Source organism: Borostomias antarcticus (assembly GCF_949987555.1).
Source record: "Borostomias antarcticus genome assembly, chromosome: 20".
NCBI lineage: Eukaryota > Metazoa > Chordata > Actinopteri > Stomiiformes > Stomiidae > Borostomias > Borostomias antarcticus.
The window spans coordinates 11,250,577-11,322,665 of NC_140253.1; the positions used below are offsets into that span (position 1 = coordinate 11,250,577).

A 72,089-nucleotide genomic window follows, 5' to 3' on the forward strand; every position below is an offset into this window, starting at 1 on the left:
GAGGCGTGGACGTGGGCGGTGGAGGCGTGGACCGGGCGGTGTGGAGGTGGAGGCATGGACCAGGCGGTGGAGCCAGAGGTGGAGGCGTGGGCGGTGAAGGACGCCATGCTGGAGGCGCTGGAGGCACTGGTGGTGGAGATGGCACTGGAGGTGGAGGCCGGCGCGCTGGAGGTGGAGGCACTGGAGGTCGTGGCGCTGGAGGTGGAGGCTGCAACCGGCGGGGGCACGACCGTCAGGTCCAGGACCACTGCAGACTCCCCCTCCTCTGAGTCCCACCCCACGTCAGTCTGGGAAAACAAGATTTCATTTAGTTGGGGTTTTTCTGTGAACCTTATTTTCCAAGACACCTTCTATGGTGAAGCCATATGAATTTGGTATGTTTGTCTGTTGGCAGCTAAATAAATGGTTAAGTGTGATTTACCGGGTTCGTCTGCAGTGACTGTCCTGTCCGACTCCTCCCCCTCCCCCTCGTCCGGCGGGACGACACCATCCGTGCATTCACGGCCTATGATCAACGCGATGGTGTCGTCCAACGGCGTGGGAGGGGGTGGTGCCGGGCCCCCACCGGTGCGCACTACTGCCTGCCTGTGGGCAGTAATGCGCTTCTTGGCCTCCCTCTGTAACAATGCTCGTGTTAACATTGCACTACAGACGTTGTGGTAGGAGGGTACACATGGGTATGAGATTAGATGTAGGCTATTACAGGAATGACACCCACCTTCAGGTCAGTCCACTTTTTCCTGACCTCCGTGGCACTCCTCCCTGTGGCGCCGGCCTCATTGACAGCCCTCACCACCTCCAACCACTCAGTGCCTTTGCGCTTGTTGGTGAGGCCGGGGCTATGGCTGATTAGATGGGAGAGTATTAATCTCCCATGGGGGACAATGTCTAATGTGGTCCAACATTATGAAGTGATCATCTGGGGTTATTGTTCGATGTTTGTGGTCCTAAATCAATCATAGCCGGCCACAGGATGTTGGGAATGTTTGCTTCCCTCACAGCCACATGTTACAGTATGTCCGTGTATGCCAAATCCTAGATGCACAAAACGTAGCTAAACTAGGCTACTAAGCTGTAGGAGCAAACAGACAAAGGTAGGCTATTAATACCTTCCGAAGAGGATTGCCTTCCTCGCGTGGACCTCACAAACTAGCACATGCACCTCCGTCTCCGAAAAGTTTCTCTTTTTCGCTCTTCGTTCCATGTTTCATTGTCCCGCCTGGGTGCTCCACGCTAGCTTTTTAAGCCGGTTCCTTCCGGGAAACCACGTTTGGCCACTCATGGTTTTGACCATATATGGTTGGATTAGGGCGTGGCGAGGGCGGAACACGGGGCGCGTGCGCGTACGCTCTCTTCTCCGCCACCGTCGGATTTTCTTTGGTGAATTTAGCGCAGCAGCGTGTACGCCATTTTTGATAGATCCGAAAAGCGTGTAAATATTCTCGTCGTACGCTACTTTTCGCATTTCTCGTTTTCGTCGTACGCCCTCTTTTACACCTGAATTTACACGCTCTTTGATAAATGAGGCCCCTGGCGTGCTACGCCCTTCCTCGAATCCAATGACCACAACATCAGCCACTTCCCCTCATCCGAGCCAAACAATGCATCCAGGTTTTGAAGTCTGTTAACCAGGACACCCTATGACATAAGGTCGCATTCCAGTGTTCTCCTGTGTATGTGGTGTTGATGCGAGATTGTTTTAAGTTGAGATATTTTAGGCTGTGATAATCTGTGTCACTTTTTTTCATTTGCTGTTATATTTCCACGTTTTCCCATTCATTATTGACTTGTGATTTTATGTTACCTTGATAATTGTTTAGTATAACATCAATACACTTTAACTTTGATCATGTCATTGTAGTCATCTCATGGTTTTAGGTCACTAGTATGAGTCAAAGACTTCCTCCTTCAGAGATAGATGAATTAGACTATTGATAAAGGTTATCAGTTGTCCCTGTATAGATCAGGGAGGTGCTGTAACCATCTAGGCTGAACCCCCACAGAACCAGACAGCAGACCGGGTGCAAAAAGTAAATGGAATTTATTTTAGGAAAACTCAGTGTCCAGTTGGCAAAAAAAAGGTGCACAACTAGGGCTCTGTCTTCAGGGCTGGGAAAAGCTCAAGCTCCAGGTGAACCGGCAGGCCTGTGGGTAGACAGAGTGGGAGTTAGACAAGAGAGTCACAAAAAGGTAGGCTTCCAAACAGCAGACCTAGGAGAACACGGACTAGCGTGAACAAACGTTGTTCTGGCCCAGGGGAGCAGAGGAGATATAGCCCGGTAGTTGGTAACGGGAGGCAGGTGTGGGTCAGGTGGCAGGTGAGTGTGATAAGCTTGATTGTCTAGTAACCCTGCACAGGAATGCTTGGAATGCGGGCTGGGAGCGGGGGTGGAAGTGGAAGACGTAGCCTGAACTGTAACAGGTGCCTCATTACGAGTTGATGTAATGTTATTAAATCACTATTCCTTCATTATGTGTGATAACCGTGGTATAATAATAAGGTATACCTATTGTCATAGTCATATTTCCATACTAGTCCATCGAGGTCTAGCCCATAGTGCTACACACTGGTGCCAGGAGAACCAGACCAAGGAGCTGATCGTGGACTTCAGGAAGAGAGTTCCTAGTGTCCATATGGAATGTACACACCGACCATGTGTTGAAAAAGGCACAGCACAGAGTCTTCCACCTCAGAAGACTGAAAAAGTTTGGCATGGGGCCCCAGATCATACGGGCCTTCTACAGAGGCACGACCGAGAGCATGCTGACTGGGAACATCACAGCGTGGTGAGGGAACCGCTCTGCCCTCAACTGCGATGCGCTGCAGAGGGTGGTGCAGACTGCCCAATGCATCAATGTATGTGAGCCACCCTCGATCTAGGAGCTATAGAACGGTTGGAGCACCAGCAAAGCCCGCAGGGTCATCAAAGACCCCAGCCACCCCAATATGGCCGTCCGGCAAACGGTATCGCAGCCTCAAGGGCCGGACCTGCAGGCTTTTTCCACCTAGCAACCAGGCCCCCATTTATGCTTATGGGGGCATGTACGTAGGATCCTGTCCCATTACCTCCTGCGGTTTGTATTCGGCATTGTATTCTAATTAAGATGGTTCACAACCTTTTCACAAGATCAGTACAGGTCCGATGCCGTTGCAGTGTGTTTTACAACAAGAAACACAACTTGGCCACTAGCCCAGGAATGACTGGCGGCCGATGTATTATCAGGGCTCAAATGTGTCGACAGAAATGTTGACAGGTTCCTCATTGTCACTCACTGTCGATATGGGTCTTTCCATTCTCCAGTCAGAGGAGCATGTGGGCCTAGAGACTTGGACTTGTATGCAAATAATGAATGTACAAGGAAATGTGACTTCATAACAACCTCCCTCCTTGGCAAAGCAGGTATATATAGGGCATACGCCGTGCTGACCATCAAGGCTACAACCCACATAGACTCCCCCAGACTTGAGTGACCCGCGCACCATCAGGACCAGCATCAACGCCGCCGATACGTCCGTCAACTCTGTCTCATCCTGACCTCCGCTTCAGCCTGGAAGATGGGACGAACGGCGCTGTTCCTGGCTCTCCTGGGCTTCCTGTCATCCAGGTCGGTGCTGGGTGATTGTATCCTAGAGAAGATGGAGGCGACACTGAAAGCCTTGAAAGTGGAGCTGAGCACACTTCAGAGAGCAGGTAACAATGCAATACATCTCCTTGCCGGATTACCACTCTAACATCAGCCATATCAGTCGTTGCTTATTAATTGTCTCTCTGTTCCCAGTTGGCCCAAAGGTGGCCTTCTCAGCCTCCTTGACGAACGGTGCTGAAGTTGTATTCAAGGGCCCCGGTGGGTCCACCACCCTGATCTACAGGCATGTGTTCACCAACACCGGCAATGCGTACAACAGAATCACAGGTACTGTATGAGTACTGTAAACAAAGTAGCTGTTTGAGCTTTTAGCATCAGGCTACGACTGTATGTGTTCCGTATCTATTCAATTTACTATTAGTCTTTATTGTCCCCGGAGGGCAATTCTGATGCAGCTTAAAAACATAAACACAATCAACACACAAACGAAAAAACATGTACAGTATTATACACAAACAAGTAAGCAATCAACACGTTAACGAAGTCCCAATGCTCTCCCTCTCTGCCCAGGTAAATTCACAGCTCCGGTGAGGGGGGTCTACTACTTCAACATCAACACGTTCAGCTTCAACAGGTACCACACGGGGGTCATCTTGGTGAAGAACGGGCGTATCCAGGTCAGCACCTGGGAGTTCAAAGGGAAAGAATCCAGCCACAGCTTGAGTAACAGTGTAGTTCTGACTCTGAACCCCCGTGATACGGTGCATGTTATCCGTTGGAAAGGTACCCAAGTCTTTGACAGCCGAAATAAGTACACTACATTCAGTGGCTTTCTGCTCTTCCCTCAGTGATAAGCTGATAGGGCTGATTAGGCTAGGAGAGAGAGAGAGAGAGAGAGAGGGAGAGAGGTAGAAACCCTCAATATTCTAAGCATATTCCATGTTTTGTCTGGGTTTGTCTTGTTTTTCTCTTCCTGGTGATTCTGTTCTTAGGTGTTACATTGTCTCTTTAGAAAAGAGTAGTCTGGGCTCGCAATAGGGTGTACTGTAATTTCTAAATGAAGACAAATGACCCGCACATTCTCAAGCTACAGTCTGTAACTTTTGGGCTATGAACCTGCTACATGCTAGCAATGAATCTCCATCTGCCAGGGTAAATTCAGTCTGTTTCGCGTTCACGGTTTGTGGGTTTGGGTAACTTGACGCGCCAGATGGTTTGCTCCACAGAACCATCTGGGATCTCTTCATTGGAAACTGTTTGAAAAAGGGCAGGCACTCAAAAAAAAAAAATGCAGGAAGGTGATTGGATGAGCCATCTGTCTATCAAGGGTAGATCAAATTCTTAACGAAGCCAGACGGGAGAAGAGCAAAAACATCTTTCCCACTGAGAAAAGCCTTCAGTGACATTCTCTGTTTTTCTTTCAATTAAGAAATACTCTCCAGTTCAGATATAACTGATGCTTTAGCAGCATCTACTGTACACTAACCTCTCTAGATATCCCTCCCTGGGTGAGCCTTTAACGTGGTTTACACCTCTAAGGAAAGAGGCACCCTCAGCTCCAAGCTTTTTTTTATGTTCAGGTGTCGACCCAAAGTCAAATTATTTCATAATTATTATAATTGCTTTAGCAGAGTCAAACAGCAGTCTACAAAGACAGAGATTTCACAGAAGTGACTTAACCCTATCGATTTATTATAGCAATATAGCAATTATTTTTTTTGGACTAAAAACCATACATACTGTACCACAACTTGACTGTGTGTGTTTATAGGTGCCCTTCTCTCTTCAATTCTTCCTCCATGTTTGACCCTTTGTTTTCATCTACATACAGTTTTCACATTGTATTGAGAATCATGCGTTCATGAGTTATTGATACTGTTGACATTAAAAATCTGTAATCATTCGTCTTGCTTCTTTGTACATGGGCAAGATGACAATCTGATTCATGCAGTGTATCAATAAAAATGATTCAGCAACATTTATTGATTGTTTATTTTCATTGTCTTCCCAACTGCCACTGAAGCAAAGGAGGATGGGCAATATATAGTATACTGTCACTGCAGATTATCTTATTAATAAGACATCTTGACATCAGTCAGTGTAATTAAGCCTGAAGGAAAATCCCTCAAAATGTAAAAGGGAAAACACACCAGTGGTATGCTCCTGTTTAATGTGAGCACACAACTCATGTTTCGGGCCTAACTTGATAGATAACTTTAAGCATCCAAAAATGACTTCTACCAGTTTTAAATATTCACAACTTGTCTATGTCAGCCTATACTGAGAAGCCTACACTTTAATCCACTCTTCAAAGTCATACACTGAATCTGTATAGATTGCAGAACTGTAGATTGCATGGCTCACATATAATCAGCACATAATCACACACATTGCAGAATTATTTACATGCAAGGCAATGCCCAACAAGACCTGCATGATCACAACCACAACCACTGTGAAACACTGGTAGGGCTGGCTAAATTAGAGAGACAGAGAGGGATAGAGATAGAGAGGGAGAAAGATAGAGAGAGAGTGTGTGTGTGTGTGTGTGTGTGTGTGTGTGTGTGTGTGAGAGAGAGAGAGTGAGTGTGTGTGTGTGAGTGAGTGAGTGAGAGAGAGAGAGATCCCAAGCATATTCCATGTCCTGTCTGTTTTCTTCTTTCTTAGAACATCTGTTCTTAGATGTTAGTGTCTCTTTAGAAGCAGGTAGTGTGGACTAGCAATAAGGCATCAGCATTTCTAAATGAAGACAAGTGACCTGCACACTTTAAGAAAGTGGCAAGGGGTGCGCCCATCACTGTCTGCATAAAATTCAACTAATCTTTCTTCCTCCACGTTTGGACATTTGTGTGCAGTTTGAAAGTTTCCACTGACAATCACGAGTCACTGTAATTATTATAAAACGAATCAGTGTTGTTTCAGATCTTTGTACATGATCAAGATGACAGTCTGATTAATGTAGTGTATATCAATGAAAATGATTCAGCAACATTTTTTGTTTATCACTGTCAAACATACAGCACAGTCATTATCAAAGCAACAACTAAACAGCAAGATGAGCCGATATATATTTGAGGGATATCTTGGTATTAAGACACCTTGATGACAAAGGTAATTTGTTGATATTATCCTCCTCAGCAGAAAAAAAAAAGAAGTAGAAAGAAAGAAAAAAAGCATGGACAAAATTGGATGAGCTGTACAGTTCTGTGGAGATCTTGGAGGAAGGCTGATCATTGGTATATTCGGTTGTCAAATTAAGAGTTTTGGTGCTCATTTCAATTCCCTGTCTTTTGAGCTTTTCAGTTTTTAATATTTCACTTTGAATGCTTTTTTTCATTAGATTATGTCAGTGAGGACAGCAATCTGACAACATTTTGGAACCAAACACTCAACCTATAACATGCCAAGTCCAAGCCTGATTTTCCTTTCCACATACCTTGACACACACACACATACACACACACACACATAAACACACACATACACTCACACGCACGCACACACACACACACACACACACACACACACAATAGCCTAGGCACAGATTTACTGACATAAATACATGGCTATGATAGGCTATAGATTTCTCCATTTAAATTGTATCTCAGCGGGGAGACTTCCGGTGATGCGGACCGAGTAGTCACGTTCAGTGTGAGCTCCTGCAATTACGTTGTTTGATATCCTGACTTGAATAGATAAAGCAGGCCAACTGCTATAAAACACGATTGAAAGTGTATGTTGTGTCCCTGTAACAATTTTGGGGCAAAGGTAACGTTAAAATGTCCTCTAAACCCAAGAAAAACGACAAGAAGAGCATGGTAGCTAGCAGCGCTGGCAAGGGGGTGCAAGATGGCGACGAAGAACATGTGTCAGAGAATCAACCGCTAACAAGCCAAATGATGGACCAGGCCATGACCACTCTCACGACAAAAGGTCCTCTTTGATGGAAACAGGATATTTTTTTTCCACGATTTTTCCAACGGCACCCAGAGAAAGCGTCAGGCTTTTGACGAGGCTAGGAAGAAGCTCCAGATCATCGGGATGCAGAACTACGGCCTAAATTACCCTGCAACTCTGAGTATCACCGTGAATAGCAACACCAAGTCCTTCGACAAGCCAGGAGACGCGATGGCTTTCATAAACACTGTGGGGTCAGCGCGATGTTATGCTGTCAGGCCTTCCTAGCCTGTGTTGGCGTTGCTGGCTAGTAACGTTAAGATGGTGAATTTGCAACTGAGTGGCGTTGGGGCATGTTTACCTAATTTTGGACGATGATAAAAGTCAGCTGGATAGTCGTGTGGTGGTGAATTAGCGAATAAGAATCATTTTGGTATGTTGACCAATGTTTACATTTTCTTTTTTCTTTTTTGGGTTGCGAATCAGCGAGTGAATAATGTCCATGTATGTTTACTTAGTTGAAGACTGATAGCCAAATGCAGCCAGCTAATGCTACCTATGTAGCCCCGCGAACTGAGCAATGCTCTTGGCTGTCTAACTTCAGTGTTCTGTTAATGTCTGGGTAGTTCAGCTCATGTAGGCTACCTGCCGAGGACCTAATGGCCAGCCGGGTTGTTTGCTGACTTTTCACTTTGTCACTATTTGGCCGTGTTCCCGGCGTTCTACCTTTATTAATGTTCGCATGGAAGATATTTTGCCACTAGGACTTATTGGCTCTTGCTGCCTTTCGTACCTGGACATTCTAAAGACTATGCCTATGCATGTGCCTGTGCAGACCTGCTTGAGTGTTTGATCGCACTTGGAATTGCAGAAGGGACTCAGGAAGATTACAACCGCATCCAGAGTAAGGTTAGGTGAATCTGCGTTTACAGGATTTACTTCTGAAGTGGGGGTTCTCTATTTTTGTTTACTTTTTTTCATGTCCCTTGTTGTTTGGGGAATTATGTGTGTTTATAATTATGTTAAGGCTTGATTATGGGTTTATTGAAAACAGTACAGCATATTTGGTTAATAGTCACAGAACCTGGCGCATGGGTATTAGATTTTGGGTAATAGACAGGACACAGATTTCAGGCAACAGTTACTCCTGGCTAAATTCAGCTCCTTGCCAGTATTAAGACTGACATTAATTCAGCTCTTAAAATATGTATGTGGAATATAAGGGGCATCCACCACCCAACGAAAAGAAAAAAGATATTTTCATCCCTTAAGAAAGAAGAGGTTGACGTAGCATTACTGCAGGAAACGCATCTGAAAGATGCAGAACACGAAAAGCTTAAGCGCGAATGGGTGGAGCAAGTATTTTTTTCCTCTTTTTCATCTAACAGCAGAGGGGTCTGTATCCTTATTCACAAAAGGCTTCCGTTTATACTGGATTGCTGCATCAAGGACAACGCGGGGAGGTATGTCCTTATTAAAGGGTCTCTGTTTGGTGAGAATATTGCAATTCTGAATGTTTATGCCCCGCCAGGCCACCCCCCTGACCTCGCCACAAAGACTTTATCTGAGCTTGCAGAGTTGAACTGCGCTCAGTCAATCGCTGGTGGAGATCTGAACTGCGTATTGAACCCTAGCCTTGATAGGCTCCCTGGAGATAAAAGCAACCCTTCCAAATGGGCGCGAGTGGTAACCGCACTATGCGAAGAGCTTGGTTATCTTGACCTCTGGTGAATGTTAAATCCGAACGACGAGGAATTCACTTTTTTTCAAGTGCCATAAAAGTAGTTCTAGGTTAGACTATCTGTTTGCTCTGAAAGCAATGTTGTATTCGGTTTCGTCTTGTAATATTGGGAGCATCACAATATCTGACAATGCTCCGGTTTTTAAAAGTTTTTCTCACGGGAAAGCCCAGGAACTGTCAGAGCGATGGAGGGTTAATTCACATCTATTGAATGACCCAAATTTCATTGACTATTTCCAAACTGAGTTTCGCCTATTCTATTCTTTTAATGACACCTGTTATATAATTTACATCTGGCCTATTCCAAACACCTTAAACCTTTGTTCTCTCTCTCCTTTTGTAATTTACCACCTCCCTCAACCGTTCACATAGACAGGGTGGCCTCCAGGAGGTCCACACACCTAGAAAAGTCTACTCCAGAATAACCATCCCTTGTCCTTTTGTCTCCAAGAAATTGCCGCCTTTTCTCATGTCACATGTCTGTATTCTCGGCCACGCCTGCCATTTCATATGACGTATTAGCCAATCACATCCTGGAAGCGCCGTACCTGTGTTTTGCTTGAATAAAAGTCAGCCCAAGATCAGGAGGCTTCACTTCTCTGGATAAAACCACTCTTGTTGCGTTGTCCAGAAAGTCCTTGCGCTCGTATGTTTTCTCAATAAACCAGACTTAACCTTTTGAGCGAATCTTGGTAAATCCTTTTTGACTAGATCAGTTAAAATCCATTACACACCCCAGATATATCCCCTTCCTTTTTGTGGGAGACGTGCAAGGCGTACTCGCATGGGCTAATAATATCCTATGAGAAAAGTGCAAAACGTAAGAGTCGGGAACAACAGCGGAGCTTGAGCTACAGCTATCTGATTGCGAAAGGGCTTATGTCCAAGATCCAACTGAAGCTAATCTAGAAACAACTCTGACTACGAGAGCAACACTTAAGTCCTTGCTCACCCAGAAGGCTGAGAAAAGTATAAGATTTGCAAAGCAAAGGCTATATGAATTTGGTAACAAGCCCAGCAGGTATCTGGCTCATCTGGTGAAGAAAAAGGCAGAGTCTCAGAATATTTCCTCGATTAAAGACACCTCTGGCCAGACTGAACGGGATAGCACAGGCATAAATGAGGCTTTTGCTGGATTTTATGTGTGAACAACCAGATGGGGACTCTAGACTAATGGAGAGTTTAATTGAGAGTCTTACACTTCTCAAGCCTACTGCTGTTCAAAAACGTTGAACTTTTAGAGTTAGATGGCCCTATAACACTGGAGGAGATAATAGAAGCCATTTGTGTATTGCAGTCAGGGAAGGCTCCGGGGCCAGATGGCCTTAGCTCAGAATTTTACAAAAGGTTTGTGTCATTAATGTCAAGGCCTTTATTAAATATGCTTAACCACTCTTGTGAGATAGGCTCTCTTCCCAGAACGCTGTCAGAAGCTCACATTAGCCTGATTCTTAAAAATGGTAAACCAGGGGACGAATGCTCGTCTTATAGGCCTATTAGCTTACTGAATGTGGACATCAAGCTTTTGTCCAAAGTACTGGCCCTGAGGTTGGAGGGGGTTCTTCCGCGGATTATCAACAATGACCAGACAGGTTTCATTGTTGGAAGGAACTCTTGCAACAATGTTAGGAGGTTACTCAACATCATTCAATTGTGTCAGCAGAACAATCTCAGGGGTATGGTGGTTTCATTGGACGCTGAAAAAGGGTTCGATCGCATAGAATGTGACTTTCTGTTTTTTGCACTCAAGGAGTTTGATCTAGGTGAAAATGTCATTGGATGGGTCAAGCTGTTGTATCATAAGCCATTGGGGGCAGTGGTCACAAACAGTAAATGCTCTCCTTTTTTCACATTGGGTAGGGGCACACGTCAAGGGTGCCCTCTCTCACCTCTACTAAGCCATTAGATCCCACCCTGACATTCATGGAGTTTCAGTTAATCAGCAACGGCATAAAATATCGTTATATGCTGACGATGTTTTATTGTTCGTAACGCGACCGGAGGCGTCCCTTACCGCGGTCCTCAATGTCATTAGTCAGTTCAGTAGATTCTCTGGCTATAAGATAAATCTTAGTAAATCAGAGGCAATGCCACTAGGCCAAGTACACCAGACTATACCTCCTGGCTTGTCACCCTTCCGTTGGGCTAAACAATGGTTTGTTTACTTAGGTATATTTATTACTCCTGTGCTTGACAAAATGTATGCATCTAACTTTGTCCCGCTGCTTAAACGTATCCATGATGACTTAGACAGATGGGCCTCATTATCACTTTCAATGCTGGGTAGGGTGTCACTGATTAAGATGAACATATTGCCCAGACTGATCTATCACTTTGAAATGGTCCCAATTTTATTGAATAGCAATACGGTTAAGACAGTAAACAGTTGGTTTAGGACATTTATTTGGAACTGCAAGAGGCCACGACTCAAATTACCATTAGATCAGGGAGGGATGGCTGTCCCCAACATTAAATTATATCAATAGGCTTCTAACTTAAGGTATTTGGTTGACTGGGTACGAAAGGATCCAGACTCTGTTTGGTTAGATATTGAGGCATTTAATTTGGGTAATCCACTGCCGCTGGCTAGTCTCCCATTTATCCTTAACCGGAAAAGTTTGGAAGTTGCAGATGGTAACATCATTGTTAAGAACACACTCAGAGTTTGGGACGTGATTAGGAAGTGGGAGAAAAGAACGGGTCAATGCTTACCCCGATACAAAGGAACACAGACTTCCTCCCTAGTTTGACGGACAAAGGGTTTGCTTTGTGGGAGAATTCTGGTATTGTCACGGTGAAAGATTTATTTGAGGGGGATAGATTGATGTCATATGACCAACTTAGAGAGAAATATGGGCTACCTCGAACAAATTTCTTGAGGTTCCTACAAGTCAGGAGTTTCATTCAGAGTCAATCTGGGCGTAAACTGGATTGGAAACTGTCCCCGACTGAGAGGCTACTTTGTAAAACTGGTAGCAACACGTTTATGTTGGGTCGCTGTCACCAGGCCCTCGTTAGGTCCAGTAATGTAAACAACACAACCCTGCGTATGTGGGGTCAAGATCTGGGTGTGGAGTTGGATGTGGATACAGAGTCTAATGTATGAAGGCACGCTAATAACATATCCATAGTGTATGCAACAGAGCGAGGGAATTACAATTTAGATTTCTAAAGAGTGAGGGAACCATGGAGAGGGAGTTTGGCCGGAGAATTGGAGCAGCTGGTGCGGTTCTGCAGTCGCTTTACCGCACTGTTGTGACGAAAAGAGAGCTGAGCCAAAAGGCAAAGCTCTCGATCTACCGGTCTATCTTCGTCCCCACCCTCACCTATGGTCATGAAGGATGGGTCATGACCGAAAGAACGAGATCACGGATACAAGCGGCCGAAATGAGTTTTCTCCGGAGGGTGGCTGGGGTCTCCCTGAGAGATCGGGTGAGAAGTTCAGTCATCCGGGAGAGACTCGGAGTAGAGCCGCTGCTCCTTTGCGTCGAAAGGAGCCAGTTGAGGTGGTTCGGGCATCTAGTGAGGATGCCTCCTGGGCGCCTCCCTAGGGAGGTGTTCCAGGCGTGTCCGGCTGGGAGGAGGCCGCGGGGTAGACTACATCTCCGCACTGGCCTGTGAGCGGCTAAAGATTCCCCAGGCAGAGCTGGTTGATGCTGCTAGGGAAAGGGATGTCTGGGGCCCCCTGCTGGAGCTGCTGCCTCCGCGACCCGACCCTGGATAAGCGGATGAAGATGATGATGATGATGATTTCTAAAGAGGTAGAACTGATGTATTTCATCGTATTTGGACTCTGTTCTTAGAATATGTAGGACCTAGACTATCAGGGATATTCTGGCAAGCACTACCCAAGCCTAGGCCACATAAGTGATGGTTGGGGAGGAATCATGCTGTTGTCTGTGTCTTTTGTTTTATATTTGATTGGCCTACTTATTGTCCTGCTAACTTACCCATCTGTGATTTTTGTATACTCCTGATGGCACATTATGTATGTAAACTGAACTGTGCTGTGGTTGTATAACTTCAGAGGGACTGTGTTGGGGGAGGGAATCATAGTGTTTAGGGAGGGGGTTATAAAAGGTAAAATTTGTAATGATATATGCCTGTACTATTGTCTGCACTTGTTAATAAACATATGTTTATAAATAAATAAAAATGTATCCCAGACTGTTTGGTTTTTGTCAATTCACAGCTGGAGAATTGTAACCCATGGGGAAATTGATGGATTTAGCCGGAAGATCATGTCCTGAGGACCAGCAACAACAACAGGACCTCCACGGTTCTGGAGAGCTTCCCTGGATGTCCATGGGTTGCCTGCACGTGTCCGCACCGACAAAGGGGGAGAGAATGTTGATGCTGCCAGGTTCATGCTGGAGCATCCACAGTGGGACCTGGTGAACATGCCTTTCTTTTTATTTCACAACTCTGTTTTTGACATTCATCAACATCATCATCCTCATCATCATCATCATCACAAAATGATCCTGTTTGCAAACTAAAGATTTCTGTAAAAATCTGTATAAAGTACATTTGCTTTGTACCCCACTGATGAACACAACTGCGTCAATAGTTTGCCGTAATACACTAATCCACCCCTCCTTCCCTCTCCTCCCAATTCAGACCGAAGGTGTGTCTTCACAGGCAAGTCTGTCCACAATCAGAGCATGGAACGCTTGTGGCGAGACTTGTGGTGCATGCTGGTTGGTAACTACTATGCCTTCCGCCATCTGGAGGAGATTGGAGCCTTGGATCGCAACCAGGACGCCCATGTCTTCTGCCTGCACTTTGTGATGCTTCCAAGGCTGATCTGGCATCTTCACCTGTTCATCCAAACGTGGGACAGAACTCCGCTCTCATCCAAGGGCAAAGAATCCCCTCAGCAGCTGTGGGTGGCTGGACAGCTTCTGAATATGGAGCAGATACCCAATGAGGTAAAGTGGCCGTGCAAAAACTTAGTGATCTGCTATCCCCATTTCAAGACGCATTATTTAGATATTTTTCGAAAGGATAGGATGTCTCCAAGTAGCGATCTAATTAGAATTTCTCCGTAATTGTTTTGGATTAGATGGATTTCCTTACTTGAGGAATCGACTGGAATGGGCCAGCTCCATCCTCTGATACACAGGAACGTGTTGAGGTTCCAGCACTTCCTCCAGCTCTATCGGTGACCTACGAGAACCTGCTGCAGTCACACATCCATCCCTTCCGAACGAGTGATGTCTATGGAGTAGACATCCCTACCCCTACCCCTGCCTCTATCTGGGCCCAGGCACTTTCACGCACACACAGACATACACCAGTGTTTGCCATGTCTCTCCTATGATGGTTTTAGCCTCTCTTACTCTGAAAATGTAATTTAATGTAATTTATTGCTTTATAAATGTTCTTAGCCGGTAGACAAACATACCCATCGTCTTGTTGAGAGGAGTCCGGGAAGAATTTTTTACAGCTCACTTATCTGGCCCCCGGGTGATTACTGTTTTTTTGCTTTCCTCTGGAATATGTAGGGGTGGGTCGTATGCCCACCTCCCTTGTTCTCTGTAAAGCGCATTGTGTTGCCTCTGGGTATGAATTGCGCTATACAAATAAAGCTTTGATTGATAGATTGACATTTACCTGGAGGCGTTGAGCATGGTCCAGGCATATAGGACTGAACACTCGGGTGAGATTTAAGGCTATTCAACCACTCCCAGCTTGCCTCTTCAGACATGAATCATTATCTGACGAGCTGGCATTCTGTTTCTCTCCACAGACCAGTTCGGACAATCGGAGTAGAGATCCCTCAGGACTGGACCATAACTTCTGTATAAATAATTGTAAATAAAAATGGCATTGCTGATTGGATGTCTACAGTTTCTTCATTTGCAAATCTTACACAGAGACAACTTGTTTACTGAGAATTTGTTTGCTTTTTATTTCCGTGTAACTGTGAGGATCCAAGCAGGGGCCTCATTTATCATTGAGGTACGCGTTCTTTTACACGGTCTTTTTCGCGAGTTCAGGCGTACGCCATTTGCCCCCCCCACATTGCGATTTATCAAGCCGTAAGGGCGAAAATTTAGTCGCCTTTCTCCGCGCTTTTGTAGGACACCTCTCCAGTTGGCGTACCGATTTACACGGTGTTCTACGCCCTTCTTGAACACAGGGGGAACTGGCGACGCCGGTGGTGCGTCGGTGAATTACTATGTTTGACGGAGAGAATAAGAGCGACAGTTCATGAACGCACAATCATGTAGGCTACTAGGCCAATTCAGCACAAACATATATCGCAATGCAAGATTAGACGTGTCCTCTAACCGGCTCATTCATGGTTCGATATGGATTTGTTCCCCAAACTGTACCTATGCGCTGTCCCAAACCCTTCCGCGCTATATGTCACACACGTAATGCAGGCACTCCATCAAACGCAAATCATTGACCAATTAGATTGTCATCAAGATGTGATCATGTGCAGCTGTCTTGCTGCCCGCTAGGCATATAAATGAAAGTCCCCCTGTGCGTAAAGCTAGACAAGATGAATCCAGCATTACTCGCCGTATTAGTTGAGATTGCACGCGCCGATGGTGGGAGGAGGAGGATTAGGAGGGAGCGGGTGTTCCGCGACCAACACGATCTGCTGGCCCATGATGATGACTGGCTAATAAGCCGATATAGACTACCAAGAGCCGTGCTCTTGGAGCTATGTGCTGAACTGGGACCAGCATTGGAACGGAGCACCCGGCGCACCCACGCAACATCCGTGCCAACACAGGTAGGCCTACGGACCACATACCATATAGAATAATGATGCCAAGGCAGCACTCCCAATAATAAAGAAGAATGTGCTGTGAACATTTGGACATAATGAAGTGATGTAAATCCACTTGTCCTGGCACAGGTACTGACCACGCTGGGTTTCCTGGCAACCGGGACATACCAGCGGGAACTAGCCGACAGGTGTGTAATGTGTCTGATAACTCAACATTAGTTTGCTCATCCTTGGCCCCTGCTGGGTATGATCTAAACCTGCTAAATATTTCCCCCATAGGTCTGGAATATCTCAGCCGTCACTGAGCGCCATCATGCCTGCAGTCTGGGATGGCATCCTCAGGATGCACGCTAGGTACATCCGGTTCCCTTACTCTGTGGAGGAGCAGGCCGACACCAAAAGGCGATTTGCAGCAATGGCCGGTCTCCCCAATGTGATTGGGGCCATTGACTGCACCCACATATTGATAAGGGCACCATCCGTAAATGAATACGTCTATGTGAATAGGAAAAATGTGCACACCATAAATGCCCAAATCATATGTGACGCCGACATGCTCATCACAGGTGTAGTGGCACGGTGGCCTGGCTCCACACATGATTCGTTCATCCTGGCACACAGCAGGGTAGGGGCTAGACTGGAGGCAGGCGCTGCGCGTGACGGCTGGCTTGTCGGTGAGTGCATATGCCAATATACATAATCAAACCTGATAAGAATGAGAACCAGTTCTGACTGATGATTCTGTCACCCACAGGCGACAGTGGCTACTACCTGAGGGAGTGGCTGCTGGTTCCCTTCCCGGCCCCTCAGACTGAGCAGGAGACCCAGTTCAATGAGGTACATGCCCGGACCCGCAATGTAGTGGAGCGCACCATCGGCCTCCTCAAGGGCCGATGGCGCTGCCTGGACGCGTCGGGTGGTACACTCCTCTACCACCCGACGAAGGTCTGTACCATCATCCGGGCATGTACCGTCCTCCACAACATGGCAGTACGGCGCGGAGTGCACCTCCCTCCGGCCCTCCTCCCACCCGAGAATGTGGACCCAGCCCCTCTGCCTCCTAGACAACATGAGGGGTACCAGCGGGGCCAAAGGGCCCGCGCTGAGGCAATGCAACAACTATGAACACCTGACAAGTAAGATTCACATTAACCATTTTATTGGGGGTTGGTGAGTGACTGTGTGAGGTGTGTGAGTGCCTTTGTGAGTGACTGTGTGAGGTCTGTGAGTGTGGACGTGAGTGACTGTGTGAGGTCCGTGAGTGTGGAAGTGACTGACTGTGTGTGGGCCGTGACAGCATGTGTGAGTGTATGAAGTGCAGTGAGAATGTCCTGTTGGCCCTGGTGGAGAACTGTTGTGCCCTCCACCAACTGCTGCACAACTGCCCCAATCCCTTCTACCATGTCCCTCTGGGCCCCTAGGGCGTCCGTCTGGGCCTCCAGCACCGCGTCAGAGAGGGAGCCCAGACGGTCTTCCCCAGGGACAGGGACGCTGGCAGCAGGGACCGGGGCGCTGGAGCCAGTGGTGGAGGTGTGGACCGGAAAGTGGAGGCGTGGACGTGGGCGGTGGAGGCGTGGACCGGGTGGTGGAGGCGTGGACCGGGCGGTGGAGACGTGGACCGGGCGGGGGAGGCGTGGACCGGGCGGTGGAGGCATGGACCAGGCGGTGGAGCCAGAGGTGGAGGCGTGGGCGGTGAAGGACGCCATGCTGGAGACGGAGGCGCTGGAGGCACTGGTGGTGGAGGTGGAGGCCGGCGCGCTGGAGGTGGAGGCACTGGAGGTCGTGGCGCTGGAGGTGGAGGCTGCAACCGGCGGGGGCACGACCGTCAGGTCCAGGACCACTGCACACTCCCCCTCCTCTGAGTCCCACCCCACGTCAGAGTCTGGGAAAACAAGAGTTAATTTAGTTGGGGTTTTTCAGTTAACCTTATTTCCCAAGACACCTTCTATGGTGAAGCCATATGTATTAGTTATGTTTGTCTGTTGCCAGCTTAATAAATGGATAAGTGTGATTTACCGGGGTCGTCTGCAGTGACTGTCCTGTCCGACTCCTCCCCCTCCCCCTCGTCCGCCGGGACAACACCATCCGTGCATTCACGGCCTATGATGTCCCCGATGGTGTCGTCCAACGGCGTGGGAGGGGGTGGTGCCGGGCCCCCACCGGTGCGCACTACTGCCTGTCTGTGGGCAGTAATGCGCTTCTTGGCCTCCCTCTGTAACAATGCTAGTGTTAATATTGCACTACACACATTGTGGTAGGAGGGTACACATGGGTATGAGATTAGATGTAGGCTATTACAGGAATGACACCCACCTTCAGGTCCGTCCACTTCTTCCTGACCTCCGTGGCACTCCTCCCTGTGGCGCCGGCCACGTTGACCGCCCTCGCCACCTCCAACCACTCAGTGCCTTTGCGCTTGTTGGTGAGGCCCGGGCCATAGCTGATTAGATGGGAGAGTATTAATCTCCCATGGGGGACAATGTCTAATGTGGTCCAACATTATTAAGTGATCATCTGGGGTTAATGTTACATGTTTGTGGTCCTAAATCAATCCTAGCCGGCCACATGATGTTGGGAATGTTTGCTTCACTCGCAGCCACATGTTACAGTATGTCCGTATAGCCCAACCCTAGATGCACAACACGTAGCTAAAGTAGGCTACTAAGCTGTAGGAGCAAACAGACAAACGTAGGCGATTTATACCTTCCGAAGAGGATTGCCTTCCTCACGTGGACCTCACCAACTAGCACATGCACCTCCGTCTCCGAAAAGTTCCTCTTCTTCGCTCTTCGTTCCATGTTTCAATGTACCGCCTGGGTGCTCCACGCTACCTTTTTAAGCCGGTTCCTTCCGGGGTATCCCCGTTGTGCCGTCACGGTTGTGACCATATATGGTTGGATTTGGGCGTGGAGAGGGCGGAACACGAGGCGCGTGCGCGTACACTCTATTCTCCGCCCGTCTCGGATTTCCCGTGCAGAAAAGGGCATACGACATTTTTGATAGATCCGAAAAGCGTGTAAATATTCTCGTCGTACGCTACATTGTGCATTTTCCGCGTTTTCGTCGTACGCCCTCTTTTACACCAGAATTTACACGCTCTTTGATAAATGAGGCCCCAGATTTGTGAGCAAGAGAGAGTTTTCCACTGTAAACAAACACTTTAGATTTCAGCACCAGTGATGACTAGTGACCCCTGACCAAAATAAACATTCAGCAACGTCCAACAAGTCGTGCCAGTGTCTTCTTTATACCACATCACAATGAGAACCCGCTACACTAGCTCTGCATACATGGCCTAGATTATCCAAGCTGTGGTGTTTGTTGGGTTGTTGTGATGGACTTGGATACATAATACCGCCATGACCATGACGTTGTTGGAGTCAAATCTGAAGTCTGCTACACAGTCCATCTATAACATCAATAACAGGCGGTAGTTAGACCCAATAAGCACAGTGATAATAGCACCCCAAAGAGCTGCGATCGTTGACTCCAATGTGTGTGTGTGTGTGTGTGTATGTATATATATTGTAAGTTAGCTTTGAACAAGCAATCTATATTCACACACACACACACGCACAACCAAGGTGTCAACACAAGCACTCATTCGGTCACGTGACACCCCCCCCCCGCCCCCAAACTACCGCGCATGCGTATGCAGTTTTGCAAAGAGCTGCAATGGTTGACTCCAACAGGTGTGTGTGTGTGTGTGTGTGTGTGTGTGTGTGTGTGTGTGTGTGTGTGTGTGTGTGTGTGTGTGTGTGTGTGTGTGTTTGTGTGTGTGTGCCTGACAGCAGGAGAACCAGAGGGATCACATTACCCTCCATTCTAATCAGCCATTACCCCAATAATCAGAGAGAAACCGAGTGAGGGAGGGATGAGGAGGAAGAGGAAAGAGAGACAGAGATGTGATGGTGAGGATGGGAGCCTGACAGGCCACATGGACAATGGATGAGACATACACACACACACACACTCACGCACACACGCATGAGTATATTATTGGATGTACAGTAGTCTGCGTCTGTGTGTGTGTGTGTGTGTGTGTGCATGCGTGCATGTGTGTGCGTGCGTGTGTGCTTGTCCGCATGTGTGTGCGTGTATGTGTGTGTGCGTGCGCGCGTGTGTGTATGACCTGTTCCATTGGTAACTCCCACAGTCAAGCTCTCCTGCTCCGTCGTCGTACTCATGGGAGAGACCAGAGTGGTTTTGAGTGCTGCGGTCTCTCACAAACACTCCTGTGAGAGGTCTTGACATGAGGAGATTGAGTGTGTGTGTGTGTGTGTGTGTGTGTGTGTGTGTGTGTGTGTGTGTGTGTGTGTGTGTGTGTGTGTGTGTGTGTGTGTGTGTGTGCGCGCGAGTGAGTGAGTGAGTGAGTGAGTGTGTGTGTGTATATGTTAGTGTGGAGTAAATCTCTGCGGTGTTGACCTCTTTTTCGTTTATGAGAGACAGAAAGAAAGAGCGAGAAAGACATTTCAAGAACAAATTGTCAGCCGACATCTGCTCCCCTAGACGAAAACAGTCAAGGTGTTTCTAAATCAACAACTCACATCGGCGCATTAATGCCTACAATCTCCAAGCAAAGCGGAGAGAGAAAATAAAGCAGTCAAAGTTCCCATTTTCTTCATGAGCTCTTCACACAGTAAGGAGGATGTACTGTGAACGTCATAAATATGAAACATTAATCTTTCGACGCCCGGCATGAATCTTCAAACGGCGACCGACGTGTCTACAAGGAGGTTAATGTTGAAACAATTGAGGAGGACAGCGTGGTCCCTAGCGGAACACACCGTTTGCTACGTGTTGTGCTAGCGCCTTTTATCGTCCGAGGCGAGATCAAGAAAGTTTGATAGCAGCTATTATTATCGCTACTCTGGGACAAAGGATCGTTTGTTGATACTCAGTGGAAGCCATTTTGAGCCATCTTAAGGAATCACAGGAAGGAATGTGTTTGTGAAGCCCTTTATTTCTGTCTCTCCCTCTCTCTCTCTCCCTCTCTCTCTCTCTCTCTCTCTCTCTCTTTTTCTCTGTCTCTCTGACAAAGATGGGTGTAGGGATTGGGTTTGGACCTGGTTCTCTATGCACAGACTTTAGTGGCAAGTAAAAAAAAAAAGGAGATACTGTAAGGCACGATGCGAGACATATGCTGACACACACACACACACACACACGCGCGCGCCCACACAGGAAAAAAGGCTTTGTATAAATATTGGACTTGACACAGAGATATGCTATAGTATCTGCTAGCGAGGCTGACAGGCCACTCACACACACACACACACTCACACACAGTCCAGACAGTAGAGATCAAAGTGGTCCTGCATGTGGCAACCGGCACACAGGCTCCTACTGGGGCTGGAGAGATGAGCAGACAGGGAGACAGCTGAGAGAGAGAGAGAGAGAGAGAGAGAGAGAGAAAAGAGGAATACAAACTGACACACAAAACAGCTCTCTGAGGAAATACATGTCTCTCTCTCTCTCTCTCTCTCTCTCTCTCTCTCTCTCTCTCTCTGTTTCTGTCCAGTCTATTATAACTTCTCCCTCTGTGTGTCGATCTGTCTCTCTCACTCTCTCTCTATTTGTCTCGCTTGTCCATCTCCTGTCCTCTGATTTTCTCAACCCCTCTCTCTCTCCACCTCTCTCTCTCACCTCTCTCTTTCTCCATCTCTACCCAACCCCACACTCCCACCCCAACTCTCTCTCTCTCTCTCTCTCTCTCTCTCTCTCACCTCTCTCTTTCTCCATCTCTACCCAACCCCACCCCAACTCTCTCTCTCACCTCTCTCTTTCTCCATCTCTACCCAACACCCCACTCCCACCCCTCTCTCTCTCTCTCTCTCTCTCTCAACTCTCTCTTTCTCCATCTCTACCCAACCCCACACTCCTACCCCAACTCTCTCTCTCTCTCTCTCTCTCTCTCTCACCTCTCTCTTTCTCCATCTCTACCCAACCCCACACTCCCACCCCAACTCTCTCTCTCTCTCTCTCTCTCTCACCTCTCTCTTTCTCCATCTCTACCCAACCCCACCCCAACTCTTTCTCTCACCTCTCTCTTTCTCCATCTCTACCCAACACCCCACTCCCATCCCTCTCTCTCTCTCTCTCTCTCACCTCTCTCTTTCTCCATCTCTACCCAACCCCACACTCCTACCCCAACTCTCTCTCTCTCTCTCTCTCTCTCTCTCTCTCTCACCTCTCTCTTTCTCCATCTCTACCCAACCCCACACTCCCACCCCAACTCTCTCTCTCTCTCTCTCTCTCTCTCTCACCTCTCTCTTTCTCCATCTCTACCCAACCCCACACTCCTACCCCAACTCTCTCTCTCTCTCTCGCTCTCTCTCTCTCACCTCTCTTTCTCCATCTCTACCCAACCCCACACTCCCACCCCAACTCTCTCTCTCTCTCTCTCTCTCTCTCTCTCTTCTTTGTATTGAGAACAGTCATTTAAACCCAGATAAACAGCCTCAGATGCTGGGGAGGCAGCGGGCAGTCAGAGACAACAGGGACAGCGGGGGACCAGAAGCAACCGTCTGAGCAACCTGTGGGACTGAAGGCCTCCCCCCGCCACACACACACACACTCACACCCCACACACACACACACACACACACACACTCTCACACCCCCCCCCCCCCCCCACACACACACACACACACTCTCTCACACCCCACACACACACACACACTCTCACACCCCACACACACACACACACACACACACATACACACACACACACACTCTCTCTCACACCCCACACACACACACACTCTCACACCCCACACACACACACACACACACACACACACTCTCTCACACCCCACACACACACACACTCTCACACCCCACACACACACACACACACACTCAGCACTTTTCAATATAGGCAAAGGCTAGAGACAGACATCTGTCTGTGTTAGCAACACGGCGGCCAAGCTTCACACAAGCTACATCACACAACATCAAACGGCGCTTCTGGGGTGAAGATCAGAGAAGAAAGGATGAAGACACAGAGAGAGAGAGAGAGAGAGAGAGAGTGGGGGGGCGAGAAAAAATGAGAGGGGAGGGATCTTTTCTTGGATCGGTTTAATGACCAATTAGACTGCTGCACTGGCAGCGATTACCACACACTGGGCCAATTAAGAGAGAGGCAACAGTTACTGAGGAGATAAAGATGGAGCATAAAGCAGGGAGGAAGAATGTGAGGAATTGAAGGAATGTTCAGTTTAGTCAGACAGCAGTGCTCAACGCACGCATACACAGGAGGTATAAGCTTACACACACGCACACACACACACACACACAAACACTCTCTCACAAACACACACACACACATCTCTCTCACACACACACACACACACACTCTGACACTATAGTTCTGCAGATTGATGGAGCGGTCGGGGTGCTCTGGTCCTAATCTGCTGCCACAGCAACAGATGCTGAGGGAAAGATAGGCAGGAGAAACCGCCAGGGCGGGGCTAGACACACACACACACACTCACACACACACACAAAAGAATACTGTTATTAGCTTCAAACATCGAAAAGAAAGAGAAACCACTTCAAAATGAGACTACAGTAACACACACACACACACACACTCAGTCAAACACACATGCCCACACACGGAGGCTGCAAAGCACGGACAAACGACATGTACACACACACACATACACACACACACACACACACATACACACACACAAACATAGATAACTTCATTGTGTTATTGACTTTAAACATCAAAAAGAAAGAGATACCATCTCTGAAATATACCACAAATCCACACACGTGCGCACACACACACACACACACACACACACACAGTGGAGGGCCTGCTTACTCACCTCACCTTGAAGAATAAGATTAAAATGTAATCAGTTGTAACACCTGCCTACTGTGACTCGGAGCTAGAGATAGCTACACAGGCTTTAAGACGCAGATGTCAACCACACACATACACACATAAACGCTGCATGCGCATGCACACACACACACTCACACAAACACACACTCTCTCATACACACACACACACACAATCGACCACAGACACACTCACCCGCCAGCGTGAACTACAATTCAGGCAACATCCAACCTTTGGTAACCCCTCTCTCTCTCTCTCTCTCTCTCTCTCTCTCTCCCTGTATATATATATATATATATATATATCCCTGTATATCTCTCTCCCTGTATCTCTCTCTCTCTCTCTCCCTGTATATCTCTTTCCCTGTATCTCTCTCTCCCTGTATCTCTCTCTATCTCTCTCCCTGTATATCTCTCTCTCCCTGTATCTCTCTCTCTCTCTCGCCTCCCCATTTCTTCTCTTCCAGTAGTCGACCTGCCAGTGAGTAAACGTCCTCTCTGTCCACCCCTCCATCTTTCTCTGCGTCTCTCTCCGTCTCGCCGGCGCGTCCCTCTTTCACACATGTCAATCACCGGCGGAGAGCGTCTCACCAGGCCGGCCGTCCTGCCGATGTCCGCCGGGACCTGACGGGGCGTACAGCAGTGAGTCTGCCTCGCTGGAGGCTAGGGGGAGGGATCCCATCCTATCCTCTTCCCAGCCAAGTAGCCTGGGCCTCGCCAGACCAATCCACAAACGTGATCCGCGGAGAGGAAACAGAACGGAAGCTCACGTGATCAGGAGGCCGACGCCAAACTAACTTCCAAGTGCAATGACAGAAATGGTATTGAATAGGCCTACACAAATGTTTTTAAAGAGATGCACTTTAATGCACCGTGCACTTGGGAAGCATCCAACAGATAATTATTAGATAGGCTATTAACATGTTTATTATTTTATATGTCGCCTTTAGCCTCTTTATATTTAGAACCCTTAATGCATTTCAGTCTGTTGCTGTTTTAAAGGTTGCATAACGTGCTGTTTCATCTGTATGCGTTTATTGCCAAATGAATTCCCTCTCGAGGACATAAAAGTAAAGTTTTCTGAATCTGAATCTCTCTCTCTCTCTCTCTCTCTCTCTCTCTCCATCTCTCACTACCTCACTCGATCTCGGAGTGGTGATGAATGTAAAGCAGTGACAGAGCACCACCAAGTGGCTGAACACGGTACTTGCCTCACCTTGACCAGTTTCATACGAGGATCTAATATGCATATAAACCTTTTAAAATTGCATTTTTATCTAATTTTGAGAGTGAGAATATTCACACAGTCATATTAAACTTGAAAAGCAAACATTTTCAACTGATTAACCATCAGATTAACCATCCATCATATTCCATTTACCCAATAGATTACATTGAAGAATGGGGACATAAGTGTCATTGAACCTTAGTTCTGATGAAAAGTGCTTCTGAACCTTAGAATGATTGTATTTTAATACATTCATCTACTTCATTCATTCATTCTTCAAAATCAATAGAGAGGGGGCAGTGCACTCAATGATACAGCCTCTCCAGCCCCCTCCATCCCTCCCTCCCTCCCTCCATCCCTCCCTCTCTCCCTCCATCCCATCTCTCCCCCGGCTTCCACGACCCTTTGTGTCTGTGCGGTGTGTGTTCAAGTGGCCAACTAGCGGAGGTAGAGAATAAAGAACAACAACATAAAAGTCCCGAGGGAAGACAAATCACGGACGACAAGGAGAGAGGGATGGGAAAAAAACAAGTTCCATCGGAAGAGAGGAGAGGAGGAGGAGAGGAGGCCAGATGAGAGTCTGCTGAGTTCTAATGGTGAAAGAGTGTTGTTAAGGTGCAGAGGTGGGTGAGGGGGGGGGAGGAAGGGGAGCGGAGAGCAGGGGTAGTCCTTTAGCGAGGGCAGAGAGAAAAGAGAGATGGTTTCAACTACAGATGAGGAGCACAAGGGAGCAGATGGAATTGAAAGACTAGAGGAGGCTGCCTGATGGGTAAAACAAAAGACAATTCCCCTCTCTGTCATCACACACACACACACACACACACATGCACACAGACAGGCATGCTCACAAACACACGCACACACACACAAACACACACGCCCGCACGCGCGCACGCACCGATTTCACAAGGAGGGAGTGTTTAGCAGAAGAACTAGTTTACAAGAGCTACAGTCTGTGTTTGACAGCCGATCCCAATGCTCTGATTATACAGGCCTACGTTTAGCCGTGTCACAAAAATGTGTGTGATATAGGCACCCCCACACATACAGTACGGTACTCACACACAAACACACACAAACAACAAGGATATACACTGACAGTTACTGTAGGAACATCCCAGATAGTAAGTGGATCTGGGCCATATACAGGCCAGATCTGGCCCTTGTGGCTTAGTTCCGGCCCATATGTGGCCCAGAATCATTACACATCCGCTTGCTATCTGGGATACCAGGGGATTTTATAATAGGCACACATATACGCCCTCGATGTTACTGTATGTGAGTGGGTTGATGTGTTGAAGTGAATTATATAGCCTAGTCTATAGGCAAAACAAAACGTCTCAGGCGTCCCTTTGTGCCATCAGCTATCAGACTCTATAACAGTGCCTCAGTGTTCTTGTGTGTTCCTGAGTGTTGTGGATGTGTGGGAATGTATATTTGAGCATTATTATATTTATACAGACTGTATGTATGTATGTATGTATGTATGTATGTATGTATGTATGTATGTATGTATGTATGTATGTAATATGCAATATATTCTATATGTATGCATACTGTGTGTATATTTCTTATAATTTAATTTATTATGTATATTCTCTATGTACAGTATATATTCTTTATTCTGCTGCACTTTCTTTCCCACTGCTGCTGTACTTTTCCACTGCTGAAACACCCAATTTCCCCCAAAGATATTATTAAAGTATCCTTATATCTAAGTGTGGGCGTGCAAAATGTTCTGGACTCTCCCCACTCAGTATAATTGAGGCATAATCTAGCCTCAGGCAAACTGTCTCTCTCTTACACACACACACACACACACACACACACACACACACACACACACACACACACACAAACGCACACACGAATGTATGTGCGCACACACACACACACACACACACACACACACACACACCAGTTAATGCATTGGGAGTTACAGAATGTTTAGATCAGAACAGAAGCGTCCCTGCATTCTTGGAGAAGAAAAGCTGGGTTTGCCTGGAAAGATGAGACTGTTGTAGTCTCAACGCCAGACCCATGAGAGTTATTTCGCTGATGCACTACGTAAGCTACACTAACTACGTTACTGCATGCTGCAGATCTCTCTATTATGTACCATGCGGAGTGCAGTGATTCAACGTAATATTTAGACATAAAAAAAAAGCCTCAAATTGAAATATTAGTTGATCTGCATAATTGCTCCAGCTGCAGATCTACCCACCTTGGGAACAGGCTCAAGTAGGGGTAGTGGCATGAAACTATCTTGGGAGGAGTTATTACGAAACAACATTATTGAGACGTTTTGTGTAGGCGATAAACATCTGTACAGATACCGTAAACCGGTTTAGCGCTTGTCCCATGCAACAAATGCATGCGTACAGAGAGCTAAACTATTTACTGTCCTGGTTACAGCGACAATAGCGAGCTGGAAAAAAGTTACCAATATCTCGGCACTTTGGCGGCCCCTCTGGTCGTGATAAAATCAGCACTGCGTTTTAAGAACCACACTTTGCACAATTACCCACTCACTCGCTGTAATGATGGTATTGATGGTAAATATGATAACAAACGTGTGTGGAGCAGACTGGATTGGAAGATTGTAGCTACTTCAATGGACTTTCTGGAAGGATGGCTTCAATGCAGGTAAATACCGGTCTTCTTTCTTTTATGTGCATGTAGCTCATGGATGTATTAATAGAACATTAATATGATATTATTGTTATGATATTATTATATATCATTATATAATCATATTATATGTTATGATATTATTATAATATGGTATTAATAGATGTAGCTAAATCCGTGGGGCGAAGTGTTGTCTTCCTGATATTGTGACACGCAAAACGTATCACTTCTGCTTCCACCACAAGATTTCCCGCCAGTGTACTACCAGTACACAAAAATTCTAAAATAATAAATTCACAGGGTCTCATGCAGTCTCATGTCACAAAAATGATTTTTGGGGTCTTGCTAAGGCCAATTCATAAACTAATAACAAGAAAAGGTGAGTTTTAAAGTCTTGTCCCGCACAAGGTTATTACAGTTAACGAAAACTAACCCAAAAAAACGAAAACTAGGTGCGAAAAAAACATATTAGTTAACTAAAATAAAAATAACAATGGACTTGACAAAGAACGATAACTAACTAAAACTGTATTATGTGTTTACGAAACTAATGAAAATTAACTGAAATTATAGAGAAAATGTGTTTAGTTGTAGTCTTCTTCATTTCATACATAAGTATTTTGGGCGGGTATGAAATCTATCCTTTTTTTTGATGTTCCCCTGCGCAGAGGTAACCTGATGTGCTCCAGATGGTTTGTTTCACACGCAGTGCAACGTGAGCTCGCGAGATCAGGATAGTCTCATGAGGCTAACCCTAACCCTAAAACTAAACTAAAATTAAGCATTTTCAAACAAAAAGTTAAAACAATATAAAAATAAAAACTAATGAAAAAAGCAAAATTATTATAACCTTGGTCCTGCATCACGGCAGCTAAGCCTACCACACAGTCTGCATTGGCAATTTGAACAACCTGAACAAATCGAAGTGAACCCAAATCGAACCCAAATGAGAGCGTCGTAAGAGGGCAGGTGCGTTTCAAGCGTCTAGTGGCTTACAATAACATTTCAACACCCAACCGCAAGCTTTGCCTTCTGTGCACTCCACTCACTAACCATTCAGCGTAATCTAGTTTGATTGACAGTCACAGCATCAGATGGATTGACGAGATAAAGCTGATTCGGTGGTGGGTTGAGATAAGAGTTAACTATTTTAGCTGTCTACCCTGGTGATAAGCGATAATAACTTTTCTGTGTAGCCCAAATTCTATCAGCAACACACATCAGGCAATCTGAGCAGGCTACGCCTGAGAGAGAGTGAGTGAAGAGGTGTATACAATGGTTATAGGCAGGAAGGCTTCATGAATAGAGCCTTTTCCCAGTCATTTTGACATGTCACAGCAGGGTTTGGTTAATGGACCGGTGTAATTGATAAAAGTAATTAAGATCCCGATCTAGTGTGTGATCCATTCCAGTGAGCCAGCACGCACAATATCAGGGCCCTGGCCCACCTAAATCTGAGATGGAACAGGGCCATAATCATTAATTGCACCTGTGTTTACCCTGCAATGACATGTCAACAGGCAGCCAGGAAAGGGTCAAGACCCCTCATTCCAACGCATAACTGGAACGCATAACTGGAAGTGAAATGATTTGTTTATACCATTACACAGAAAATACACAAAATGTAAATTAGCTACTTCTGATCTGGTTAGAAAAAAACTCACTGAGGTAAATCTTTATTTGTGACCGCCACTGGAGGTTTTGTCCTGATGTCTGCCAATGTCATTTTTCAGTTTTTTTTTTACAGATTATGAAAGTAAATTCTAAGCTGTCAAATGATGTGCCATGCATTGCATGCAAATATTTGAAGCAGATATGCTTCTGTGAATGTCGGTACATCTGAAATAACTAGGCAGAGAAAACGGGCTTCAAAGATTCACAGCTGTTCACACTTCTCACAGGACATGGATTTTGATGACTAAATATGGCTGTTTAGTGATCCTAAAACTGTTTGTTATATTGAGTGGGTTCTTCACAATTTCAATATTCGTAATATGAAAAAAAGGAAAACAGGAAAATAAATCATATTTTGCCCTCTAGAGCATTTTGGGCAGATATTAGGACCGAACCCCCAGTGGCGGTCACACAATGTTGCTTTTCGCATGTACACACTGGTTTTCTATAGGAACAGTGTCCACCAGCACCCAGCTACCCCAGTCTGACACTGGGGGGCAGAGTCCTCTCTATTTTAACATTGGCAAGGTCCAATGACCTTGTTCTGCAGCTGCCGAAAAGCAACAGAGCTACTACTATTCTTTCGTACTCTCTCTCTCTCTCTCTCTCTCTTACTCTCTCTCTCTCTCACTCACTCACTCACTCTCTCTTTCTCTCTCTCTCTCTCTCTCTCTCACACACACACACACAATCTTTAGCACATGCACACACAAACACACACAACACACTCTCTCTCTCCTCTGTGTGACCAAGCCATAGTCTGAATGCTGGCAGACGCATGCACACGCATACACACACACACACACACACACACACACACACAGGACAAGGAAAACAAGGCAGCTGAGACAAGTGGAAAGGAAGACCCCATAGCTTCATATTGGTGAGCATGAGCAACCATTCTAGAGTAGTAATGTCAGGCAACAGTGGCATGCTAACTGTATTTGAAGTGTGTCCTCTGTTGTTGCCTCGCTCTGGACTGTTCCTGTTCTGTTTGGTTTGTTGTCATGTGTCCGGAACACGAATCTGAATCTGATACCCCGCTGAGGGAAGCACTGTGTGTGTGTGTGTGTGTGTGTGTGTGTGTGTGTGTGTGTGTGTGTGTGTGTGTGTGTGTGTGTGTGTGTGTGTGTGTGTGTGTGTGTGTGTGCGTGGGTGCTCTCTCTCTCTCTCTCTCTCATTGGAATGTGGGACAGAAGTGTGTGTGTCTTTGTGTCCTTTGTACATACCGATATTTTAAAACAGATCACTATGATGCATGTCTTTTCAGCGCACTCCCACTCCCCTCTCTCTCTCTCTTTCTTTAGCAGAGGCCCATAGACCTCCATTATAAAGGGGGTGCGCGCACAGAGGAAAAAGGAGCTAGCTTACTACTGCACGGATCGGTTAAATGTTGGTGTGTACGGATCGGTTTCATTGAGGACAAAGCGACATTTGAGCTAAACTTGCTATGACAGCGGCGTTCCCCTTTAAAAAAAGATGTATTATATATTATATATTATATTTATATATAATATATATATATTATATATTATTATATTAATATTTTTTAAAGCATTGACATGAATAACACGGTAATAGAATGTGAATAATATGAACAACTAAAAGGATAAGACATTAATAAAACTATTATAAATATTAATATAAAAATGAATGGAGGTGAATTGCCATCCGGGCCATGTTTGGGCGGCTCGTGGATCCAGCCTGTGATTCACTGGGGCGGAGGTAAACATTTTCAGATTTTTTTTATTTGTGGATCCAGGAGGAGATTCCCATTTAATGGGTTCTAAGTTGGCCCATCCATCCAAAATCGGTCCAGTACTTTTTGCATAATCCTGTCCCAAAAAATGAATGACGGTGAATGGTCGGCTGTGTTTGGGCGGCTGGTGGACCTGCCCCGTGATTTAAATCTGCTCCAAAATTTAATGGGTTCTAAGTTGGACCATGCTACACTCTTCCACTGAGTTTCGTGAAAATCGATCCAGTAGTTTTTTGGTAATCCTACTAAAATACAAACAAACGCACACACGCACACATGCACCCCAACATGCCACCCAAAACATTACCTCTTAGTGGGTTCCCTACCATTGCCTTGGAGGGACAGCCCACCACCCCAATGGGATCTCCTGCCCCGCCTGAAAGACCAAAATTAGGCCAAAATTAGCTGACTTTTAGTTCGCTAGCATTTTTAGCATAAGTCACTGGAGTTTAAAATAGCGAAACTTTAACTAGCAAAGTGGCTAGCAGAAATTTTCTGACTGGGAGTAAGAGATTAAACAAAAATAGTTTATGTTGCTGTAGCTAGCTACATAAGTAGGCTAATGTAACCACAGTTGATGTCTTCTGATGATGAACTATGTAGGCTGACATTAGCTTGGCTATGTTGTGGACTACTGTAGCATTGCATTCAAGCTAGTTCCCATTTTTCCCTTTTTCCCATTTAGACTACGCATTTTCAGCAATGATTTTGCCATTTATTTTCAGCTGTTCAGCATTCACACGCATTTTCTATTAATAAATATTTTATGGTGTAAATAAATATTGTTAATATTTATTTATGTGCATTCATTTCATTTCAACTCAACACACATCTCATCTCCACTGAACTTTGCAAGTCCACTCTCCACTAAGACAATGTATGAGTGCCATCTACTGGGCGTCGATGGCTAGGACACCACAGTTACACACATCAAACCCAAATGTCATTGAGATCAGGTTCAAGTTACTAGGTAATAACAGTGGTACAACTTCTGTCTTGTATGAATATGATGGTATCTCCTGAAATTGGAAAAAATGAAAAAAGTTTGCGCTCTTGGGCTATGTGAGAGTAGTGAGGTGCGTAAGGCCAGGAAAGGTATAATGTAAACAGAAGGAGGTAGCCCACACACTGCTCAAAAATGAGGAAGCATTGAGATGCAATCAAAATATGGCTTTACTCCATAGTGTGAAAAGGTGACGGTGATAAAAAAATGTGACAAACAAAAGAAACGTTTTGGGCTACCCAGCTATCCTCAGCCCTGCCAGCCGCTGTGCCTTCAGTCCTCAGATATAGGCAGCAGTCAGTGGCAGAAGTCCATAGCAGCAGGTGACAATTAGCAATCAGCTGTAAAGACAATTAGGCCACTGGCCAGGCCTCAGTAGTCAATGGATATGTTGAGAATTAGTCCCTGCTGTAGGATATCACATGCACAGACCCATCAGTCTCATGATACAAGATAAATACATACTATATACATACACATCAAATAAAGGGAATATAAATCAACCTACACCTACACAAATGAGTTCCATAATCCTCTCTGTTCAAATCTACAAGGATAGCTCTAGGGTGGGACCATAGAGAGAGAGAGGGGAGAGAGAGTTACAAAAAACACGAAAGAGATAATTCTTCGTTAAGGCCCTCTGGATGTAAAGTCTTCATATAGTAGATCCATTTGCATTCAGATTTGAGGAGTCTCTGATCAATGTCGCCCCCTCTACGTGTTTTGGAGAATTGCTGTATGACACAAGAAGAGAGCGTTGATACAGGATGCTTGGCTTCATGGAAATGTCTAGCAATGGACGACTTCACATCATTTCTACGAATAGAACTTTTGTGTTCAATGACACGTGTTTTAGCAGACCGGATGGTCTTACCTATATATTGCAGCCCACAATGGCATGAAAGGAGGTAGATGACCCCAGCAGATGTGCATGTGAGGCATTGCCTGATGTCATATGTTTTAGAGGTAACATGACAAGTAAAAGTGCGTGTCCTCTTTGAATTCTCACATGCCGCACAGTTGTTGCAGGGGAAGAAGCCAGACATCCCATCCAAGCGTCTCTGGACAGGGGTAGATTGGACAGCAGTATCAGCACGTACAAGGTAGTCTCTTAAATTCCTTGCTCTATAATGAGAGAAGAGAGGTGGATCAGAGAACAGTTTGCTGCAAACAGGATCAACAGATAGAACAGACCAGTGTTTCCTAATGACATCCGTAATGTCCTTACTGAGAGGAGAGTAGGTGGTGGTACAAACACATGAATGTTTCTTCATGGAGTCACGATTCCTGGATTCATTAACATCTGTATTGCAAACGTTTACTAAGGCCTGGTCAAGCCATTTTGTGGGATATGCCCTATCCTTAAAATGTGCATACATTTTGCTAGCCTCTAGTTCAAAATCATCTGTTGTGGAACAAATACGTTTAAGTCTCAAAAATTGGGAAAAGGGGAGACTTTCTTTAAAGATGTAGGATGAAAACTAGAAGCATGGAGGATGCTATTCCTGAAATTGTCCTCTTAGCCCTTCCCATACTGGTCAGTTATACGGTCTTGGCTTGTCCATGTCTCTGTCTCCAGGTGGGAGCCGGGGAGAGGGGGGTGTTGGAGGTGGTGATAGGGAGTGGTTGAGAGGAGGAGAGGGTCTCTGGTCTGATCTCTCTGGTCCTCAGCAGGTTGTCATGGCTCCTCTTGATGTGCTTGTGGAGGTAGATCTGGGAGGTGTAGGAGAATGAGCACTCGGAGCAGGAGAACACCTGAGTCTTGGACTAATCTGACATCACACCTAGGAGAGCGAGCGAGAGAGCGACCATTAAAAAGGATTCTCTCACCTGTAGTTCAAGTTCAAATATAGTGTGAGTGATTATATGAAGCTAGTGGGGCGTAACAACCACACCACGACTTCAAATTGAGGGAGAAGGAAGAAGAATTCAGTATGTACATTATGAGATGTTCACATTCATGAAGCTGGATACTTTTGTGGTTGAAACAACATTCTCGTACACAACATGTTTTCCATTCACGTCTAATTCACTTTCTGCCAGCAGACAACTTCATACAACACTTTCATTCATGTCTAATTCGCTTTACAATTACATAAACACACACACTAGGGTGTACTGACTTGAATCTCTAGGGGTTGAGGAAATTGAGCAGGTGGAAGAGCTCCACCAGTTTGGCCGTTCTGAAGAGGAGGGCCAGTCAGCAGTGGTGATGCAGGGTATAGTGGTTCAGCATGAGCATAACTGAACAAATCTTGCAGGTTTGCACTACAGGGAAGCAACTGCTCAATTTCCCCGGTATTGTGGCATCAGTGATTTGTCTTATGTATCTCACATCTCTACTGCTAACATTAACCCAATAGACATGGCTGCTGTAATGAATCTTGCTAGATAGCCGAGCTGTCTTCTATTGTGTTAACTTAAACTTCGGAAAAAAAAGAATACATAAAAATAAATACCAACTAAAAGTGTTGTGGTATTATTTAAGAACATAAGAGACCTCAGGTCTATGTGTCAGTTCGGGGCTTCGTGTCAGGTCGGGCTCCGTGTGTCAGTTGGACCTTGGGTCCGCAGGTCGCCAAGAGCAAGGAGAGAGAGTGAGAGGCTCTTTGCTGTAAACCCTGTTTGTGGAGAGGATGCAATGAACTTGATCCTGTAAATGAACCGAACTGCACCTGTGTTGAATCTTCATTTGAATCAGAAGACCATCTCGTAATGTGTTAAGGTTGTTGCAACTTTATTTTATGGTTGGCATGAGTACAATGCAGTCAAGACCAAAACACCAACAGCCAACAGTATCATAAGCATAGTTATAATAATTGTGTGCTCCCTGATAATTTTCACAAGAGGTACGTAGCATATACAGTACACGCTGAATAGCATGGGACCTCAAATGAAGCCTTGTGGGATGCCACATGTAATGTTGGTCATGGTAGAGTGGTCGACAAGGGAAACAATATTCTCTGTGGGATAGGCTGGTTAGGAATCAATTAAGAGTTGACCCAGAAAGGCCTACCTGTTTTTGTAGCATATCAGTAAGAATGTCATGGTCTACTGTATCAAAAGTGTCACTTAAAGCTGCAATTATTGATTAGGGCCCGTGCACTGGCGGTGCGAGGCCCTATTGAAATTGTAAGGATTATTATTCTTCTCCCCAAACAAATACCTTTTTGGCAGCCTAAACATCGATGAAAATGCATGAAACTTTGCAGATACTGTACGTCAGTCCCGGTGAAAATTTTGATATTTCATGGGGGATGGAAATGGGCGTGGCAAAACGGCTCAAGAGCGCCCCCCCGGAAAATTTAAAATGGTGAGCCCCACCTTTCAGTTTGATATAGGCGAACGAAATTCGGTGTGCATATGTAGTTCATCAAGATACACTAAAATGTCTCTTGGAGCTATACCCAACATCCAACAGGAAGTCAGCCATTTTGCTCTTAATGTGCCATTTTTTCCTTGTTTTTACCATTTCCATGCCTCGTACTTTAATGAAGTCCTCCTACAGATTTAATCCGATCAACTTTATATTCGGTCAGCTTCATCTTAAGACCTTTGTGATCAAAAGTTATCAAAACAATTGAGTTTTCACCAAACATCCTTGCCGTGGCGCCCTGCCACATTTTGACATTTCACCATAAAATAGGAAGTTCTCAACTCCTACATACATTATCCAATTTGTACCTAATTGCTCACGCTTCATGAACACATCTATGCATCGGTATCGAGTCAAACTTATAGCGCCACCTACTGGTGAAACCACAAATGCCTTTTTGGCGGCCTAAACATCCATGAAAACGCTTGAAACTTGTTAAAAATTAGATATTTCATGGGTGCCGGAAATGGGCGTGGCAAAACAGCTCAAGAGCGCCCCCTGGAAAGTTTAAAATGGCGAGCCCCACCTTCCAGTTTTTCGTAGGCAAACGAAAGTTGATAGACATAGCTAATTTATCCACACACACAAAAAAGTATCTTGGAGCCATACCCTAAGTCCAACAGGAAGTCCGCCATTTTGCTCGTTTTTGACATTTCCATCCCTCGTACTTTAACGAACTCCTCCTACAGATTTCATCCGATCGACTTCACACTCAATCTGTTTCATCTGAAGACCTTTCTGATTAAAAGTTATCCAAAAAATGTTACGTTTACTAAACACCCTTGCTGTGGCGCCGCGGCGAATTTTGACATTTCGCCATAAAACAGGAAGTCCTGACAACTCCTCCATACATTATCCAATTTGTCCGATATTTCTCACGCTTCATGAAGGTCGCGTGCTGAACACATCTGTAGGTCAGTATTGAGTCATACTTATAGCGCCGCCTACAGGTCAAGTAGGAAGTCATCATAACTCCTACATACATTGTCCGATTTACACAACATTTCTCACGCTTCATCAAGGTACCATCCTGAACACATCTATGCGTCGGTATTGAGTCACACTTAGAGCGCCACCTACTGGTGACAGGAAGTTTCTCTCAGTACTGGACTCCGAAATAGCACACCCTTTAACGGCGCCGCACCCCGACACGCGTGGGGTGTGAGGCCCCGCTCACTGATGCTAGCAGCCCTAGTTTTTTTTTATTCTGTCAAAACTAATTAAAACCACCTGATATCAGGTTGTTTCATTGAACCGTACCATCCTAATAGCGTCCTACTTCAATGACTCACCCCAACCAGTCTCCACATCATGTTATTCCAGCATTTTTGCCTATGTTGTCAAATTACCACCTGTAACTTTGCTCCGCCCCGTGCCTTTAATGTACATATTATACATTTTAGGCCTTTCGTTTCTAAAAAGGTCTCTTACTGCCATCTAACCGTAGGACATTTATTATTGACTCTTTAAGGAGTACCAAGTACTAAGACAGAATAGCTTAAAAGTTTCTCATTAATTTTGCTTAGAAAAGGAAGAGAGGAAATTTGCCTGAAGTTGTTAAGCAGTCACTCTCTCGTTCTCTCTCTCTCTCTCTCTCTCTCTCTCTTTCTTTCAACATGTTTACAGTAGATGAGTAATTCAGTCCTCGTTGATAAGTAATAGTAGATAGATAACAGTTTCACAGTCACAGTGAATGTACAACTAGTCTGTGTGTGTGTGTGTGCGTGTGTGTGTGTGTGTGTGTGTGTGTGTGTGTGTGTGTGTGTGTGTGTGTGTGTGTGTGTGTGCATGCGTCCGTGCGTGTGTGAACATGTGTGAGTGTGTTTATACACATAAACCACACCCATACCCAGTTCCAGCATGGTGAAGTGGAACATCTGAGACTGAACCAACTGAACAAACACTCCCCCCCATCAACACTCATACCAAGGAGAAGTGGACAAGTCTAAGCCCATCTCAAAACAATACAGTACCAGACTGGCATCCATCTCAACAACCAACTGGCTGTTTTAGGTTTCCATTTATTTCTGTTGGTTTTGGGGGAATGGAGGTCATGCATAATGCCACCATTATAAGTTCAACCGTATATCACAACTTTTTGTTCCAGCAAAAACTAAATGTAATCTATTGAATCGCTCTACACAGAGCAAATTTCATAACAATTTCGCTCTGGACTGGACGAAACTTTAGCCCATGTAAAATTTCATAACAATTTCGCTCTGGACTGGACTAAACTTTAGCCCATGTATTTATGTATGCCCCACCGGGGAACCGCCCACAGAAACGACGGCCTCCTGAAAAACGACTGCCCTGTCGGGCCTGGTCCCCGGATGGGTTAGGGTTATACGAAAAGGATAAGAAAATCATTCAGTGGAGAGCGATTTAATAGATTAATAGTCGTATCTTCGGGAGCGAAAATTAGTGAGACCTGGCTCTATAAGTTAGTGTAAATTTGAATGCTTCATTTATCAACTGTAGAATTCTACCTCTGTTGTGACCAGCAAGGGGTTACAGGAGGACAGCATACCCAGACACTTGACGTGAAATTGTTTAGGGTTTACACACAAGACACTGCTGAGTAATAATAAATAGACCACACACGCATATGGTGGTTGTTTGGCAAGCTATTGTGCAACGTGGCCTTTTGACGTGTCAAAATATGTGTTAATCACAGCAGGCACAGATACACATGCTTACATGTATACTGTATGTACAAACACACACAAACACACACACAGACACAGCATTCATTCAACACACAATTGCATCCAGTTACAACCAGGTGATACTGTACTGTAGATGAGTGAGTGATTTCTAAGACAACCAAAGAGGACAAGGACAGTACAGCATATTAGCAGGCCCATACAGCTGGCCTCTATAGATATGAGTAGCATAGAGGTGGGTCAGAATAGGCCAGGCTAGTGAAAAGCTAGCTTCAGGCTAATTTACAGTTCATATACTGTAGCCAGCATGTCAGGCTAGGCTAGGCTAGGCTTGGCTTGGCTAAGCTAGGCTTGTAAAAAAAAAGTTAGCTTCAGACTAATTTACAGTTCATATCGGCCATCAGATTAGGCTGTGCTAGGCTAGGCTAGGGCAAAGCTAGCCTGTTAGTTAGGTTGTTGCTATGCAGTCTGGAGTGAAGGTCAGAGTGGAGCACTGGGAATTTAACACCCTGTAAGACATACATGGTTGCAGCTCCTTCATATAAACAGTAACACACACACACAAACACCTGATCGTGTCACACTCATTCACACGCAACGTAGCCTAAATACACATACTCTTATCACACACATGTACTCTTTGCATGCAGAGTGATGTTTACACATATGCACACACACAGTATCGCTTTATCCTTGCCTAACACATTGACATTTCCACTCTGGTAGGCAGTTGCCGCATCAATGCCCAACTTACTGCTTGATCATTAGACTGTATGTGTGTGTGTGTGTGTGTGTGTGGGGGGGGGGGGGTGTATGAGAGAGAGAGAGAGATTTGTATGATCTCTCTATTCCAGCAAAAAACACAGGCACTGTAGTGTACACAATGTCAAAGAAGCTTATGTAATGAACATCGCAACTCAGGAAACAGATCAGTCAGGAAAAATACAGCACAGAGATATGTGACTGACTGCTCATGCACCGTCATTGTGTCAGTCATGGTCAGGGTGTTCTTGAGACACTTGGATAACGTACTGTGTTTTTGAAATCCTGCAAACTGCTTCTTTGTCGTGGGTAACTGGGGACTGTTGTGAAAACCGGTGTGTGTGTGTGTGTGTGTGTGTGTGTGTGTGTGTGTGTGTGTGTGTGTGTGTGTGTGTGTGTGGCTTAGAGCTTGCACAATATTTGGGTGTATATTTGATGCTGAGGTTTGTGTGTGTGTGTGTGTGTGTGTGTGTGTGTGTGTGTGTGTGTGTGTGTGTGTGTGTGTGTGTGTGTGTGTGTGTGTGTGTGCGTGAGCACTAGTGGTTGTGCTGGGTTTCCAGTCCAGAAGCACATGTATCCCTTAGTCTGCTGACGTCACTCTGACTCATAATATCACTCCCTCTCCCTCCCTCCCTCCCTCTCTCTCTCTCTCTCTCTCTCTCACTCCCTCTGTCTCTCTCCCTCCCTCTCTCTCTCCCCCCTCTCTCTCCCTCCCTCCGTCTCCCTCTCTCTCTCACTCCCTCCGTCTCTCTCTCCCTCCCTCCCTCTCCCTCTCTCTCTCTTTCTCTCTCTCTCCGTGGCTTATAGGAACAAGTGTTCCGTTTGCTTTCTCATAACACAACACACACACCAGGCAACAACATCCTGAACGTTTGACTACACTTCCCGAACATTTTAACAACGCTTTGATCTTGACGCCGCCACCAGACAAATTAGCTGTTTTCCGTTGTCTTCAAATACCTAGAACCTCTATCAGAAAAAAAACAGGCTGGAGAAAGACTGCTCAGTGACCATGATGGACACCATGATAGGTGAGACTACTTTTTAGTTAAATACTTTTTTTTTTACATTCAGTGAAATTCATGGCTTAGATATGTACCCCACAACATGAAGACGACTGTTCACTGATCTTATCTTTATGGTATCACACGCGCGCACACAGGCATGCACACACACACACACACACACACACACACACAGAATCTGCTTCATAGGGAGAAGTTCTGACTGTGGACAGAATTAGGTCAAACCGTGGTTTAAAGGTCAGCTGTGCTAGTTGGCTTGGTTTGCCAGGCTGTGTCAGTTAGCTTGGCTATGCTGTGTCAGTTGGTTTGAATAGTCTAATTAGTTTGTAGTTAGGCTGCTTACGCTGTATCAGCTTGGTTACTGCGGCTAGGGAATGTTTGTTGTTTTTGTGCTGTTTATTACTAAGTGTTCATTGGACTTGATTGCTTGTTGCTTGGCCTTGTCTTTTGCTTGTTTCATTCCGCGCACTCGGGTGTTTTGTATACCAAGCTGTGGGTTTTGGTCTCCTGATGCAGTTTGCTTTGGTTTTGTCTTACTTATGGCTCTTCTGTGTGTGTTTGTGCTTGTTTGTGTGTTTTGGGGTGGGTGGGTGTGTGTGGGCATGTGCGTGTGTGTGTGTGTTTATGTGTGTATGTTTGTGTGCTGGAACGGGCTCCCCCATTTGCCCCTCCTCCCTCTTCAACCCTCACCCTTCCCTTTACCACAGTTGTTTTCGGACCAGATTAGTTTTATTCTAGTCGTATTAAGATCATGTTCTTTTGCACCTAATGGATTCATGTTCTTTTGCACACAATGGATATGGTTAAGGTTTAAAAATCATTCATGTTAATATTAGGAGCCTTGCTCCTAAAATGGATCTTTTCAGAGCCTGGTTTGCACACTGTAAGCCTAATATAATCAGGCTCAGAAACATGGCAAACAGCAGAATTTGTGATAATAAACTCAAACTTGACAACTATGCGCTGTACTGAGTGGACAGGGAGATGGTGCTGTGGAGATGGTGTAGCTACCTACGTCACTTCAAACCTTGTGTCAGAGTTGTTATTACCCAATGTGGATCCTAATCATTTGAATGCTTTTTGTCAAGATTATTCTCCATGAAAATAATCATCTGATTATCATCTACAGCCCCGCCCTCTGACTCCACCAATTGTATTTTGTCAACGATGAACTCCTTGAACTGTCATATCTAAATTATCTTAGGTTATTTCAACTGTAATTGGCTTTATTGCTCATCCAGCATGGACAGAATTTTATTTGGCAGCATGAATATTAGTTAGTGAACCTACTAGAATCGATCTGGTGTTTTATCTGATTGTTTCAGTGATCATTCTTTAATTTTCTGAATTTATCAAAATGAGATAAATCTGAATGTTGATATTTTTCTTCATGATTTAATTTCCATTAATTGGGAAAGATTTGAACTAATGCCACGTTCCAGATAGTATATTGAGCCCGTAAGTTACGACTTCAAGTCACGACTCACGACTTCATAGCGTTCCAGGCAAACTGTCTGAATGCGTGGCATTCTGGATAAATGTAAACAAGCCGATATGGTAAAAGCTTGAGATTCGGCACATTGTCAGAGCTGGCAAGCTAAACATTGTATGCCTAATTTCGCTATGCTAAGAAATCGTACGTTACATTTTATTTATTGACATCATCGACTTTTGCATGGTCACGTTCAGGTTTACCTTAATGTTAGCTAGCTAGCACTAGCTATCTCTTGTCAACATATTTGGGCATCATTACATACACATAGCAGGTTGTAGTGCATAATCGTTTGTATTATTTTGATTACAACGTACAAATTTACTTTACTTTACGTTGCCCTAAAGTTATCTTTGTCGCCATACCCATGGGGGCTGCCATCTTGCTTAGAAGGCTGTGTATCGTCAGAGAGCGCAACTGGGAGTACATCGATCTGGTACGAGTTCACGGGTGGGAAGTTACGGGTTTGACTGCCATTCCAGTGCATTTTCACGTGTACATCCTTTTACTTTCTTGACTCTTGCAATACTGTCAGTTCTCATGTCAATTCTCCTAATATTACTGTTGGGTTTACAATCTAAGACCCAAAAGTGGACACGATCGGCAATGAGGTGCAGCCCGGAGGCGTGTTTATTGATAGGAGAGGGTCAGGCAGGAACATGGTAGTCAGACAGGCGTGGGTCAGGCAGGAACATGGTAGTCAGACAGGCGTGGGTCGTGCAGGGATGTGGTAGTCAGACAGGCGTGGGTCAGGCAGGGATGTGGTAGTCAGACAGGCGTGGGTCAGGCAGGGATGTGGTAGTCAGACAGGCGAGGGTCAGGCAGGAACATGGTAGTCAGACAGGCGTGGGTCAGGCAGGATCAGGTTAGTCAGACAGGCGAGGGTCAGGCAGGATCAGGTTAGTCAGACAGGCGAGGGTCAGGCAGGATCAGGTTAGTCAGACAGGCGTGGGTCAGGCAGGATCAGGTTAGTCAGACAGGCGTGGGGTTCAGGTAAGTATGTGGCAGTCAGACAGGCGTGGGTCAGGCAGGAACGTGGCAGTCAGACAGGTGTGGTGTTCAGGACAGGTGTGGTGTTCAGGCGGGTACGTGGTGGTCCAGTCAGGCAGGGTTCAGGAAGTGGCTGGGAGGCCGGGCTAGGATGAAGGAAAACAAAAAGGGTAAGGCAGGGTTCAGATAGAGGCAGGCTAGGTTACCCACTAGGTTGGTCAACGATCTGGCGCAGACTGGTGTGTGGAGCGGCTTCTTTACCTCGAGGTGATAGGTTGATGAGCTGCAGGTGCGGGATCTCTCGGTGGCTGGTTAGGGAGGGGCGCAATCACGAGAGTAACGGCAGGTGTTGGTTGGGAGCGCACCCCGCTCGAGTCCGCTGCTGATGTGCTCGCAGTTCCCTCTGCGCCCTCCAGGAGGTGCTCGGGGACTCATCTTCAGGGACAGGGACAGGCTCAGAGACAGGCTCAGAGACAGGGACAGGCTCAGAGACAGAGACAGGGACAGGCTCAGAGACAGAGACAGGGACAGGCTCAGAGACAGAGACAGGGACAGGCTCAGAGACAGAGACAGGGACAGGGACAGGTTCAGAGGCAGGGACAGGTTCAGAGGCAGGGACAGGGACAGGGACAGATATAGAGGCAGGGACAGGCTCAGGGTCAGGGTCAGGGTCAGAGGCAGGGACAGGGTCAGAGACAGGTTCAGGGTCAGGGTCAGGGTCAGGGTCAGGGTCAGAGGCAGGGACAGGGTCAGAGACAGGTTCAGGGTCAGGGTCAGAGGCAGGGACAGGGTCAGAGACAGGTTCAGAGACAGGCTCAGGGTCAGAGACAGGGTCAGGGACAGGGACAGGGACAGGGACAGGGACAGGTTCAGAGACAGGCTCAGGGTCAGGGACAGGGACAGGTTCAGAGACAGGCTCAGGGTCAGGGACAGGGTCAGAGACAGGTTCAGAGACAGGCTCAGGGACAGGGTCAGAGGCAGGGACAGGGTCAGAGACAGGGACAGGCTCAGGCTCAGGGACAGGGTCAGGGTCAGGGACAGGGTCAGAGACAGGCTCAGGGTCAGGGACAGGGTCAGAGACAGGTTCAGAGACAGGCTCAGGGACAGGGTCAGAGGCAGGGACAGGGTCAGGCTCAGGGACAGGGTCAGAGGCAGGGACAGGGTCAGAGACAGGGACAGGGACAGAGACAGAGACAGGGACAGGGTCAGAGACAGAGACAGGGACAGGTTCAGAGATAGGGTCAGAGACAGGGTCAGAGACAGGGACAGGGTCAGAGGCAGGGTCAGAGACAGGGACAGGGTCAGAGACAGGGACAGGTTCAGGGTCAGAGAAAGGGACAGGTTCAGAGACAGGGACAGAGACAGGGTCAGAGACAGGGACAGGTTCAGAGGCAGGGTCAGAGACAGGGACAGGGACAGGGTCAGAGACAGGGACAGGTTCAGGGTCAGAGAAAGGGACAGGTTCAGAGACAGGGACAGGGTCAGAGACAGGTTCAGAGATAGGGTCAGAGACAGGGTCAGAGACAGGGACAGGTTCAGAGGCAGGGTCAGAGACAGGGACAGGGACAGGGACAGGGACAGGGTCAGAGACAGGGACAGGTTCAGGGTCAGAGAAAGGGACAGGTTCAGAGACAGGGACAGGGACAGAGACAGGTTCAGAGACAGGTTCAGAGACAGAGGCAGGGACAGGTTCAGAGATAGGGACAGAGACAGGGACAGGGACAGGGTCAGAGACAGAGGCAGGGTCGGGATAAGTGGACCGGTGAGGCAGGTGCGGCGGAGCCGTGACATATTGCTACTGGTAGCAGTTATTTTTCCTTTAGAAAAATCCTGCCTGTGGAAGTATGCATGCTGTCAGTGATTTAAAGGAGAGTAGTGGCGCTGGTCCTGGTGGATTGGAGGCCAAATTTGTTAAGCTTGCCTCTCATATATTAATGGATCCTCTTGCTGACTTATTTAACCTATCTCTGTCAACTTGTACGCTTCCTTCCATCTGGAAATGTGCAAATATAATTCCACTCCTAAAGGTGGTGACCGTCTTGATCTCAATAGCTACAGACCTCAATAGTAACAGACCTTCCATTATTAGTGCTGTTGCCAAAATTTTAGAAAAACTCATTTTAATCAGTTATCTCAGTACATGAATGACTTTGACATCTTATCCTAATCCCGAACTGGCTTCAGACCAAATTTCTCGACCACTTCTGCTCTCCTTAAATTTACGAATGATGTGGGTCAGCTTACTGGTTCAATTTTTATTGATCTCACCAAGGCTTTCGATTTGGTTGATCATTACCTACTCTTGAATAAACTGTTCTATCGGAAAACACGCTCTATTCTGTTTCAATAGGGGGTTTGTTTACTTTTCTCTGAGTTGTTTTTCTTCTGTTTTCTTCTGTGTCCGTATTGTACCCATCATTGCCTTATGTAAGAATCGCTTAACGGGCTATCTCTAAATGCCAGAAAGCATTTTCATTGGCTGTAATTTATTTTTAAATGCTTTTTTCTTAACTGTTCCTCTTATCTAAACCAATACCTAGTTCCATGCAGATTTCCATATTCACTTACACATGCTCAGTACCCCTTTTTCTTTGTTCTCAAAATCACTACAGAAGTTTGGCTCCAGGCCTTTAAATTCAAAGCCCCATCTGACTGGAAGAGCCTGCCTGACTTGCTTCGACCCATCTCCTCACTGTACACTTCTAGAACATCACTATTTGCTCATTTGGAAACAACTTGTTCTTGTTTCTGATTGTGTTTAATTCTTTATTAAGGGTCTGTTGGGTGCTGGTGGATTGCGGATTGTGAGTGTGTCGTGCTGTACTGTACTTGTATGTATGTATGTATGTATGTATGTATGTATGTATGTATGTATGTATGTATGTATGTATGTATGTATGTATGTATGTATGTATGTATGTATATATGTATTTTTCTTTGAGTTGTTGTACTGCAGTTGTATTTGTGTTTCAAGGAGCCCCTTGAATACGAGGTGATTCATCTCAAAGGGTTTATCCTTCAATAAAGTCAATGGGTTTATTAGTTTGCTTGGTTAGTCAGACTGTGTCAGTTAGCTTGGTTAAGCTCGGTCAGCTTGGTTAAGCCATGTTAGTTAGCTTGGTTAAACTGTGTCAGCTTGGTTAAGCCATGTTAGTTAGCTTGGTTAAACTGTGTCAGCTTGGTTAAGCCATGTTAGTTAGCTTGGTTAAGCTGTGTCAGCTTGGTTAAGCCATGTTAGTTAGCTTGGTTAAACTGTGTCAGCTTGGTTAAACCATGTTAGTTAGCTTGGTTAAGCTGTGTCAGCTTGGTTAAGCCATGTTAGTTAGCTTGGTTAAGCTGTGTCAGCTTGGTTAAGCCATGTTAGTTAGCTTGGTTAAGCTGTGTCAGCTTGGTTAAGCCATGTTAGTTAGCTTGATTAGTTAGTCAGACTGTGTTGGAAGTTCTTGTAGCAGAGGTTGATGCAAGACTGGTATAGTGGCTGAGCAGCAAGGCTTTGGTCTTGTACACTGAAGATCATAGGGTCAACCCCCATCTGCACCACTTTGATAACAATATATTATGAAAATGTGGCATGTGAGACTGAGGTGTCGAAATTCGTTCAAACGCAATTTGTCCTACTGTTCACCTTACTATTTATCATGAGAATGTCATAACATGCAAGCAGGGGTGTAGTGGAGGGTAAACCCAAGTAAACTCAGTTGACCCACCTCTTTAAAGGGGCGGCTGTAGCTCAGTTGGTAGAGTGGATCGTTCAATGATCGAAGGGTCAGTGGTTCGAATCCCAGCTCCGACTGTCCACATGTCGAAGTGTCCTTGAGCAAGACACCTAACCCCAAAATTGCTCCCAATGAGCAGGTTAGCACCTTGCATGGCAGCTACCGCCATTGGTGTGTGAATGTGTGTGTGAATGGGTGAATGATAGGCCATTGTAAAGCGCTTTGAGTGCCGCTAAGGTGGAAAAGCGCTATATAAGTGCAGTCCATTTACCATTTACCATTTAAAAGGAAGCGAGAGAGTTTCTCACCTATTTTCTGGTGAACTGTGTTAATCAATGGGGGGAAACAGGTTGTTTTTACCACTACACCCCTGCTTGCAAGTACTGTGTAAATCACAATGGTACACAATGGTATCAATTTCAAAGCAGTTTTCGAGTGTCATCCTTCAGCCATCGCTGTCACCATTTCTCATCCCTCACAAAATGTGCGTACACACCAGGTCAGAGGGTCCGTGGAGGTACGCACATTCTCTGACATTCTCACACCAAGTTTTGTCGTATCCATTGCGTCGTACGCATTCTGTTGTCTCCCAGAACTTTTATGTCATTGGGAGTTAGATGACTGAGGCCCACTGAGGTAGACCAGAAACCAGATAACTTTCCCCAACAGCCCCAGGACCTTGTGACATCTCTGACTGATGAAGCGTGTGTGTGTGTGTGTGTGTGTGTGTGTGTGTGTGTGTGTGTGTATTAGCAAGCAGATTTCAAATCAGCATCAACAGCCATGAGCCAAACCACACGACTTTTAAAATACATTTGTCAAACAGCAACACCGAGATCAGCCCTGGGTATTTCCTGATGGGGTCACCTTAGATAATGGAAATATACTCACAGTTATTTAGTACCAGATTAATTTAGTGTGAAATACTGTTGATGGTAACCATCTGCCATACAGGCTATGCCTAGAAGCAGGTTAATCTCCCCCTCACCTAATTTTAACCACAAGGAGGTGACCTTAACATCTGACCCTAGGTCAGCAATGCAGTGGCATTTTTATACATGTATGTAAAAAACATATAGGAAAACTACAGTAGCCTAGGCTATCGATTGTTTTAACACATCAACAAAGGCCAATCATTTGAGAGAGAGAGAGAATAAGAGGGCAATATTTAGGCCGACACAACCAAGCTTTTAGGGACACACTACACTACAGATCCATTCTATGACAACATTGTGACAACAATGGCCAAGCACCACAAAGATTAATGACAGGATGATAAAATACACCCCCTTAGGGCACAGCACTCAATAGCCTACTGCCCTACTTAATGAGCCCGCCACTCAAGGAAGCTGGCGAAGTTCACGTTCTCAAGTGCTGATTAAATCTGGGCAAAGCAAAACACACAGCCATAACAACTGGCAATTAATCACAAAAGATCTACCTTATCTCATAATAAAAACCTGTTTATTCCACTGCATTGAGGATATTAGATGCCCTTGGCTTCCCATGTTGTTTTGCAAGTTAAAATTGTTAATCCAAATTGTGCATGCAGCAGCGCGTTAAAGTCACTTCCTCCAAGTTAATGTAGCTATGATTTTGAGTATGTGCACTCAAACTTGCCCTAAAAAAAAATAAAATAATGTAATGCCTCGTCCACTCTCGTCCAAACAACTCATGTGTGTGTGTTCTCACCATCCATTAAGAGACATGGCCATACTGTACTTGATTTGCATACACAGGGATATAAAAACATACGATAGGCAGATTCATCACCCTACTGACCAACCATGGATGGTAGCAGCACTGTAGCGCGTGTGGATCATCAGGAGCTCGCTAATCACCAGAATGCGGCGGCATATCATTGATACCAGGTCACGAGAGTTCACCTTCGGGCTGGAGTGCCACCTCAGATGGATGAAACGGGGGTGGCACGAGATGGAACCTCCGCCGGACGAGCGGACGTGATGGTCATCCATCTCGGAGGCAACAATATTGGCTCCCAATCGGGATGCAGCCGCATGCCCAGCATGAGAGAGGATCTCAGCTGGATAATTAACAACGGATATGGTGGCGCGCCAGGGCTACTGATACCAGAGAGCATGTAGTATGGACTCGAACAGGCCAAGTAACTCGTCAACCGTGGCATAGCTGCCTTTTTGGCAGATACAGTAGGGCTATGGGGTGGTATTAGCCATAGTAACATCTGCCACGATTTGGATCTTTACGATCTCTACCATACGGGCAATGAGGTTTTCCTCCTAAATTTTCACGATGGCCTGAGTAGGCTACTGTCTGTCCACTGAGTAGAGTCCTGTACCACTGATTCCACTTGCCAAAGCGAATTGAGCTGATTTGAGCTGGGTCGCTCACACAGTGTTATGTGCAGTGGCCTATGGGCCTCCCAGATACAATAAGGACTTTGTAAATTATTTTTCTACTATCCTGGCTGACATTATGCCTAAATATGACCATGTCCTTATTGTTGGGGACTTAAATGTCCATGTGTGTTGTCCTGATAAACCAATGGCAAAGGAATTTCTAAACCTTATTGACTCTTTTAATCTTGTGCAGTCTGTGTCTGGTCCCACACTAGAACATGGATACACACTTGATCTTATTTTAACCTATCGTTTGCCTGGAGATTGGGGACACAGTGCTTTCTGATCATATGCCTGTTGCTCTTGCCTGTAACACATGGCGCTGTTGTATTATTAACCCTTCCACTGCTGCTCAGTTCTCGGCCGTTTTCAATCAGAACGGTCATTCCTGTGTAACAATACGGAGGAACTTGGCTCATGGCTTCATGCCGCCTGCCAAACCGTTTTAGACACTGTGGCTCCAATAAAAACGAAAAATTAATCTGAGCCCTGGTTGAATGATATGACTCGTGCTGTCAGACGCGAGTGCCGTAGAGCTGAGCGCAAGTGGAAAAAGGCCAAACTGCAAGTGTCGTTTCAAATGTTAAGGGACTGCTGGCGTCATTATCAGAAAACTGTGAACTGTTCTCTGAGATTATTCTGTCAAACTCTCACAGGTCCCGTGTTTTGTTTAAGACCGTCGACTCTGTTCTTAATCCACCGCAGACTGTCTGTATCGAGGCCTCCCCTGCTGTTTGTGAAAATGTTATGTTTTTGTTTTTTTATTGATAAGGTCACTTCCACTAGGGCTCTAATCTATCTCACGCCCTGCTTATGACCCCTCAGTCTCTGTCCCCTGCCCTGCTGTTTTTGACAAGTTTGACCCTGTGACTCTTTATGATGCTGTCCCTCCTCGACTTTTTAAAGATGTTTTCCCCACTTTAGGGCCATCTGTTCACTGTAGGGCCATCTGTTCACTGTAGGGCCATCTGTTCACTGTAGGGCCATCTGTTCACTGTAGGGCCATCTGTTCACTGTAGGGCCATCTGTTCACTGTAGGGCCATCTGTTCACTGTAGGGCCATCTGTTCTTGCCGTTATAAACAGTAGTCTGTCTGCAGGTGTTGTCCCTGAATTTTTTTTAAACATGCAGTAGTGCAACATTTGATCAAAAAACCTGGTCTGGATCCCCCAATCCTCGCCAATTTCAGGCCTATTTCCAAACTACCTTTTCTTTCAAAGATTATTGAGAAGATAGTTTACACTCACTTAAAGGCTTTTCTGAAAGAACACAATACTCTCAAGGTTTTCCAATCTGGTTTTAAAACCTTGCACAGCACTGAGTCAGCTCTATTAAAGGAGTAGTAAAGGTTTTAAGGTTACTTATGATCATATATATATATATATATATATATATATATATATATATATATATATATGTTCAGATCACAAAATTGACAAAACTAGCACTTTTGAGAAAGTCTGATAATTGCTCTACCACCGTTTTGGTCATACAATGGATGACGGTGGGCACCGAGAAAAATCATTCAAAAAACATGTAAAACTCAATTTCAAAGACAAGAAACTCACCGAGGTGTTAGTTGGCGTTCTGACATATAATTCACCATAACGTAAGATTCTAGTTCATCTGGAAAGGCTTTTTAGTCGCAGCACATACGTGTGTAAACAACGTGTTTTTTTACAAAAATAAAAATGTCAAGTTGTCATGAGACATTGACATGTTATGTCATCTTGGTTTATGTCAAGTTCTCATAACAAAGACATCTCAAGCAATGTCAACTTTGCATTAAATATGACATAACTGACCGAATGACACTTAATGACAACATTAATAAATATTCTTCATGTATCATGTCGTTGTTATGACAGTGTCATGACAGCGTAATGTCAGACTTATGCACACCCCTTCAGATAAAGTGTTACCGGATTTTGTATGGTTATGCCAGGCTTACCGTGGCTTATAGGAGAAAACGTCTCTGGTCATGATGGGGTCAACCCTGCAGGGACTGAAGAAAAAATACTTTTAACAGCTGCTGGTCAGCTGCTTAGAAGACGGGACAGGTAGCATAGAGCTGAGATTGCACACACATGCGTGCGTGCACATAAACACGCACACACACGCACACACAAACACACACACACAGAAAGTCAAGGTTTCATGTGACCAGCTCAGATTGAATAGAGTAGGGAGAGGAAAACGCACACTCACAAATATTGACTGGCTGAAACTGGAGAGATTGTTCTGGAATATCAAAACTTAACCTGACGAAGACGACAACTTTCTTTTGTTCTCATTGGCCGGCAACGGGTGTGTCTTTCACTCACTTTGACTTTGGAATGTTAAAAAAAACACACACAGACACCCTCCACCCCTCACACACACACACGCACACACACACACACACACACACACACACAGAATACTGGAAACATGCATGCACGCACCCAAATGTTGACTGGTGGTAACTGGAGAGATATTTTCCTGGAAACAAAGCACCCACAAACACGCACTTAATTCACAAAGAGCATGTTTGTGTCCAGGAACAAAGTAGCTGTTGTCTTGCTAACCTTGGCAGTCACAACCAGAAATTTATCCACTGCTGCACGTGCTTTACTGAGAAAAACATGACTTTTACCTAGTCCAACGGTCCATAAAGATATTTATTGGACATTGTATTTTTGTCTCCCCAAAAAACAACACAATTCTGGTCCAAGTCTAGTCCAGTTGCTGACTTTAGCCCTCTCACCAGTCAGTGAGCTCGAACTGACCTTTGAACTTCAGGCCCTTTGGGGCTAGCGATATCAAGATTGATAAGCATCATGTGCTGATGTTTACATAAACACACACACATACATACACACAGACAAAAAAGTAGTTATGGATAAGGACAACAGTGGAATGCAATGACGACCCTAGTCGCGTGTGACCATGTGAGGAGCCAGGCACGCAGAGGATCAGACCCAGGCTGTCAGTGGCTATAGCCCAGGGAAGGTGCTCTGTACCTGGGGGTAGGACCAGGCCTGAGCCCCCTGGGCACACCGAGCAGTGGTGGAGGAAGGTGGATGGAGGAAGGGGTTGCTGTAGCTGTAGTTTGAATAATGGTGCTGGAACAAAGACGTTCGAGAAGTGTTTGATCCAGCTATTGACCACAAGAATTCTCTTCATAGTAACGCTGATATTTACCACTCTGTCCCCCCCCCCCCCCCCCCCCTCCCTCAGTCAGTCCAATGGGAGGCGGAGCCACCCGTCTGTACAGCGCCCTGACCCAGACGCTGGACCGCTGGTCCGTAGCCCACCTAGACGCCCCCCGCCCCGCCAGCCCCCCCGCGGAGCCAGCCGACCCCCTGGAGCTGCTGAGAGAATGTGAGGAGGCCCTGAGGAACAGGCCCCCCCGGACCCCCCGGACCTTCATCTGCACCCCGGGACAGGGCCTCAGCAGCGCCCCCAACGGGTGCATCAGGGTGATGCAGTGGAACATACTGGCTCAAGGTATATATGGGAAAAGGGGTGGGGGGGGGGGGGGGGGGTTGTGCGTGACGTCACTGTTCGCTACGCTTGCAGGTGGAAAGAAATGTATTCAGGTCGATGCCTTTGAAGAATTTGATAAAGGCTAGGAGGAATGATGAATATTTGTAAGAATGACTGACCGACACCCTCTTTCTTTCTCTCCATCTCTCTGTCCATCTCTCTCCCTCTGTCAGCCCTGGCCGAAGGGATGGACAGTTTCATCCGCTGTCCTCCCGACGCCCTCAACTGGGCAGAGAGGAAGTACCTGATCCTGGAAGAGATCCTCACCTACCGACCTCACATCCTGTGTCTGCAGGAAGTTGACCACTACCACGACACCTTCCAGCCAATCCTGGCCAGGCTTGGTTACCGCAGCATCTTCTGCCCTAAGCCCCGGTCCCCGTGCCTGGGCGTTGAGGGCAACAACGGGCCGGACGGCTGTGCCCTCTTCTTTGACCAGTCGAGCTTCCTGCTCCTGGACAGCATCAACATCCGCCTGTCGGCCGTGCTGATCCCCACCAATCAGGTGTGTAGGTTGGGGCCAGCCTGGCCAATTAGCTAGACACAGATTTTAATTAGATGAGAGATGACCCTCTCATTAATATTGTCAATTGGTTTGTGTGATCTTCCCTTTTAGCACACAGAAAACATCTACATGAGTGTACTGTGCTTTAAAAGAACTTATAATAGATATCACTTACCAAATAGGTATGTAACTGGGAAATTGAATCGGATTGGTTCTGGAACTGATCTATAAGTTGGCTTATATATCTTTCCCGCAGGTGGCCGTGGTGACTATGCTGCGTTGCCGGGCGACGGGGCGCCGCCTGTGCGTCACCGTGACGCACCTGAAGGCCCGCAGTGGCTGGGAGCTCCTCCGCAGCGCCCAGGGCTCCGACCTCCTCCGCCACCTCCAAAGCATCATCGCGGGGCCACAGCATCATCGCGGGGCTACCACCGCCGCCGCCGGGACAGGCGAGGGCGCTCCGGGCACAAGCAGCAGCGGTGGCGGTGGGGGGGCGGACGACGCCCCTCTGCTGCTGGTGTGCGGCGACTTCAACGCCGCGCCGACGGAGGAGGTCTACCGGCGCTTCGCCGCCTCGCCGCTCGGCCTGGACTCGGCCTACAAGAGGCTCAGCCGGGACGGCGCCTCGGAGCCGGCATACACCTCCTGGAAGTTCCGTCCCAGCGGGGAGTGCTGCAGCACGCTGGACTACATCTGGTACTCCCGCCACGGCCTGAGCGTGGACGCCGTGCTGGACATGCCCACCGGGGAGCAGATCGGCCCCGACAGGCTCCCGTCCTACAACTACCCCTCGGACCACCTCTCCCTGGTGTGCGACTTCAGCTTCTCCGACCAGGGCGAGTGAGGGATGCGACGGAGGGAGGAGAGAGAGAGATGATCGTTTCGGCGGGAAAAAGGAAAAGGAGGATGGATACGCGGTGGCACACTCCGCCCCCCCCCACCCCCCCCCGTAGGCAGGGCCGAGAAAGGAGCTCCGGGTGCGGAGAAAAGAAAGAGGGCGAAAAAGAGGGATGGAAAGGAGGAAGGGGGATGAAAGAAGGGATGGACTGCTTGGGGAAGGAGGAAAACATAGCTGTTACGTTCAGCGGGACCCGTTCAAGTTGGGCTTAATTGTCGATCGTGCCAGACGGTGTGAACGCGCCGCACTTGTCCGTACCATTCATTTCAATGGGAAAGTACAAGTCGACTTTCCCATTACCTTGAAAATAAGTTATTTTTCAGTCTTCAGTCAGTTCAGTCAGTATTTTAAATAACGGTAGACTGAATTCTGACTGGGATATTCTTAAACTATTTGATCAAACAAGTGTGTGTGTGTGTGTGTGTGTGTGTGTGTGTGTGTGTGTGTGTGTGTGTGTGTGTGTGTGTGTGTGTGTGTGTGTGTGTGTGTGTGTGTGTGCATTCACTGCACTGATTTTACTCATACCTGTTCACAGCTATGAGATACCTAAGTAAGAGATACCTCAACTGACGTAGTCCCGTTACCTCCGAACCGGTGAATATTCACAGCCAATGCAGTAGATACGAAACCTACCACAGCTCAAGAATGTCATTGGACTGTCACTGTACATTTGATATGCTGGGAAAATGGCAGACCACATGTCTCGAACTGTTTCTGAGTTCAGTCAAACACTTGGTGTTGCCTTCATCTCCCCGGTGAAACAATGCAACAGTCCCAGAAGTGAATCAGCTGACTTAAATCAAACATCGAATCCTTTCAAATAACTGATCTGACCCATTTGTAATGTATACTGTTACTGGAGATTCAATCCTTGTTTGTGTTTCTTATTGTCAATATTGAATGAGGTTCATTCGTACTACTTTTGAAGAGCTATGAAAAGCTCTCACTGGTTGGATCCTGTAATAAAATGAATGAAAGGTTGGATACTGTAATAAAATGAATGAAAGGTAAACAGACTGTACCACATGTGAGTTTGGGGGTGAAATAAAAAGTAAAGATTTTACGTACTCAGTCATTGTTTTTTACAAAAATGTACATTTGTATGAAGACATTTTGAAGCAGGATTAACATCAACATGAATGCTCTATCATGCTGGATCAGAACATGAATAGATGTAAGCAGCAGCATAACATAGTTAGAACAGGCCCCAGTGCAAGCTATGAGGATGGGCCTATTGCGTGCTAGTTACGAGTTATGAAGCACACGCACACACATACACACACACACACGCACACACACATGCACACACACAATTAGGAATGTGTGTGTATATATATTGTACTAGCATGGAGGGGTCAAAGAGAAAGCTATCAGAACCATGGATAGCACTATGAAATGCAGTAGCCCTAACAAACAGACAGTCAATCAAATCAACAAGTCAACCAATAACTAATGAACCAACTGTAGCTGGAATGCTTACATAACTGTATAGCTCTTATAAACTACTTAAAAGCAGTGATGGAAGGCATGGTTGGTACAGCAACACACACAGCTGCTGTACCCACGTCTGGAAAACACATAGGCTATGAAACAGGAGTTCGGCGGCGACCTGACTCGAAATTACAACAACCTGCATAGGGGCCCTCAGATACCCCAAACCCATTTGAAAAAGCACTTGTAGGCTAACGTTATTACATAGCCTACAGTATTACCCAGAAATCATCATTGCATCTATACATGACTAAAATATCAATGTTTTATTTTATTTAAGCGTTTTTAAATAGTTTAGTAGTTTATGTAGAATAAGCATATGATTTAGTTATAGATAATGCTAGACATTTTACCCCCAAAATTGAAAACCATGACGGGGAATGTCTTTTCGAGGGCAAATAGCAAATGGCATAGGGTTTTAATTTATCTCAAACTAAGGGTTTTTAATTTAACTCAAACACAGAGCGGGTGCGCTTCTGAGGTGGTAATCTGAATCACTATAACTAGCGTATTGTTGAAGAGAGCCTGCTCTGTCTACGGGCCCTCTCACCCCACAGGACCCAGTGCCACTGCACTGCCTGCACTGTCTATATTTACACCCTTGGGTGTAAGTTATAGCCCTCTTGGCTGTATTATGTAACTCCACAATTTCCACCAATTTGAGATCATCAGCAGCACCCCCTTGTGGACTATATTAGACCTGCAGGACGCAATGCAGGAGTAATGACACCAGGTGGTGCTACAACCACATAAATGAGCAAGAGCCAGACCGACAGTTAAATCAGTTCCTCTTTGACTAAGTGTTTAAAAGCATTGGTTCTCATGTAAGTGATCAATAGTTCATTCCGATGTGCTTTGAATCAACCAAATATGATGTAACAAAAATGAAAAACGCTTAATGTGTGATGAAGTAGCACAATGGCTCTAAAAAGAGCAGAAATCTTCCTTCTGTCTGAATTTCACTGTAACTGCCAGTCTTGAGGGGTATGTGGAAATGGTGGCATGTGGAAATCTGTGTTGTGCATATTGTAATAAGAATTCAAATCTTGCTTTCCCAATAATAATTTAACGTTATCTGGGATGATGTTTGAGAGCACAGTGGAAGAGCTCAGATGGTTAAAGTACAGATACAGTACTGTGTGTGCTATGAAGGGATTCAAACCCTGATCTGCTTATATCAAATGGTATTTAATATTATTTAAACTACATCAGTTTGGCAAGACCTTTGAATACAGCATACTCAATGGACACAGGAAGGCAAGTAGGGTGAGTGTGGCTCAAGTGGTAGAGCCAGGGCTGTACATTGCGACATATATATCATATATACAACATATGTTGTACTGCATGTAACGTGAGCGGTTTTTTCCGTGTTGAAGCCGGGAGGACGAGTGAGGTGAAATGAAGTGAGAGCAGTCAGGTAGACTAGCCTATAGCTTCCCCCGGACCAGTAAACTCTGTTCGGGCAAGTGCCTCATGCAGTTGTCTGATCGGACAAGTAAAAAATTGCCTATAGTTGAAGTGTGATAAATATGTAACGTTATCTAAAAAACACAGAAACACGACGCGGAGCTACACCCAGTAGCCTAGCCTATGTTTGAGCCGAAGCGAAGCCTCGATCTACGTAGCTTAGCCTACGCACTGTGTGTCAGTCGAGCAAGCATCATTATGGTGCGTTCGTTTGTGGTCGGAGGTGGCAAGTCGCAAGTGGCAAAATACCTACCTCCGACCTGTGTGCATTCGAGCTATATACCATTATATCACAGTTACCTAGTTATATCTATATACCATTATATCACAGTTACCTAGTTATATCTATATACCATTATATCACAGTTACCTAGTTATATCTATATACCACTATATCACAGTTTCCTAGTTATATCTAGTGCATTCGAGCAACTGGGGACTGAGAAACATATCCGAATTTGCGACGAGGAAGTGCGAGTTCATGCGGTGTTTTATTTAATCATTCCTAGTAGCAGTCGCAATTTGCCACCTCCCAGTTATAAACGAACGCACCATTAGTCAAGGAGACGGCCCACACCACAAGCGCGATAGCCTACAGCATGCGAATCAGAGGCGCTGCCCTGACTGACTGATTGAGCGACCGTCTTTTTGGCTGGCTGAACCGAGACGACGCTAGCTTGCGTTAATGTTCCTCCAGCCACCTAAAGGTGCCAGTCAAACCCTACTAACACAATCCGGTTGCAGCAATGTTGTAGCAACGTGCAATTTAGACGTTTGTATGTTCCACTCAACGTCAAGTTAAACGTGCATGCAACGCAAACGCGGTATCTGCACACAAGTTGCTGCAACGTACAGGTCCAACGTGCCCACAACGTCGCTCAGCTCATTTTTTATAAATACCGAAAGTTGCGTAGAAAGTTGCTCAGCATGGGTTACGCACGCTTTTGTACTTACGCAACGTTTATAAATGAGGCCCCAGGCCCGGAGACTTCGAGGGGGCGGGTTAACTGTCAATCAATTTCTACTTTGGCCAATCAGAGGCTGACAATTGTCTTGTCAATCAAAAACTAATTTCGCCTGAAACGGTTGTCAATCACTTTTTATTTGGCGAATCGCCTTTCTCTTAGGAGAAGGGACGTGGTGGAAATGACGCTAGCTAGTTAGCTAGCTATTTACATTGACTTCGTTTGCTAGTTACGTAGCTAGCTATCTACATTGACTTCGTTTGCTAGTTAGCTTGCTAGTTACGTAGGCCTAATGCAATTTGTTATGGAGTTAGATTGACTGGATTACTTGACTGTGTGTGAGAGATTATATTTTTTAATGCAAATCATGTAGCTTGAAAGACTTAATCTATCAACCTCCCTGATAAAAGCCTTAACATTCTCTTAGTAGGCCTATGATCAATGTAATGGAGGCTTGTGGGTAGAGGCTAGCAATGGTCTACACTAGCCCAGGGGCAGGGGAGCATCACTACTGATCCATAGCCAGGACTGGGATGCCCTCAGTGGAGGTCCCAGGTCAGTCTTCCAGTCATTCAGCCAGCCAGTCAGTAGATGTGCTCTACTTGTATTGATCTGTTCATACACTAGTATTCCAGCACGGGTTATGTTCTTGAATGCTTCTGGTGACTAGCAGTTCTCTTAGCAACCTAATTTAATCCCCATCACTGTTTTCAGATCCACATAGGGGAAACATATGGCTGAGAGAGGAGTGTGGAGGAAAATCAACAGTACCACACACACACACACTTGCATAACCAACCAAGCAAGTTCTACCTTTCTATACCACAAATATAAGTTTGAGAACCTAGGATACATACAGCCTGCCTAAGGGGGTTCTAATGTAGGCTACTGACCTCCCGGCACAGGCCTGACCCTGCTGGCAAGCTGCCTTGGTCCTAGCCAAGGAACAAGCGTTTCAGCTTCCGCTCACCTGTATGCAGCTTATACCATGCTGACTGGCCTGGACTAGTCACCACATCCACAGTCTAGCCAAGTTAAAGATACCCTTGTGCATTTGACAAAACAAGTGTCATACAATTAAGGTTATCATTTGTGCAGCATGTGTGCTGTAAGTGTAAAGACAAGATACAGATCATTTTCTCCAGGTTTTATTGAATAGCTTGTAGACCACACTGAAACACTGGGCTGACAGTTCAGTTGTACAAGGCGGACCTGGGAGACCATTCAGGACACCCTGTTTGGGTCGAGGCTCTGCTTAGTCTGCTGGCCCAGGTGAACCATCAAACTGGATGTACTGACGCTGAGAATGGAGACACACACACACGACACAGCTGGCCGACACTTCTTGCACTCTAAGAGGTTAGGGTTAGGGCTAGACTGAATGTAGGTTGGCATAAAATAATACATATTTATTTTTAAATGGATGGAAAGATGCTGCCCATGCCTAGATCTTTATGTCTATTCAGCATGTCTGTTCTCACCCACTGAGGTCCCATCACCAAACGTGAAGCCTCGGATACAATAAACAATGAAAGATAGAGATAGATAGACAGACAGACATGTAGACAGATAGTTTAAAAAATAGATTAGAACTCTTAGTGTTGTGATCAGACGGTACAACCAAAATGTCACCTCAGTGTAGTGATGCAGACAGAGTTATGAACACCTGCTCCTTGCTTAGAAGGAGGTTATCATCTGCCCTCTGAAACATTCAGGACCAGGGCCGTACGCAGGATTTTTGTAATACCGAGGTCATTTAGTTGTGGTGCTTCAATCTGGTGCACTTTGAGAGCAAAATGAAGAGGCTAGATCTATAAAGAACAACACACATCATATTGGATTAATATCATCTTTAACTGAGAGCAGTGGAGGTCATCCAGAGAGGACACAACTTAAGTGAATGTTGATGAGAACACACCATCTATTAGAAACATGAGACTAGCTCCTCATGTCACCTTCTCCCAGCCTGGCCTCCTCCACTCTGATGTCCATGTTGGTCTCCTCCTGTCATCTCTGCTCCACTGTAGTGTCCATGTTCATCTCCTGTCCATAAATTAACAGAACATAAACATAAGCTATAAACACACACACCCCCACCCACCCATCCATCCACTTTTTTTTTTTTTTTTTAAACTTGCCAGGATCTAATTAATGTAGTGTCTCTTTGGCTAACATCAGGTATCTCACCTCTCATCTCCATGTCCTCTCCTCCTGTCCCCTCTCTTCCACTCTCTTGTACCTCTTGATTTCCTGTCAACAAATTATATATTTTTAACAGAACATAATCATGCATACTGTGTATATTTATACACACCTACCTACCTGTCTATTTGTTTATCTATAGACAGACATACAATTTATCCCGTCAATGTGCTTTTTCCCATCATGTATAGTAAAGAGTAGGCAGTGTACCACCATCATCACCTTTCTTTTTTATCTTGTCCTCAACAGTTCGCTTTCCAAAGCTGAGCTTTGTTTGATGAAATCTTTTCAGCGTCTCCCTCTCTCTTTCTCCCTCTCTCTCTGTCAGTGAAGAAAGCAAACACATGGTCAATTGTTATGTGAAAAACGGCCTCTGCTATAGTTGCAATGGAAAAGAGGGGACTTCATTTCAACATGAATTTCAACCATTTACACGTCTTTGACAATTTATCAGTCACAGACATGCAACGTGGCAGCTGTTGACTTGTGTGATTTGCACTGTTCCTGAAGTACTGTCTGACAATGGGCTCTTTGCACAAGCTCCACTACTTCCTGAAATTCTACAGGCATATTTATTTCCTGTCCTGTACTATTGGATGGAAGAGATTAATCAGGTGTGCCTCTGATTGGCCAAAGTAAAAATTGATTGACAGTTGACCCGCCCCCTCGAAGTCTCCGGGCCTGCAGAGATACCCTTCTCCTTGACCCCCCTGCTCCTGGCCTGTGAGAGCGTATTGTGTGTGTTAGGCAGTTTCCTCTCTCCAAGGACACAGCTGGGTGCAGGGCAGATAACATTAATTGGGTATCGAGGAGTGGGAGACACAGACTTTTCCACGTTTGATTTTAATGAGATGAGTTCATTTCTTAAAGCGGAAATGCCCATACATGGTACCATTCAAAAGAATCCACTACAGGACGAGATTCTGACAGAAAATAGCCTAACATTATGGAAGAAGAGAGTGGAGGATGGTCTCTAGTCGACATAAGAAAGGCATAGAGGAAAACCGCTTGTTTTCCAAGAGACTCATAAGAACGCTTACAGTGGTGTACCGTCCTTCTTAGCCAACTTGATACACATCAATCCAAACTGGAGAGAATGCGAGTGAGAATGAACAAAATAGTGAGAGATAGAGAGGAAATCAGGCACACGCTGCAGGCCCAAGAACAATCCTTGTCTCAGCTTGCCTCAACAGCTCAGGGGCAGCTCCCCCCCCCCCTCCCCCTCCCACAGGTCTCCAGCTCCAGTTCTGCTCCGGTGGGGGTTTCTCAGTAACAGACGTTAAAAGTAGAAGATGTAATCAATTAGTAACAATGCTTAGAGTTGTATATCATTTATTGGAAATGTAATCACTTAAAGTAGAAGTAGACATTTATAAGTCATATATCTGTTCTTAGTCAAGATCAACCATGTAACCCTGTATACGTGTGCATATGTGTATAACAGTTTATCAAATGTCCTACTTTAAGCATTACCTATATACTTAAACAGTTGATACATGGATACATTCACCAATTGTTACATTGTCTTTATGGCAATGTAACAATTGGAGAATGTATCCACGTATCAACAACTGTTTAGGTATATAGGTAATGCTTAAAGTAGGACATTTGATAATCTGTTAATTAGACATTTATTCTGTGATGTTCTACTTTGAGTGAGAGAGAGAGATAAGCTTTTGAATGGCGGGATTGTTGAACCTGCCAGGGAGGAGGGAAGAACTGGTCATCCAAAGTCAGCCCCTGCCCTCCCAGTTTGGATTCAAAACGGCAAACGGGAGGAGAGACGGGACTGCGGCGTCGGAGAAGTCAACTTCTGGAGACCTTAGAATCTATTCTCTTTTTATGTTATTCTTGTAACTTGTATTTTTCCATGTAACTGGATTATTTGTATGACCTCACCAAGTTTTTATAAAGATTCTATAGATATTTTGACACCAGATATTTTCTTCTTGCCTTTATTGGTTTGGTGAGTATTAAATATATCTTGTTTGAATCATTGAATTAAAATCGAGATTTATCTAAAAGGTTTTACAGCAGAGCACGGAGCTCTATTCCGCCCAGGCAGGTTAGGGGAGACCTGGCCTGGGCCCTGAATGTGTGTGTGTGTGTGTGTGTGTGTGTGTGTGTGTGTGTGTGTGTGTGTGTGTGTGTGTGTGTGTGTGTGTGTGTGTGTGTGTGTGTGTGTGTGTGTGTGTGTGTGTGTGCAAACGAGTAACCCTCTGATCTGTGAGCAAAGACAGAGACCTAAATCAAGTGGCACCACTCTCACAGAGGAGAGCGCATTAGGGGCATACATACATTTTGGAAGAATTGGGAGATGCATTCTTAAGAGAGGCTGTGAACTGATTGAGTCATGTGATGGTAGTTTAAGCAATAACATATTAGATTCATGAGCCACGGATAACAATAAAACCTGGTGGTGAGTGGAAGCAGAAGGTGATGAGGTTCTATAAGCCGTGGTAGGGACTTCACATAATAAGCCATCACCTTGAAATCATTCAGCTAATAGCCTTCTCTTCAACAGAGATCACTGGTTTGTGTGTGAGAGAGAGACAAAGAGAGATTGTGTAACATTATGGAGCTAGTTAACCTAGCGTTAATGTTATAGTTGAATAAGTGTCATGTGCACTGTATTCCACAGGCATATTGCATTGAGTGGAATGTCCCTATCAATTCAATTACCAATGTTGGTATGTACTGTATAGATATTAAATATTAACTGGTTGCCTCTGTCATTATGGATATCTGGAATTAAAATAATATTTGGAAACAGCTTCAAGCTGTCTCTCCAAGCTGTCTCTCCATTAATAGTGACCGCTCCATGGATCGACCAATAATGTTTGGAAATGGAGATTACAGGGTTGTGTTTAATAGGTCTTCATTTAACATTCTTTGATGTGTATGTGTTTGTGTGTGTGAATGTTTGAATGTGTCAGTGAGTGTGTGTGTGAAAGACTTGAGTTAGAAACAGGAAAAGAGAGCTAACCTAGATGTTGGCACTTTTAATCACAAGATATTCCATTGAATATTTCTCTTTTCCACACAGATAGGGTTCTGTGTTTGTGCTGCTCTGCTATGGTGTAAATACATATTTATAGCTATACTATGTAAGATTTTCATAATATTTGAAACAGCTCTATGTTGCAATGATAAATCTAGAGGGATCAGTGAATGAGTTCGTCTGTGAAAACTGTGTCTTTATAGACCCTGTTTGGCTCTGCTAGACAAACCATGAGTGTGAAGCAGACTGAATGTACCCTGGCAGACTGAATTGTCCCTCCCTGTTAGCTCATAGCAGGCTCGTAGAACAAAGCTTTAACCTGAATATTTTTCTATTTTGACTGACAGGCCACAGGAAACAGCCTCTCCTGCTCCAAGCTACTGTATCTCTCTATGAAAAGTGACCATGGATCGACCAATAACATTTGGAAATGGAGATCACAGGTTTGTGTGTGTGAGAGAGACAGAGAGTGTGGACCATTAGGGAGCTAGTTAACCTAACAATGTTATAGCTGCACAAGTGACTTGCACACTATTCCACAGCCATCTTTTTCTGCAAGTATGTGTGTGTGTGTTAGAGAGAGAGAGAGAGGGTGTGTTTATACAAATTATTTTTCACAATTTCACATTTTAATTTTCTCAGGTAAGCATCATATTTAGGGACTGGTAAAATATATATTTTGCTCATCACTTCCCAGTTTAAAAATGCCACACAAGTGAAAAATATGCATGTCAAAGATTGTTCTTGCCCACAATGGAACCAAGGGGTGATGCCCATGCCCAATATAAACTCCTAATAGCTGAGATCAGATAAGCAAAGACCACATCTATGTATGAAGGCATGTATTTACCTTGTGCTACTTTCAAGACACATATAAGGATGGGGGGAGGTCAGCATTGACATTCATACCTCTGATTAGGGATAGATATTAGGGAATTCAAATATTTTATGTGGTTGAACTGGTATTCATAACATAGCTTCAGGCCTCCTAACACATCAGTTCACTCTGCACAGAGATCTGACAACCAGCCTGCTGACAGAGGATCACCTCAGATGTTCGTTGTGTACTGAGGTGCTCAGAGATCCAGTCTCCATCCCCTGTGGGCACAGCTATTGCAGGCGCTGCATTGAGACTCACTGGAGCAAGACAGAGAAGGCCGAGGGATATCCCTGTCCCCAATGCAGGAAGAGATCCAGAACCCGCCCTGCTCTCTGCACAAACTCAGCCCTGGCAAAGGTGATCCAGAAAGTCCAGCAGGCAGGGTTCAAGGCTCCTGCTCTTCCGCACCGTTTCTATGCTGGACCTGGAGACGTGGCCTGCGATCTCTGTCCTGAGAAGAAGCTGAAAGCTGTGAAGTCCTGCCTGACCTGCACTGTCTCCTACTGTGAGACCCACGTCAGGCAGCACTACACCGTAGCAGCTCTACAGAGACACCCTCTGGTGGAGGTGACAGGACACCTGGAGGACAAACTCTGCCAGCTGCACCACAGAGCTCTGGAGGTCTTCTGTAAGACAGACCATGCTTTGATTTGTCTTGAATGTGCATTTCAAGACCACAGAGGCCATACTGTCATCAATGTTGAGACGCAGGTGAGTGTTATTCTTAATGGGAAATTATTTATTGTCCCGTCTACTCTAGATGCTGGGGGGCTATGTTTATTGGGCATGGCGACAATCTGACTAGGACACTTTAACACCTGCCTTGTTTAGTTTGGTTGAATCGAACTCTGGTCCGGCCCCTGGGTGAACTGTTTTTATGCGTCCCTCTGGAAAATGTAGGGGTAGAATCTATGTCCATCCCCCCATTGCTCTCTATAAAGTGCATTGTGTTGCCTCTGTGTATGAAATGCGCTATACAAATGAAGTTTGATTGGATTTGATTCGTTTTCCCGCGTTAATGCTGGGTTGAAAACTGGACACAAGTATGACATGACACAGGAGGCAGGAAAAATGAGAATTCATCCATTCATCCAGATACATTGTATCTGGATGAATTGCTTTTTGGGCATTTTAATTGCGTCCACAAATCGGTTCTCAAGTATATCTGAGCATTTTCAAATATTCTTACTGTAGCATTTTTAATTAATTGGATTTCAAAGATTTTAAAGTCTCACTAAATGAGAAAATCTAATTGTTTTACTGGAGGCCTTGTAGAGAAGGGATATGGTGGTGTGTGCTGAAAACAATTTGATTTTCTCATTTAGTGAGACTTTAAAATCTTTGACATTGTATTAATTAAAAATGCTACAGTAAATATATTTGAAAATGCTCACAGATATACTTGAGACCTTGTAGAAAAGGGATATGGTGGTGTGTGTTGAAAACAATTTGATTTTCTCATTTAATGAGACTTTAAAATCTTTGAAATGCAATTAATTAAAAATGCTACAGTAAAAATATTTGAAAATGCTCAGATATACTTGAGACATTGTAGAAAAGGGATATGGTGGTGTGTGCTGAAAACAATTTGATTTTCTCATTTTAATGAGACTTTAAAATATTTGAAATCCAATTAATTAAAAATGCTACAGTAAAAATATTTGAAAATGCTCAAAGATATACTTGAGGCCTTGTGGGAAAAGGATATGGTGGTGTGTGTTGAAAACAATTTGATTTTCTCATTTTAATGAGACTTTAAAATCTTTGAAATCCAATTATTTGAAAATGCTACAGTAAGAATATTTGAAAATGCCCACAGATATACTTGAGACCTTGTAGAAAAGGGATATGGTGGTGTGTTTAAAACAATTAGATTTTCTCATTTAGTGAGACTTTAAAATCTTTGAAATCCAATTAATTTGGTCTTGCCTTCCGTAAGCTAGAATCATTTTACCTGGCCTACAATGTTTAGTGAATAACGCGTTAGTAAGACCGGTGTTAACGGACCCTAACGTGGACTGTATTTTCATGAGGACTGTAGGGGGCGACGAGCACTACCAAAATGCTAAACACGGATGAAAATGAAGCGATATGGCAGAATACAAAACACATTTAAGTCAAAAACAGTCTGAAAGTCGATTTTTCGTGTTTCTTCTTTCACTGAAAGAAGGCGCAAAAATCTAGTTTTATTTGGATTTGTATGGGTAAGCTTACCCTGGCTTATAGGAGCAATCGCCACTGGTAGGGGTGCCAATAATTTGCAACACTTGGGACAATTTAATTGTTCCTACCAAAACTTAAACAACTATGATTCCACACCAAAACGAAGTCCATCACAAGAGTATGACAACTCGTGCTCAAACTCCACAACGCCTTTTATCGCCCTGCCAGTGCTAACCATCTCTGGGCTACTGTACAGCCATCGTTCTGACACCATAATAAGGGGAAGCTTTTGTCAACGACATGCAACAACAGGTCCTTATCTCTCACATTCAGCAAATTCACACACATTGCCAACATGATCAATCTGAAATGCATGAAGCTGCAAAGCAGGACTCACCATTTCATTAGGTTTTGCTAGCCGTTAGCCAGTCGTATTGGCCAAAGTTAGTTACTTGAACGTGCCTCAAATCCCTTGTCTGGCTGTGTTAGCCATAGACATATACACACCTTCCAGCTTAGGCTGTCTTATTCTGCAACTGTATCGTAGGGGAAACACTGCTGCTAGCCTGTGTAATATAACGTTACTGTAGCCTACCTAAACCTATTTCAATTACAAGAACACAACAGGTTTACTTTTTGTAGTTAGTGTGTAACGTTGATTTGTGTCCTCCTCCAGCCTACTATCTTCCTCTCTCTTTCTTCTCTGTCTGCTTCTTTCAACACCATCACCCCAGGTACGGTTTGTGTGCTCATGTAGACGTATAAAAAGAAAAAACGGAAATAGTCCAAAATAAACCAAATCCTCCTCCATACTGTGAGCGGCCCGACAGTGGAAAAACAGATGGTAACGGTTCTCACAAGTCCGGGACAGAACAGAGCCAAACGAAACTGCCTAGTAACCGTTCGGCCCGACAGTGGAAAAACAGCTATAGTGTTTGATGTTCTGGGACTTTGATGTTCTTCGTCTTGTGGTGGCACAATCAGTTTGACACAGTTAATTCCTCTGCAAAACAGACAGACAGAAATGTACATTTCTTTAAAGATGAAAAAAAAAAAAAAATGTTTTGTTCCCATGGGATCTAAACAAATATGACCCACGCTCGTTTATTTATGGGTGGTGGCTCTACCACATAAATTCAATAACTGATATAGCACCATCAGATCAATAGAATCGATGCATTTGATTGATGGACCTGGTGGCATCTGTAGTTCATTCCATTGTTGCCAAAATGCGCACACTTAATTGTTTACCAACAGTAAAAGGGTCTATATATAATGGGTAATTACTGAGACACATATTGTAAGTATAATTTCAAAACAGGAGTCTTTCAAATGTTCAATTACTGCACATAAATTCAATAACTGACATACAACCAACTGCATTTTTACATATGTCACTTCTATAACATCCAGTGACAAAGAACTGTCCACACCACAAGTTTTGTGGGGTTTGAACTCGCAAATTCAGCATGGGAGACAAGCTCCTTAACCACTAAGCCACCGGAGCTCTTAAAATCCAATGGTGTCATAAGCCTTATTTCCACTGTCGTGCCGAACCGTTCTGAGCACGCAGGCTAACCGTTCCGACGGTGTTTCCACATGGGACCGGTTGGGCCCAGAACCGCTCGCAGAACCGTTCCCATGGCACGGTTGTCTAACCGTACTGCGTCAAGCAGAACCGTTCTTTAGTAGAAATGTGAAAGTTAGTTCCGCAAACAAGATTCCGTGGAACGCAACAGCCCGAGAGGTGGAAACAGACACTGTAACCGTTCCCACGAGTCCGGAGCAGCGTGGTTTGAGCATGGTATCGGTTCGGCACGACAGTGGAAATAAGGCTATAGTCTTTTGTTTTGATGTTCTGGGACCACTGCCTCTTGTGGTAGCAACATAGAACTGCAGGTCAACAAGGGAAGGGACAGAGAGAGACAACCCGACATTTGCTCTCCATGGTACGCTGGCTTACAGCCACGCACAAAAAAGTCTGGTAGTTTTTGCTGTTCACATTCCCTCACGGGCGCGTGCACGCACGCACACACACGCACGTGAAAGGTGTGTTTCAGGTGTGAAAACACCCCTCTGAGAAGAATGTGTTCTGATGACCTGTATTTTGTTTTACAGGAAAGATATTGCCGCCTCAGAATTTTTTCTGAATCAAGCAAATATCGAGAAGAAGAAAAAAACAAGATGTTCACCAAACCAGATCCAGCCCACATCGAGGATATAAAGCCGAACTGTGTCACCTTGAGGTTCCTTCCGTCTGAAGAACTTTTGAAGTACAGAGTAGAGTACAGAACCAAGACCACAGGTGTCAGCCCAGCTAGTGGTCTTCTATGGAACGCCATAGTCTCTGGTTTTGAGGACACCTTCACAGTCACAAGGTTGAAACCAGACACACAGTACCAGATTAGATACTCTGTTATAGACGAGTTTGGCATGAGCGACTTCAGCGAGGTCATGGAAGTGAAGACGCCAAAGCTCTCACCTGAACGTCCACTTGTGTGGCGGCGCACCAAACACACAACCAAGGTCACTTGGGTCCAGCTTCAAGCTGTTCTGGATGGTGGGGCATCAGTACTTCAATACAAAGTGGAATATAAGGAGGCAGGACTGGAGGGCTGGTCTACCATATTCACAAAGGAGCGTTACTGTTACATCACTGTGTACCAAAATACCTGTTATAGAGTCAGAGTCTCTGCTGTCTATGAGGACGGAGACACTAGTGAACCCAGTTTGGAGACAGAGATTCCTGTACATGGTGAGAGACTTTTAATGAAGCTTTATGTTGAAGCATTTAGTATTTTGTGCTCTCTGTTCTGTGGTGGCAAATTGGCAAAGCAGCTTGACATTTCCCTAGCTTAATTATTCCTACATAATTACACCTTACTATCTCTCCTCTATATGATACATTTTATTCTGGTTATACAGCATATTAACAAATGTTATGTGCATGTTTATATTTTTATTTCTTGTTTTACAGTCTGGCTAATAGACCTCTCAGAGAGAAAGGCCTCCCTCCTCCTAGAAGTGCTGAAGCTCCAAGCAAAGAAGAGACCAGTAGAGTTGTGGAAATGCTCAGATGAAGAGAGTGAAGTGAGGAGTTTCCTTCAGTGTCTGCCCTACATCTCACAGCTCAGGTGAGTGAGTTGGTTTTCTTCACGATACAATATGTTTGATTTTCTCAACAAATAGGGTTGTTTCCTCTATTCCTGTTCTCATGTCCTAAAGGTATGATGCAGTTAAAAGTATGTTATATATGGTGAGTATTTTTATCGTCACCATGGTTTGCCATCATTTAAGAAAGAGAGTAGCCAGATGTTATGCATGATGTATTTCATAAAAATGTTTCCTACATACAGTAGATGAAATTATTGTACAATTGTCATTTTCTCATGTTTGTGGCAGTTTTGATCGACACTGGTCTGAAAGCTCAAAGCAGATCAAGTTCCTGGTGGATCTCCTGTCTCTAGCAGCAGAGGTGGAGGAGCAGACAGGAGAGGAGACTCTGAAGCAGCTGTCATCAGTGTGCAGTTACACAACTTTCCCTCTCTGTGGCTGGGATGAAGATGTTGGTGTTGCTAAGCTGTATCAAAGTGATTTCCTGCTGGAGCTGTACTCCCATGTGAAGGACTATGAGACTCAATCAGGCAGGAGTGTCCTTCCAGCATTACTGCCAGTTTACCAGTCAGCTCCTGCAGTCTGGCTAATAGACCTCTCAGAGAGAAAGACCTCCCTCCTCCTAGAAGTGCTGAAACTCCAACCAGAGAAACCAGTAAAGCTGTATGGCTGGTCAGATGAAGAGAGTGAATTGAGGAGTTTCCTTCAGTGTCTGCCCTACATCTCACACCTCAGGTGAGTAAATTGGGATCGAAATATACTGTATTCAGATTGTAAGAGTCTAATGATTTTTAGTGCTTCAATTAGATAAAACTGATGAACATATCTGAGGGCCTGATTGATCATCTCCCCCATGTTGTTTTGTTTCAGTTGTGAAGATGGTTTCTTCCAGCATGTGTGTGGGTCCGTCCCTGTGAGGTCCAGAGAGGAGGCCCAGCAGTTGGTCCCTCTCCTCCAGACCTTGGACTTCACCCTGGTGCTGAGCGGAGAGTTACCTGAGGAAACCTGCAGGTCTGTGGGGAGAGTCCTGGGCCTCTGTGCCTCCAGAGTGGACCTCACTCTCACACCCAGCAAGATCTCTCTCAAAGGAGCCTCACTTCTCCTCACACATGTAACACAGCTACACAAGCTCAGGTATGGTGTACATCCTGTAAGCTCTAACACTGTCTCTGACTGACACAGGATGTGCTTTTAGAATTAGTATATCTTGCACATGATCACACATGCTATCTCTTCCAGGCTGAATGAGGCCATGGCGGTGAACCTGTCCAGACTGGTGGGGACAGGGAGAGTTGATGCTCCAGAGGCCATTAAAGAGCTCTCCCTGGTCCTAGAGAGAACCAGGCTGTCAGAAGCAGCTCTGTCCAGGGTTGTGAGTAGTGTGGCGTCTCTGTTGAGACTCTGGTCAGTGCAGTGTCTGGACCTGACTGACGTCTCCATCCATCCTCACTCTCTCATCACTCTGCTGGGTCACCACGGCCCTCTGACTCTCAGGTGGGTGAATCAATGCTGTCTGCTATTATTCAGAATTCAAACTGGGTTTTCTAAACGGTGCAGACACTTCTATACGTGACGTGTCCGTCTGTCCGTCCGTTCATGGCATTATATTCTATAACAGGAGATTTAATACGGTTGCAGACCAGCAGTAGAAATGGCTCATAAACCTGCTTACTTCACACCCTGGATGGGATTTTTTAAATCATTACCAATGAAAGAGAAAGACACACAGAGCCCCATCATGATTGGTCTGTGTTGTAATAAGTCCACCATTATATTTAATATCAATCAATCATCAATTAATTCTAAACAATATACACTCTACATGTGGTGGTTGTGTTAGGCACTGTATAATCTTATAAACATCTCATGCTATTTTTAATGCACTGCACATACATTTGTGCAACTTACTGTACTGTACTCACAAGATTGCGTACAGAGACCTGGTTCACGTAGTAGGTATATTAAGGTACTTTGCTTAGCACAATGAAATTCACCCGTCCTTTTGAAAATGTATTTTACAATGTATGTCTGTATTCCTCAGACTGTGTTCCAAGGTTAAGCAGCATATGGCTGTAGTGGTCTATGAAGCTCAGGACGACGAGTTGACTCAGTCGTTCCTGGAGAAGCTTGGTGGAGACCTGACCTCCTGCTCTCTGGACTGGGAGGTTCTCCTCTACCTCCTGCAGCAGTCGACCCAGAACAACCCAGTACAGGTGGACCTCAGGAAGAACAAGCTCTCAGAGAAGAACATCTCAGATCTCCTACCCTTCCTGGACAGGGTGGTTATCAAGAGGTAAGAGAGGTTCATTCTCATTAAAATGAACAAACATCAAGTTATGTTTTGTGACCAATAATAAGAAACGGTGACACATGCTCTGTCTTTCCTCAGGCCCAGTACCAGCTTTGTGATGTCAGCCGTCAGAGAGATCTACGAGAGTCGTACCTGTGACCGTGTGTCCAGCTTGTTGAGGTTGTTTGACCATGTGATCAACCTGAACACCAGAGACCTGAACACAGTGGACTGTGCTGCCCTGCGCTTCACCCTCCAACACAGCCACCAAGTCAGACTCAACCTGCTGTGGACCTCCACTCCACCGGGGGAGATAGAGAGCTTCCTGCCTCTTCTGGACAGAGTCTCCCATCTCAGGTCAGTCAGCAGCGCCTGGCTGTGGTAGAATGGACTGAAATGCAGGACTCTGAACAAAAACAACAACAACATTGTATGATATACTTTTACAATGTTGTCATTCTTTTCTAAAGAATGAGGATTACAACTTTTAAAGACAAAACTTTTATTAGGACCCCCTTGAAAACAAGATGGCACATCTCAAGGGGTAACTCCTAATAAAGAATTTCTAACATTGTTATTATAGTGTTGTATAGTACAGTGAATGTCGCTAATGTAGAGTATAGTGTTGTATTCCCCATGAAGCTAATCTGACCAAGGTGCCTGGTACCCTCTCTCTCTGTCTCCTGCTACCTACCAGTGTTGACAGGAGGCTGCTGCTGAGGTTCCTCCACTGCTGCGCTGCCTCTCCTGACCAGCAGGGGGCAGCAGCATCAGCAGCAGAGCTGCTCAGGGCTCTGCAGCTCAGGCTGGATCTCTCCTGCTCCTCCTCCGTGGACCTGTCAGCACAGCAGCAGGGAGAGACTCTGTGTCTGGGTGTTGGTGACTGCAGGGCCATCTCCACCGTCCTGAGAGACGGCCTCCACACCCCCCTCCACACCCAGCAGCCCCAGCTCATCCTACAGGACTGTGAGGTGGAGGACGCAGCGCTGGGGGAGCTGCTTCCCATCCTGGACGTGGTCAAGCTCAGGTTAGACGTGATCTCTCATAAGTTTTGAA

The 72,089-nt window shown here is 45.4% G+C and overlaps 1 protein-coding gene across 2 annotated transcripts; it reads left to right on the plus strand.

The window, feature by feature from the left end:
- The first annotated feature begins 30,096 nt into the window (after positions 1-30,096).
- On the plus strand, positions 30,097-54,492 carry noctb (nocturnin b). 2 transcript variants are annotated; one of them, XM_084454721.1, is made up of 4 exons: positions 30,097-30,248; positions 51,749-52,018; positions 52,231-52,562; positions 52,819-54,492. In XM_084454721.1, exons 2-4 carry the CDS (start codon positions 51,757-51,759, stop codon positions 53,404-53,406), a joined length of 1,182 nt encoding a protein of 393 aa, XP_084310847.1. In that variant the 5' UTR covers positions 30,097-30,248; positions 51,749-51,756; the 3' UTR covers positions 53,407-54,492. The 2 variants fall into 2 exon arrangements, with proteins under 2 accessions (XP_084310847.1, XP_084310846.1); XM_084454720.1 differs by lacking the exon at positions 30,097-30,248 and adding an exon at positions 39,858-39,959.
- Positions 54,493-72,089: the final 17,597 nt, after the last annotated feature.

What these genes read in the sequence shown, in the direction of transcription:
- noctb (XM_084454720.1), top strand. An exon ending in GTGGAACATACTGGCTCAAG is followed by an intron (nt 52,019 to 52,230) that starts GTATATATGGGA and finishes TCCCTCTGTCAG; the next exon opens with CCCTGGCCGAAGGGATGGAC. An exon ending in TGCTGATCCCCACCAATCAG is followed by an intron (nt 52,563 to 52,818) that starts GTGTGTAGGTTG and finishes TCTTTCCCGCAG; the next exon opens with GTGGCCGTGGTGACTATGCT.